This window comes from Anolis carolinensis, unplaced genomic scaffold, assembly GCF_035594765.1.
Source record: "Anolis carolinensis isolate JA03-04 unplaced genomic scaffold, rAnoCar3.1.pri scaffold_11, whole genome shotgun sequence".
Lineage (NCBI taxonomy): Eukaryota > Metazoa > Chordata > Lepidosauria > Squamata > Dactyloidae > Anolis > Anolis carolinensis.
Genome location: NW_026943822.1, coordinates 5,479,047 through 5,551,135, shown reverse-complemented (window position 1 = coordinate 5,551,135; position 72,089 = coordinate 5,479,047).

Here is a 72,089-nt window from a genome sequence, read left to right as displayed (position 1 = left end):
TGGACCATAATAAAATGTTGGTGAAACATCGGTCTGACATTCCTCCTTAATATCCATGAGCAGGATTGGATGAAGGAGGGCCTTTCAGCTTTTGACAGGGGTTCAAGTGGATGAGATTTCCAGCCCCCTCCTAATAGCAAGGAAGTCTATGACAAGGACTTGTTGTCATATAAGCTTACCGTCAGTCCTTGGAAGGTGTAGGACACAAAGGTAGGCTCTGTCGCACCTCAGCTAAGTTCACCTTGCTATAGATACCCAGTCAGACACAAGGAAAGTCTTTTGAAGTTTTTATTAAGCAGGAATATTTCAAGCAAGCAATCAAAAAGGTAGTTCAAAGATATAAGGAAATAGTCAATAAGAATCCAATTGTTCACAATGCAAAGTAATGTCCATTAATCCATGATGCAAGGTCCAAAAGTTCGAAGAGCATAGCAAGAGCATTAATCCACAAGGCAAGGCAATAGTCCATAGAGTCCAAGAACAAGATCCAGAATCCAGGGGTCCGTGAGCAATAATTCACAAGGCAAGGCAATAGTCCATGGAGTCCAAGAACAAGATCCAAAATCCAGAGCTCCAGTAGAGTCCAAGAACAAGGTCCAAGATACAAAGATCCAAGAGTCCAAGAACAAGGCCCAAAATCCGAAGATCCAAGAACACAGACGAAGAGAGCATCCACCTAGATAAAGCGAAGAAATTGCTCTGACAAAGAGCAGTCTGCAAAGCATCCTTTTAATAACAACTTAGAAAGGCGTTTCTTTTCCCACAGCTAGTTTCTCTTTTGCGCGCCAAACGCTCACTTCTTCGAACCTGGGAACCCATCCAAGACAAACGGTCCTCTCTGGATAGTTCATTGCTTGTGCTACCGTTATCTTGTCCCTGGCATGGAGCTGAATCTACTCCCCCATTATTTCTGAAGGGAATGTCAGCTTGCCCGTTATCTATAGTTCCTGGGTTCAGCAGGTCATCCTGCTCAAACTGAAACTGCAAATCTCCGGCCTCTGAGCCAGACTCCATTTCTGAACCAGCTTCTGCCTCTGGCAGCTCTTGAATCTCAAATCCAGAATCCTCTTCATCTTCATCATGAATCTGACCAGCCCGTGGCTGGGTCACAACAGGCTCACACAGCTGGTACCATGGAAACTTTATTGAATCCGCCTTGCCAAGATGATCGCAAAGCTTATACTGCCTCTCTTCCGCTAGTTCCCCAGTATATCAAGTTGCTTTTGTTTCTTCTTCCCCATTCACACCTCCCTGCCAACTGTCCTCTCCCACGTTTGAAAACCAGAGCAGGTCATAAATCAGTCTTCCCAACCAAATGGTCTTCCTCATCCGGTTCCCCCCCCCCCCCCTTTGCTCTGGTTGGATGTTAAAAGGTCAGTTTGGAGAATGCTGATCTTTTTGCATCCTGACACTTGTGACATAAGTTTGCTTCTAGTTGTCTTAGCCATTCTCCATGCGGAGTGCGGGTTGGGTGCCGCAATTTCCATCTCATCCTCCTTCATCTGATCCACTGGTGGGCTAAGAAGGTGGGCTGGAGTGGCACTTACAATATTTTACAGCATGACTACATGGTTTACTGAATACAGAGCAGTAAAATCTGTAACTCTAGGTTACCAATCCATGCTGCATTCCCGCTGATCTTCTCCGTGGCTGTGCTGCCAAGGAGAGCTAAAAAATGCAGGCAGCTCTTTCTCTCTGTATGTGCTATATCCACATGTGGCAATGCACATACTTGTAGGTATGCACACAGTACATTTTGTTATTGTTCCATGGTCTGATTTCCTAAAGTGAATGGGTCTTGCTTGCTCCCTCCAGATGAAGCCCTCAATATGTTTGCATTGCAAAAGGGATTGTTCTGAACAATACATTCCTAGCAGACCATTTTGCCTTTTTGTAGGCAAATCCACTTAGGTGCAGACTGAAAGGTCTGTGCGTGCCAGATGTCAGCTGCTTTCTACCTTTAAAACAAATTGGTTTATACAAATATCTAGACGAATGTTTCATGTCACAGAGCAAGCAGTCACTATCTGCTGATTTTGGCCTGATTTTAAAGACACATCTGCAGTCACCATTGGAAAACTGGAGCGTCTCGGAAAGCTTCAGAATATTTGTTTCATTTTCTCCCAAAATCATTTCTTCGTCAGAAATCTGCCTAAGAACCATACCTTCAAGTTGTAACAATACAACATATCTGCTTGATGGAGAATTTGGGGCTTTAGCTTTGGGACACCAAAGCCAGGCACACTATCGCTCCAATTTGCACATGCAGTAAGTGTTAGTGTGTGGTAACTGCCTGCAAAAACAGCTTCATGTTTTATTCTTTTCATTGAACCAAGATTCTGCTGGAACAAGGTGGTTTCCATGGCATTCAGAGGAGGAACTACTGGCTGAGGAATAATTCAGGTCTCACATCTCACATGGCTGGGAGGCGAGAATTGCTCCAGCAATATCAGAACCACTTGGCTCCCTCCCTCCCTCTGTTTTAATATAAAATGTAGGAAGCTGGTTTGGTGCTCAGCATTTCAGACTTTGCTCAGTAGCAGGTTCCACAGACAAGCAATTAGAAGCTGCTGAGCTAACTCTAAACCTATTATGGGTGGTTTCAAGTCCAACATACACGGAGGTGAGCCATGAGGTCAATGACGTAGGAAGCAACCCTATCAAATGATCTTCTCTGGGCTTGCTATTTATATAAAATTCACAGATGGGGACGAGAATTTGTCCCATTGTATACACTGGTGTACTAAAATCATGTCTCTTATATAACACGGGAAATCAAGCTTTGCTTTTTTATGCATGTTTCTCCTAAGACACCTGTTTTGTTGGGTGCCAGAAATAATATCATATCAAAGCTGACTGGCACAACCTGGGGACCACAACCAGACACAGTGAAGACATCTGCCTTTGCGCTTTGCTACTCTGCTGCTGAGTACGCATGCCCAGTGTGGAATACATTTCACCACATTAAAACAGTGGATGTGGCTCTTAATGAGTCATGAATCATTATCACAGGATGGCTACACCCCACTGGAGAAATTATACTGTTTAGCTGGCATTGCACCCCCTGATATCCTCCAGGAAGTAGCAGTCAATAATGAAAGAACCAAGACAGTGACATCTCCAGCCCATCCTCTGTGCCTTAAATCAAGAAATATCTTCCTAAGATCTATAGAGATACTTGCAGGAACACCAAGCAAGCAAGAGTCCAATAGTGGCAGGCTAAAAATCGGAATCTCAATCAGTGGTTGACACTGGATGAGAGATTCCATCCTGGGCACACAGAAGATGGGACGACTTGGAAGAAGCTGAACAGACTGCGCTCTGGCACCACAAGATTCAGAACCAGTCTTGAGAAATGGGACTACAAAGTGTGATGACTCATGGGCCTTGTAGTCCTGTTCCTAGTACTATTGTGACAGACGAAGAGGAAAACATGGGATTTTCGCCGGTTCAGCAAGAGCCGGAGCCTCTTCACCTGCAGGATGTTGACGTTTGCCCTCAAGAATTCAGCCAAACAGGCCTTTGGCAGAACTCCCCCCCCCCCCCCCCCCCGTTTTCCCGGAGGGAAAATTACTCCAAAGATAGAGGAGCCAGAGAGGCTAATCGCAGAAGCCTGAGAATCGCTGCCAAACAAATGGCTGATTAGGTCTGCTTCCCTTGGGAAATTCTAAGGAGTCATGCATCTGGACAGAGTTGGGTTTCGCTTCTCGTTCTCTAGGGAAAGAGTTCTGTTGGCGGGAAAACGAGACCCAATATAGGTGTTTGTCGCAAGGGGTACTTTGCGGAGTCAATTGATCAGCTTGAGGAGAGAGATCGTGTGTGGACTTCGTAATCCCAGTTCCTTGCTTCCCGGATCAAGCTTCAAGTCTAGCCTTGTCTCACGTTTTACCACGGACTCTGTTTCATGCTTCATGTTCATCTTGCCTTCAGTCAAGGATCTAGTCGAGAATCAAGTTATTTTCCAGCCTTGTTGTCAAGCTTCATTGGACTTTAAAGACTCTGTTATTTCCCCACACTATTGCTTGGCAAAGTGTGTGTTTCGGTCAAGTGGATTAAAACTTTGAACTCTAATATCTTATATTGGACAATACATTTCTAGACTATATTTGACCTTATCTGAAAGGTCTGCTTCTGAACTATATTCTTCACCTGTTTTTATTGATTTTATATATTTCTTTAATAAAGATATTAGATAGAGACTGGCCTCTAACTCTGTAAGGTTATTGGTGCTCTGCAGCCTGGGTCCTGACACAAAGTGGAGTCCATGACATGCGAGTGTGGAGAAGAGCAAACCACAGGCCACTTACTTCAATGCGGCCTGAGCCCTGCCACATGCACAATGGAGGACCTACTCACAGCCACACCAGAACTCAACTGAACTGAACTGAACTGATGCAATCGTTATGCACAAACACTTGTGTCTGGATACTCCCTAGTTCCAGCCACACGTCAAGGTCATCATAGTTTCTTGGTAATTAATTCTTTCCACACTATGGTACATTCTGGATGATGCAATCAGTTGCAATACAAGCATGGCACAAATTGCAATTAAACACTATCAATACACAAATCCCACATTAACAGAGCAAACCACAGACCACTTACTTCAATGCGGCCTGAACCCTGCCATATGCACAATGGAAGACCTTCTCACAGCGACACCAAAGGCACTCCAAGTGGCCAGCTTCTTATCAAAGGATATTTAGCATCATGCCAAGTTCTTAACTCTGTTTGTGGATTTTTTATAAATACATTAAAACTTCATTCTCAATTCACTTCTGACGCGATAAAGAAATAAACCTGTTTTATTCATTTTTGCCTCAATACAGTTGTCATCTACAAGCCATGTCCCCAGATGTAGTTTTGTATGCTATTTTGATTTATGTATGCACTTTGCTTGAACAGATGCATATTTGGATTGGTGGACTGCAACACCCAACTGGGAGAAGTGCAAACATAGCAGCCACTATGTTTCAGCCTGAGTGCTGGTTTGCAAAGTGCAGATTCCATTTGCACTAAAATGGAAATGGAATATTTCTGCCTGCTTCCAGATCTTGCCTTCCTTTGCCTCCGACCAGACTCCACGCTGCGCCTTCCGCTACCACTGCCTTGCCAAGCAGCTGAGCCGGCTGCCCTTCCATTGCGGAGTTGGCAGAACTCTTTCTTGCCTTCCGCAGGTTTCCTGTAAGCACCTTCCAACAAAAAGGGGATTATCTGGAGCTTGTTAGAGCCCTTGCAGGGCGGGGGAATTAGTCACTTTGCTCCAAAAATGTTCGCTTCGGCGGGATTACAAGATAATGCATACGGAGCGACGTGGGCTCAGCCAGATTTATGGATTATTTCGAAATCAAATTTCTTGTAATCTCATCCTCCATCTGGCACCAGCAAGGCAGCCAGCAGCCAGCCTACCTCCTGCCACTACAAAGAAGCCGGCAACCTCACAACTGGTAAGGGGATGCATGGAGGAGGTTGGCTTGCCAGTAGAGTCATGCTTTGATGCCATGGCCCACGGCTAGGCTAATCTGACTCATTCAGGAGAGGCATTAGAAACACTGGGCATCGCAGCCAAGCCGTGCATTTCGTGCCTCTCTCCCGTGAATTAGGCGATTTATTCCCAACATCCAGGGTGGTGCCAAAGCACATCATCATAGGATCATCGTGTGGGAAAAGACCACAAAGGGCCACCCAGTCCAACCCTTGCCAAGCAGGAGAGGAGCACACCATCAACGCTGCGTGACTTCCAAGGGCATAACTATTTCATCGCTATGATTTGTAGATTTGTTCCCAGCAGCCCAAGCAGATTGTTTTTGTTGCTTGAATAGTCAGCTTTTCGAACCTGCCCAATCTGCGAGGCATTGGACAAGTGACAGTACATGCAAAGAGCAGAAAAACAATTAAAATTGGATCAAAAACTAGAAAAGTGTTTAAAATTCTGCACCTATTCCCTTCCTTATTATTTTCAGTTAATTCTCTCTCATCCTCCTGTTCCTGCCTGTTGTTACTATATTATTGATACTAGTTTCCTTTGAAGAAGAGAGCACCGAAGACTGATGGGATTTTAGGGACATTTGTTTTATTTACAAATAGACTAGGTGAGAAATAGGTGCGGGGCATGCAGGGAGAAATATTTTTATTTGGCTTAACCCAAACCTTTCAGGCTAATATGTGTGTTGGAATACTAGCTTGCTTTGGTTTGTACACGACTCTGAAATCCAAGTTCTCCAAATACTTGGCTTTCAAAAAACATAGATTAGGGAAATTTACATACAGGAATAAATGGACCGGGGAAGTGTGCACAGCAAGTGTGCTATTTGGGGAGAAATGCACATTTTTCTATTATTTTAAAAAATAATGCCTGGGATCCTTTTGGCTATTTATGGTAGCATATCTAGGTGTTACACTAGCATAAATGCTTCTCCGAATGTTGAAAAAGGAAAGATCTAGTACCTCCTTGTGCAATGGGTTTCTCCACAAAGGCAAGGATGCAGTTCCAGTCCATTCTGGCTGTGGGGAGGGGTATGGGCTGGGAAAGGTCACTGCCTGCAGGGATGATAGAATCATAGAATCATAGAATAGTAGAGTTGGAAGAGACCTCATGGGCCATCCAGTCCAACCAAGAAGCAGGAAATCGCATTCAAAGCACCCCCGACGGATGGCCATCCAGCCTCTGCTTAAAAGCCTCCAAAGAAGGAGCCTCCACCACAGTCCGGGGGAGAGAGTTCCACTGCCGAACAGCCCTTCTCACAGTGAGGAAGTTCTTCCTGATGTTCAGGTGGAATCTCCTTTCCTGTAGTTTGAAGCCATTGTTCCGTGTCCTAGTCTCCACTGCAGCAGAAAACAAGCTTGCTCCCTCCTCCCTGTGACTTCCCCTCACGTATTTGTACATGGCTATCATGTCTCCTCTCAGCCTTCTCTTCTGCAGGATAAACATGCCCAGCTCTTTAAGCCGCTCCTCATAGGACTTGTTCTCCAGACCCTTGATCATTTTAGTTGCTCTCCTCTGGACGCTTTCCAGCTTGTCAACATCTCCTTTCAACTGTGTTGCCCAGAATTGGACGCAGTGTGATTCCAGGTGTGGTCTGACCAAGGCAGAATAGAGGGGAGCAGGACTTCCCTGGATCTAGACGCTATTCCCCTATTGATGCAGGACAGAATCCCGTTGGCTTTTTTAGCTGCCGCATCACATTGTTGGCTCATGTTTAACTTGTTGTCCACAAGGACGCCAAGGTCTTTTTCGCACACACTGCTGTCAAGCCAGGCATCGTCCCCCATTCTGTATCTTTGCATTTCATTTTTTCTGCCAAAGTGAAGTATCTTGCATTTGTCCCTGTTGAACTTCATTTTGTTAGTTTCGGCCCATCTCTCTAGTCTGTCAAGATCGTTTTGAATTTTGCTCCTGTCTTCTGGAGTGTTAGCTATCGTTAATAAAGATGTTGAACAGAACCGGGCCCAGGACGGAGCCCTGCTTGTGGCACTCCACTCGTGACTTCTTTCCAAGATGAAGATGACGCATTGGTGAGAATCACCCTTTGGGTTCGTTCGCTTAGCCAATTACAGACCCACCTAACTGTAGTTTTGTCTAGCCCACATTTTACTAGTTTGTTTGCCAGAAGGTCGTGGGGGACTTTGTCGAAGGCCTTACTGAAATCCAGGTAGGCTACATCCACGGCGTTCCCTGTATTGACCCAACTCGTAACTCTATCGAAAAAAGAAATCAGATTAGTCTGGCATGACTTGTTTTTGGTAAATCCGTGTTGACTATTAGCAATGACCGCATTTGTGTCTAAGTGTTTGCAGACCACTTCCTTAATGATCTTTTCCAGAATCTTGCCTGGTATCGATGTGAGGCTGACCGGACAGTAATTGTTTGGGTCGTTCTTTATTCCCTTCTTGAAGACAGGGACCACATTTGCCCTCCTCCAATCTTCTGGGATTTCTCCTGTTCTCCAAGAACTCTTGAAGATAATTGTCAGTGGTTCTGAAATAACCTCAGCTAGTTCCTTCAATAGCTGATCTTCAGAATCAGTCCCTGTTCTTCTGCTTCCCTTGTTACCATTTTCATAAGGCCTTTCCTTAGGACCTGTGCACAGACATCTGTAGAATCTGATTATTGGGTCAGTTCACAGACAAAAGTGGAAACTGGAACACACGGTCCAAGTCTTTGTCCAAAGTGATGGATGAAAATGTTCTCCTGGTCTCTTGATCAAGGACCCGGGATTTGCCGAGGTCAAAACCTGAATGTGATCTGAGTCTTGAAGGGAAGAGATCTGTCCTCTTCCTAATTACACCTCCCAACCTGTGCTTTATCGAATTTGAGCAAAATATCTTTCCTCGTGCAGCATTCACAGGGCATTTGTAAATGAAAGCTATGCAGACCGACCCATTTAAACTCTTTGTGTGCAATGCTTGTTGCTGTTGTGCTAATGAGATTGGAAATGATCTCCCAGCTGGGGTCACACGAGGCCAATAGGTCCAGGCCTTCCTCAACATGCTGATCCTAGCATTCTGCAAGTAGCCTTGCATCTTCCTTATGAATATTCATCTGGAGCTGTCAAAGCGGGTTGAAGTTCAGCAGGGACACTGGAAATTTCCTTCAGAGTTAGGATCAGGGAGATGGGTGTATGTGACAAATGGAACTGTTGCGTGTGCATAACAAACAGACAGGAGACCTCTTGCCAGAACAGGGAGCAATGAGAACATTCTTTGGCCCCTATGGACTGTATTACCTGTATTAAGAGAGCAACTAGAGATGCCTGATGGCTCAGAATCCGTTATCAGACGATAATGATGCTGCATTGTTTATTTGTTTTGCTTTGTTTGTATTAATTTGCATAGCCAAGATGAGTTTGCCAGGATCCAGAAGGAGTTTCCAGCTGCAGAAATTCTACACAAGCTGGCACACAACACCAGAAGACTGGGCCTAGGTGGATGAGGTGGATGTGCGGGAATTGTGGGCAGGGGAGAAGGTCCAGCAGAATGTTTCAATCCCACCTTGACAAAATAATGTTTGGTTCATTTGGGCCAGGCTGTGGCACAGCTGGCTAGTAAGCAGCTGCAATAAATCACTACTGACCGAGAGGTCATGAGTTCGAAGCCCGGGTCGGGTTAAGCCCCCGACCATTAAATAGCCCGGCTTGCTGTTGACCTATGCAGCCCCGAAAGACAGTTGCATCTGTCAATTAGGGAAATTTAGGTATGCTTTATGCGGGAGGCTAATTTAACTAATTTACAACATCATAAAACTGCCAGCAAAACACAAGGAATGGAATGAGGAAGTACAGCCACTAGTGGACAGTGAAGCAACAGCGCCCCCTGTGGCTGGAATCGTGAAGCTGGAAAAAAAAGTTAAATGCCTGTGTGTCTGTCTATATATGTTGTTTGTCTGTTGGCATTGAATGTTTGCCATATATGTGTTCATTGTAATCCGCCCTGAGTCCCCTTCGGGGTGAGAAGGGCAGAATATAAATACTGTAAATAAATAAAATAAAATAAATTCATTAGCATTTCAATGAAGTAAACATTTCAGCATGATTTTAAGAAATAGGTAAGATGTTACTAGAACCTCCCACATAGGTGGAAAATGAATTTGGATCCAGCATAAAAATGATGTTTTTGAGACACATTGTGTCCATGTACAGCTGCCTTAAGCTGCCTCCATGGTGGGACACCGGCCAGAGAGCCCAGCTATGCTAAAGCAGGTTTAGCAGGACTGAGCATGGGGTGAGTCTCCATATCCACCCAAAACTAAAGGAAACTGTCCCTTACTGTTGCTGCAGGGTCTGTACTTCCCAGTTCTGCATCATGCAGGAAGCGATGGAGCCGGAAACAGGAAACCCTCTCCTCTTTCCAAAGCTCAGTTGCTTCCAGAATTATGGAAAATTGGGAATTTCTGGCTCTGCAGGAATGCTAAGAGATAAGAGGGTGGTGCAGGAGGTTGCACCCTTAGGCTGCAGAGACACCTCAAAACCACACTGGAGCCCCAGACTATAAGCAATGCAAACTGTTTATTGAGGAATATATGTAAATCATAACAAATCAAAGTCCAAAGTCAATGAAACGAGGTTTTAGTCCACAAGGTACAAGATACTTGAGAATCTTGAAGCAAGGGTCCATGAAAATCAAACACAAGAATAAACTTCAAGCAAGATATCCAAATTAGTCCAAGGAACAGAATCAAAACTGGAACAAAGACCAGGATCTTTAACTGGAACAAGAGATTCAAACTGCAAAGCTTTCAGGAACAATGACTTGATAATCCAAAATCCCCAGGAGCAAGAACAAGAACTGGAGCAAAACTCAAGATACAAGGCTAGAGAAATTTGGCATGAAGGTCCACAGGAAACATGAAACAAGAGTCCATGAAACAGGAACAACCTCTCATAGAATCATAGAATAGTAGAGTTGGAAGAGACCTCCTGGGCCATCCAGTCCAACTCCCTGCTAAGAAGCAGGAAATCGCATTCAAAGCACCCCCGACAGATGGCCATCCAGCCTCTGCTTAAAAGCCTCCAAAGAAGGAGCCTCCACCACACTCCAGGGCAGAGAGTTCCACTGTTGAACAGCCCTTCTCACTGTGAGGAAGTTCTTCCTGATGTTCAGGTGGCATCTCCTTTCCTGTAGTTTGAAGCCATTGTTCCCTTGTGTCCTAGTCTGCAGGGCAGCAGAAAACAAGCTCCCTCCCTCCTCCCTATGACTTCCCTTCACGTATTTGTACATGGCTATCATGTCTCCTCTCAGCCTTCTCTTCTGCAGGCTAAACATGCCCAGCTCTTTAAGCCGCTCCTCATAGGGCTTGTTCTCCAGACCCTTAATCATTTTAGTCGCCCTCCTCTGGACGCTTTCCAGCTTGTCAACATCTCCCTTCAACTGCGGTGCCCAGAATTGGATGCAGTGTGATTCCAGGTGTGGTCTGACCAAGGCAGAATAGAATAAGGGGGAGCAGGACTTCCCTGGATCTAGACGCTATTCCCCTATTGATGCAGGCCAGAATCCCATTGGCTTTTTTCGCTGCCGCATCACATTGTTGGCTCATTTTTAACTTGTTGTCCACGAGGACTCCAAGGTCTTTTTCACACACACTGCTGTCAAGCCAGGCATCGTCCCCCATTCTGTATCTTTGATTTCCATTTTTTCTGCCGAAGTGAAGTATCTTGCATTTGTCCCTGTTGAACTTCATTTTGTTAGTTTCGGCCCATCTCTCTAGTCTGTCAAGATCATTTTGAATTCTGCTCCTGTCTTCTGGAGTGTTAGCTATCCCTCCCAGTTTGGTGTCATCTGCAAACTTGATGATCGTGCCTTCTGACCCTTCGTCTAAGTCTTTAATAAAGATGTTGAACAGAACCGGGCCCAGGACGGAGCCCTGCTTGTGGCACTCCACTTGTCACTTCTTTCCATGATGAAGACGACGCATTGGTGAGCACCCTTTGGGTTCGTTCGCTTAGCCAATTACAGATCCACCTAACCGTAGTTTTGTCTAGTCCACATTTTACTAGTTTGTTTACCAGAAGGTCGTGGGGGACTTTGTCAAAGGCCTTACTGAAATCCAGGTAGGCTACATCCACGGCATTCCCTGTATCGACCCAACTCGTAACTCTATCAAAAAAAGAGATCAGATTAGTCTGGCATGACTTGTTTTTGGTAAATCCGTGTTGACTATTAGCAATGACCGCATTTGTTTCTAAGTGTTTGCAGACCACTTCCTTAATGATCTTTTCCAGAATTTTGCCTGGTATCGACGTGAGGCTGACCGGACGGTAATTGTTTGGGTCGTTCTTTTTTCCCTTCTTGAAGATAGGGATCAAGAAGGGAAAAAAGAACGACCCAAACAATTACCGTTTGCTTATACTCTGGGCTCTTGTGTGGTGCAGTGGTCATAGGGGTTTCCAGGCCTGGGGTGCAACAATAGGTGCAAACCTTGCAATTGCATGTTTACGCTGGGAATCATAGAATCGTAGACTTGGAAGACACCACATGGGCCATCCAGTCCAACCCCCTGCTAAGAAGCAGGAAATCGCATTCAAAGCACCCCCAACAGATGGCCATCCAGCCTCTGTTTAAAAGCCTCCAAAGAAGGAGCCTCCACCACAGTCCGGGGCAGAGAGTTCCACTGCTGAACAGCTCTTCTCACAGTGAGGAAGTTCTTCCTGATGTTCAGGTGGAATCTCCTTTCCTGTAGTTTGAAGCCATTGTTCCATTGCGTCCTAGTCTCCAGGGCAGCAGAAAACAAGCTTGCTCCCTCCTGCCTATGACTTCCCCTCACATATTTGTACATGGCTCTCATGTCTCCTCTCAGCCTTCTCTTCTGCAGGCTAAACATGCCCAGCTCTTTAAGCCGCTCCTCATAGGGCTTGTTCTCCAGACCCTTAGAAGTATGAAAAGAACTGCATCTTAAAGCTTCAAAAACAATAGCTCCATCATGTCTCGGTCCCGGAAGCTGATGCCACCAATCACTACCGTGGCCTCTGAGGCAGAGGAGAGCAGCCCGGATTTTGAGATTGTAAACCTCAGGATGAGAAGTGGCAAATTAAAAATGTGTAGGCTGCTGTGGGAGCCTTTTGTGCTGATGGGCAGGATATAAAGGCTCCTAATCATCATCATCATCATCATAATCATCATCATCGACCTAACCGAGTAGGACAATGTTCTGTAGCCATAATCCTAACACTGCTCAGCACTGCCTGTGTAATCATTCCTTTTTAAAAGGAACCTCCAGTCTATGTTCTGCATCATAAAGTCTTTGGCATATGCAAATATGTGTCCTCTTTTGCTCTCCTTCTTTTTGGTTGATGTATTTCCCTTTCTGAGCAATGCGTAAGTAAGAATGCCAAGAAGTGCACACTCACAAGCATTCTGCCTGACAAAGTGTGGAAGGCGAGTCACAATTTTGTCTGTAGCCAAAGACCAAGGATGAGAAAACATGAAAGCCTTGCAGCACGAGAGCTGCTGGACGGAGGCAGCCTGGCTTCATTCTGGTCCATGTTTGCATTTTCTGTGCAGGTTTTTTAAAATTTTCTCATTATTTTTTTTAGTGAATATTTTATTTTATTTTATAGTGAGACATAATACAGTAGAGTCTCACTTATCCAACATAAACGGGCCAGCAGAACGTTGGATAAGTGAATATGTTGGATAATAAGGAGGGATTAAGGAAAAGCCTATTACAAATCAAATTAGACTATGATTTTACAAATTAAGCACCAAAACATCATGTTATACAACAAATTTGATAGAAAAAATAGTTCAATATGCAGTAATGTTATGTAGTAATTACTGTATTTACAAATTTAGCACCAAAATATCACGATATATTGAAAACATTGACTACAAAAATTCGTTGGATAATCCAGAATGTTGGATAAGCGAATGTTGGATAGGTGAGACTCTACTGTACATTGAAAGTGGTGGAACAATATATCAATAGAAAAGTGGGAAAGTATCAAGAGGAAAAAAATAAACATAGGAATAGAAGTTAAAAAAAAACCAAAAAAAGGAAAAAAAAAAAGAAGAAGAAAAGAGAGAAAGCAACAACAACAACAACAACAACAACAACAACAACAAAAACGGGGTGTACTTCCCATCTTGGCTTCGGAGTTGTCTCTTTCATTAATTGTTTCTTTATGTATTCCGTTTGATCTACTTTATATATTAGACAGGTCTATCATAAAATCCATTCTTCTTTTTGTTAGGAATTTTATAAAGTTTGTCCAGTCTGTTTTGTTTTTCCCTTCTCTTATTTTTTTGTGTTAACTTACCCATTTGGACTATGTCTAGTATTCTTATTATCCATTCTTCGGGCGTTGGGAGTCTTTTTCCTTTCCAGATCTTTGCCATTGTTAATAAAAATATTTTATCTTCGTTTTTCTTAAATTTTGCGTTTGTGAAACTTAATAAATACATTTCCGGTTCTGATTTAAATTTAATTCCTACAATTTCTTGTGTCATTTCGTGACATTTTCTCATTATTGATGCATTGCCAGAACAGAGGGATAGCATCGCCAAAAGAAGAGGATAAAAGAGGATCTGTATTGGCATCAAAGCATGTGTGTGCTCATCTATAGGTTTTAGGTATGAGGGTTGAATGAAAAGTAATGCTTCCACCTTCGTAACTCCTCAACAGATGGCAGTCCTGGTATGCGACAGGTCCTGGCTTGTTCAGTAGACTCTCCTCTACAGTTCCATTTGGTGGGAAGCCTTAGCATTGAACAGTTGTGTTGTTAAAGTGCAAAGTATGGAACCCTGTGCAGACAGTCAATGTGACTTAAGCAACGTGCAGTCATTGAATTCTTGACGGCAGAAGGTGTCACCCCAAAGGAGAGTCATCAGAGAATGAAAGAATGAAAGAAGATCTGCGGGGACATCATTATGCTTCTGATGAAGATGTTGAAAGAACTGTGAGACGCTGGTTGCGGAAACAGAGTGTCGACTTCTTCTGTGACGGTTTCAGAAAACTTGTTCATCGTTGGCAGAAATGTATCTCAATTGTCTGGTGATTATATGGAAAAGTGAATGGTGGCAGTTAAAGAGCACATTCTAAGGATTATTTCTGCATTTATTTATTTATTTATTTACAGTATTTATATTCCGCCCTTCTCACCCCGAAGGGGACTCAGGGTGGATCACATTATATACATACAGTAGACTCTCACTTATCAAACATAAACGGGCCAGCAGAATGTTGGATAAGCGAATATGTTGAATAATAAGGAGGCATTAAGGAAAAGCCTATTAAACATCAAATTAGGTTATGATTTTACAAATGAAGCACCAAAACATCATGTTAGACAACAAATTTGGCAGAAAAAGTAGTTCAATATGCAGTAATGCTATGTAGTAATTACTGTATTTATGAATTTAGCACCAAAATATCACAATGTATTGAAAACATGGACTACAAAAATGCGTTGGATAATCCAGAACGTTGGATAAGCGAGTGTTGGATAAGTGAGACTCTACTGTATAGGGCAAACATTCAATGCCCATATACACATAGAACCAAGACAGAGACAGACACAGAGGCAATTTAACCTTCTCCTGAGGGGATGTTCGATTCTGGCCACAGGGGGGAGCAGCTGCTTCATCATCCACTGTAATGGCACTTCCTCATTCCAACGTCATAAATTAGTTAAATTTGCCTCCCCACTTTATAAGTGGTACCTTATTTCCTACTTGATAGATGCAACTATCTTTCGGGTTGCCAGGTCAGCAACGAGCAGGGGCTATTTTTTATTTTAATTGACAGATGCTCACCCCGCCATGGGCTGGCCTCGAACTCATGACCTCATGGTCAGAGTGATTTATTGCAGCAACTGCTCTCCAGCCTGCGCCACAGCTCGGCATTTGATTTATTAAAATATTCCCATCCAAACCCAAGTAACGAAGGTGGAGGCATTACTTTTCATTCAGCCCTCGTACAAGGATTGGAATGATCACAACAGGCGAAATTGAGATGCCATAATGAAGATAGTGAGCAAATGACTTTGCATGCTGGTCCCGGCTCTTTCTTTCTATTTTTTTTTAAATAGGGATGGACTGGACAACTGTTAAGCGGAGGGGCATCTTCAAGTGTCTTCCCATACGGAAGATACCATGGCTTTCTGTTACTTCTCCGACAACTCAGTCCCATTCAAATTCTGCTCAGCATGTGGCCGGGGCCATTGCTCAACCAGCTTCATTAAGAGGAAAAAAGCGGTAGAAGAAAGATAATTTGCTGGATGAACTGACACACTCTTCTCATCTGCTCAGCTGAGAAAAAGCTCTTTTCGCTTCACTGGGCACCCCCCTTGCATTTCTCCTCCTCTCTGCTATAGAAACCCCGGAGATAGTCTGCCTAACAACGACTGGGATAATGCAAAGAAGGGAGCCCGTCGCTCTCCCATGAAGGCCTCCTTTGATGCAACCACGTTGGTGCCTTCCTTCCGGATTCTGCAGAGTGGAGAAAGAATTCTTACACCGATTGTTTTCGGTTTAAAAAAATCTTAAGTAAAGGGCGAAAAAGAGTCAGGCTCCCCGACATTGGCTCTTTAATTTTAATGGAAGATGGCCATTAATGTAAGATGCCCCTAGAACAAGGGAGATGGGACCTTCTCCGTAGCTATTCCCTGGATTAATACAGGCAATCACAGACTTTCAAGTAATCTCAAATGTAGTGGGTTGCTGTGAGATTTCTGGGCTGTCTGCCCATGTTCCAGGAGCATTCCCTAATGATGTTTTTCCCACATTTATGGCAGGCATCCTCAGAGGTTGTGAGGTTTGTTAGAAACTAGGCAAGGGAGGTGTGTGTGTATGTATGTATGTGTGTGTGTGTATATATACTGTGTTTCCCCGAAAATAAGACAGTGTCTTATATTAATTTTTGCTCCCAAAGAGGCACTAGGTCTTATTTTCAGGGGATGTCTTATTTTTCCATGAAGAAGAATTCACATTTATTGTTGAACAAAAAATGAACATTATATAGTGTACAGTAGTTGTCGTCACAAATCAGCATAACCAGACAAACCGTGAATCCTATCAAGAATTTCTTGTTATTACTATTATTTCCATGTACAACAATCAATGGTACATATATTTACCAATCCTGCATGCTCTGGTGTTCTGTTCGGCAGGCATGCTTCCAAACAAAAACTTTGCTAGGTCTTACTTTCAGGGGAGGCCTTATATTTAGCAATTCAGCAAAACCTCTACTAGGTCTTATTTTCTGGGGATGTCAGGACCCAGGCTGCAGAGCACCAATAACCTTGCACAGAGACCAGAGTCTATCTAATATCTTTATTAAAGGAATATATAAAGTCAATAAAAACAAGTGAAGAATATAGTTCAGAAGTAGACCTTTCAGGAAAGGTCAAATATAGTCCAGGAAATCAATGTCCAATATGAGATATTAGAGTCCAAAGTTATAATCCAATAACCGAAACACACACTTTGCCAAGCAAAGTGTGGGGAAATGACAAGGTCCTTTAGTCCATAGAACTTGGCAACAAGGCTGGAAGCAAACTAGATTCTTGGCAAAACAAGGCTGGATTCAAGGCAACAAAAAGCAAGGAACAAGAACAGGGTCCGTGGCGAAATCCGTGGCGAGGTCCGGGGAACAAGGCAGGGCTGGAACGAGAACAAGGTCCTGAAAACAAGGAACTGGAGTAGCGTAGTCTACACACGATCTCACTCCTGAAGCTGACGAATTGACTCCGCAAGGATCTCCTTGCGGGTAAACACCTATATAGGATCTTGTTTTCCCGCCAAGGAACACTTTCCCTGGGGAACAAGAAGTGAAACCCATACTATGTCCAGATGCATGACTCCTTAAGATTTCCCAAGGGAAACAGGCTTAATCAGTTAATTGTCTGGCAGCGATCCTGGCGCTTCGGCGATTCGCCTCCCTAGCGCCTCTATCTCGATTATAATTATCCCGGCGAGAGAACGGGGGAGATTTCTGCCCAAGGCTTGTTTGGCTGACTTCTGGAGGGCAAACATCCTGCAGGTGCAAGGGCTCCAATTCTGGCTGAATCGGTGGGAAACCCAAGTTTTCCTCTTCGTCTGCCACAATAGTACTAGGAACAGGACTACATGGCCCATGAGACATCACACTATCCCCGCCCTCAAGGCCCCCCTCAAACATGGCCCCTCTCCTCGAGTCGCGGGGCCGCGGCTTGGCAGGGTAGGCCTGATGGAAGCGGCGGACTAAGTCGGGGGCATGGACTGTGGAAGCGTCTTCCCAAGAGCGTTCTTCGGGGCCAAAACCCACCCAGTCAATGAGATACTGAAGGCGGCGGCGGTGGAAGCGGGAATCCAAAATGTCCTGAACCTCGAATTCCTCCTCCCCGTCCACCAAAACAGGAGTGGGGGCCGGCCGGTCTGCATCAGGGCGCACACCATCCGCCGGAAGGAGCAGAGAGCGATGAAACACTGGACGAATGCGCATAGAGCGCGGAAGTTGGAGTTTGAAAGTCACGGGGTTAAGTTGCGCCACCACTTGATAGGGACCAATGAAACGGGCATCTAGCTTCCGGCAGGGACGGTGGGAGGATAAAAAGCGAGTGGACAGCAAAACCTGATCTCCTACCTTGATTTCGGGGCCCGGCTGGCGATGACTGTCAGCGTGGCGTTTATAGTCCTCCTTGGCTTGGTCCAGTTGCTGGAGCAATAGTTGTTGCACCGCTGTGAGTTCTTGCAGCCAGTCCTCCGCTGCGGGGACTTCTGAGGTTTCAGTGATAGGAGGAAAGAAACGTGGATGAAATCCGTAGTTTGCAAAGAACGGGGTTTCCTTGGTTACTAGGAACGGGACTACATGGCCCATGAGACATCACAGGGGATGTCTTATTTTAGGGGAAACAGGGTATATATATCTATATATATAAAAGGGTAATGAAATTTCGGCCTAGGACAAAACAACAAAACCACACATCCCAGAAACACTAAACTTGGCAGCACAACCCCTCATCCATGCCTCTACGTTCATACAACAAAAAGAAAAGAAAAATAAAGTCCTAATTAGAGGGAGAGGAATAATTTTTATCCAATTGCTGCCAGTTAGAAGGCTAAGCTCTGCCCACTTGGTCTCCTAGCAACCCACTGAGCCCAGGGGACAGGCAGAGTTAGGCCTCACTTAGGCCTCTTCCACACTGCCTATAAAATACAGATTATCTGATTTGAACTGGATTATATGGCAGTGAAGGCCCTTCCACACAGCTATATAACCCATTTATAATCTTATATCTATGGACAACGCCAGCTCTTCGGCTTAGAAATGGAGATGAGCACCAACCCCCAGAGTCAGACATGACTGCACTTAATGTCAGGGAAAAATCTTTACCCTTTACCTTAACTACCACCAGTTCCTCAATACTTTATTTCCCAGACCACCAGACTTCGCCACAGCAACGCGTGGCCGGGCACAGCTAGTATATATATAATTATATATATATATATATATATATATATATATATATATATATATAGTAACGGCACTCCATGCAGTCATGCCAGCCACATGACCTTGGGGGTGTCTACGGACACATCGGCTATTCAGCTTAGAAATGGAGATGAGCACCAACCCCCAAAGTCAGACATTGTCAGAGTAATTTACGCAGCGCAGCAGCAGTTGGATGGAGTCAGTGGAATGCTAAACGAAGAGACATCAGAGACGATGGTAAAACTATATACAAGTTTTACTGAAAGCAGTAATAAAGACAAACAGACTTGAAGACAATGGACACAGGACTTGACTCTCAGCAGACAGCACTCGACTCAACTCAGAACAGAACAGAACAGATCTGATGCAATCAGCAATGCATACACACTTGTGTCTGGACACTCCCCAGTTCCAGCCGCACATCAAGGACATCACAACTTCTCAGTAATTAACTCTTTACAGACTATAGTACACTCTGGATGATGCAATACAGGCAAGACACAAATTTCATTTAAACACTACCAATACACAAATCCCACATTAACAGACATGACTGGACTTAACGTCAGGGGAAACCTTTACCATATATATATATACACACACACATACACACACACACACACGAATACATACATACACACACATACATACATACACATACATACACACACACACTACTTCTGTACAGTAGATTCTCACTTATCCAAGACTCGCTTATCCAAGGTTCTGGATTATCCAACCCATTTTTGTAGTCAATGTTTTCAATATATCATGATATTTTGTGCTAAATTCGTAAATACAGTAATTACTACATAGCATTACTGTGTATAGAACTACTTTTTCTGCCAAATTTGTTGTCTAACATGATGTTTTGGTGCTTAATTTGTAAAATCATAACCTAATTTGATGTTTAATAGGCTTTTCCTTAATCCTTGGCTCTTGACGACGGCATCGCTACTCCCAGTTGGCGTCCTTGTTGGTTTCTGAATTTGGCTTGGCTCCTGATGACGGCATCGCTACTCCCGGTTGGCGTCCTTGTTGGTTTCTGAATTTGGCTTGGCTCCTGATGATGGCATCGCTACTCCCAGTTGGCGTCCTTGTTGGTTTCTGAATTTGGCTTGGCTCCTGATGATGGCATCGCTACTCCCGGTTGGCTTTTCTTTGGGTTTCTGGATTCGTCTTGGCTTTTGGACTACGGCATCGTTTGCGCTCATAACTGGTGGGCGTTTGGCTCTTGCTTGGCTCTTTGTGCCATAGCGGGGCGTGACATTAGTTCCAGTGAACGTTTGGTTGAAGTTAAGACGGATTATCAGGCTAGATTATTTTCTGTTCCTGCTTTTTTGCCATTTCTTGAAACAAGGATATTTACTTTCATTGGGAACACTGAAGTTAAGTGTTTCTAAGTTCAAAATATTATTTAATAAACATGTGTTAACTCTACTCATTGTGTTTGGCCCTTTAAGAGGAGGTTGAGTCCTGACACCTCCTGTTTAAAAAGTTTGGGGGACCCTGGTCTACATTCTAGTAACTGGATTTAGGGTTGCAACCTTAATCTCCTACCCGCTACTCCAGAGACTTGTCAAAGGGGTTAACTGCGTTATGAAATAGGTCTTGGGATGGGGTCAGAGATCAGTGGAGAACAGCATTTGTCTCTTTGGGCCTCTCATTACCACTCAGTAATGCAATTAGGCAGTCTCTCGAGACAATGGCCAGCTAGTGGCATGTTTGGCTAACGCTGTTGGATTGGCTGTGATTCCTGGTCATCTTTTTTCCTGGGGAAAAGGGCCATATGTTTTCCCCAGCCATTACTAGCATGAGCTAAAATGCAATATCCAAGGGGCAAACCTGAAAACTCGCACAAATAGAGAAAACTCCCAAGAATACCCCTAGGACAGTATTATGGTACGCCCGAGACTTTGGGAAAAACTATAGCGTCTGGCTTTAATAATAATAATAATAATAATAATAATAATAATAATAATAATAATAATAATACAGTAGAGTCTCACTTATCCAAGCTAAACGGGCCGGCAGAAGCTTGGATAAGCGAATAACTTGGATAATAAGGAGGGATTAAGGAAAAGCCAATTAAACGTCAAATTAGGTTATGATTTTACAAATTAAGCACCAAAACATCCTGTTATACAACAAATTGGACAGAAAAGGTAGTTCAATATGCAGTAATGTTATGATGTAATTACTGTATTTACGAATTTAGCACCAAAATATCATGATATATTGAAAACATTGACTACAAAAATGGCTTGGATTATCCAGAGGCTTGGATAAGCGAGGCTTGGATTAGTGAGACTCTACTGTAATGACGAAATTACATTCCGAAAATACATCACACAGTCCTAGACACTTGGGAAATGTTCGACTTGTGATTTTGTGATACGAAATCCAGCATATCTATCTTGTTTGTTGTGCCATACAATATAATAACAACTTTATTTTTGTACCCCGCCTCCATCACCCCGAAGGGACTCGGGGTGGCTAACATTGGGCCAAGCCCAAACAATTACAGTAAAACAAAATAAAATAGATTCAAGACACACAACAGCACATGGTAAACAATAATGATACAATAACATCGTAAAACAAGACTTGATAACAGTGACATCCCTCCTTATTATCCAACATTTTTGCTTATCCAACGTTCTGCCGGCCTGTTTATGTTGGATAAGTGAGACTCTACTGTATTATTATTATTGTTATTATTATTATTATTATTATTATTATTATTATTATTATTATTATTATTATTATTATGACACAGCAAACAAGATAGACATGCTGGATTTCGTATCACAAAATCACAAGTCGAACACTTCCCAAGTGTCTAGGACTGTGTGATGTATTTTTGGATGATGCGCGCAGATCCCAGCAGGGTGGCCTTTTGCAGTTGGCAGATGGTGATTTTGTTAATGTCTATTGTTTCCAAATGCCGGCTGAGATCTTTTGGCACGGCACCCAGTGTGCCCATCACCACCGGGACCACCTGCACTGGTTTCTGCCAGAGTCTTTGAAGTTCAATCTTGAGGTCCTGATAGCGGCTGAGTTTTTTCTGTTGTTTTTCATAAATGCGATTGTCACCTGGGATGGCGACATCAATGATCCAAACCTTTTTCATTTCTACAACTGTGATGTCTGGTGTGTTGTGTTCCAGAACTTTGTCAGTCTGGATTCGGAAGTCCCACAGTATCTTTGCGTGCTCATTTTCCAATACTTTTGCAGGTTTGTGATCCCACCAGTTCTTTGCTGCTGGGAGGTGGTACTTGAGGCATAAGTTCCAAGGAGTCATTTGGGCCACATAGTTGTGCCTCTGTTTGTAGTCTGTCTGTGCGATTTTCTTACAGCAGCTGAGGTTATGATCCATGGTTTCATCGGTTTCCTTGCACAGTCTGCGATTTTCTTATAGCAGCTGAGGAGATGATTCATGGTTTTGTCATTGTTGTCGCCATCCCAGGTGACAATCGCATTTATGAAAAACAACAGAAAAAACTCATCACAGTGTGCATTATTATTATTATTATTATTATTATTATTATTATTATTATTATTATTATATTATTATTATTATTATTGTAATATTTATTTATACCCTATTTATTCTCTCCCAAAGGAGACTCAAAGCAGCTTAACATGAAAACATCAGCATACAATTTAAAATATACAAATATGGAAACAGTTGCTATTGTTATGGGTTCTTACTACTTCCTTCTGTAATTACAATTTCAAATGCTACAGGGTGCATCTACACTCCAGGATTAATGCAGTTTGGACAACTTTAGCTTGCCAATGCTCAATACTATTGAATCATGGGATCTGTATTTTGATGAGGCACCAGTACTATTTGGCAGAGAAAGCTAAATGCCTTGAAAACTACAACTCCGCATGATTGCATTGTGTTGATCCGTGGCAGTTAAGGTACCGCCAAACTGCATTAATTTATAGCATAGATCAGGGGTCTCCAAACTAAGGCCCGGGGGCCGGATGCGGCCCTCCGAGGTCATTTACCTGGCTCCTGCCCTCAGTTTTATAATATAATTATATTGTATATACATATAATATTATAATGTAATACAATATAACACTAATAATAATACCATATAATAATATTAATTATATATTCTATATTACATATAATATTACTAATAATATTATAGTATAGTGGTATAGTTCAATATAGTAATATATAATGCTAATATTGTGCTATGCTAATAATATAATCTATTGTATGTACATATAATGTGTAAGCCACTCTGAGTCCCCTTTGGGGTGAGAAGGGTGTGATACAAATGTAGTAAATAAATGCAGTAAATAAATAAATAAATTTTAAACTTAGGCTCGCCCAAAGTCTGAAATGCCTTGAAGGCACACAACAACAACAACAATCCTAATTAACTTGACTATCTCATTGGCCAGAAGCAGGACCACACTTCCCATTGAAATCCTAATAAACGTATGTTGGTTAAAATTGTTTTTATTTTTAAATATTGTATTGTTCTTTTGTTGTTGTTGTTGTTTTTGCACTACAAATAACACATGTGCAGTGTGCATCAGAATTTGTTTTTGTTTTTTTTTCAAATGATAATCCGGCCCCTCAACGGTCTGAAGGATTGTGGACTGGCCCTCGGCTTAAAAAGTTTGAGGACCCCTGGCATAGATGCACCCTGAGCTATGCCTTTGTCATTGTGAAATCATTATTAACACATGGTTTGTTATTTGTAGTTGCCGCTTAGATGTATATCTCAATGTTTTCACCCTATTTTTCAGCCCATTTTTCAGCTCGAAGGCAACAAGGAGCTGCTAGGCCAGTTGGTGGCACTATGGATGCTTTTCCTCGATAAACAATTGTAATGAATAATTAAATAACTGAAATCCATTTATCACATGGGAAACTGCTGGATATAGCAGAAAGGAGGTTGTCAATGGCACCATAACTAGTTTCGTATTCCAACATCTTAAGCTTCACTTGCCTTTGCTTGTGTGAGATCATGTGTTGCTTTGTTCATTTTTCCTGTTTGCATAACAATGACAAGGACAAATTCCAGCAGACATTTGTTTTGTGAGAAATTAAAAAAAAATACTTTGATGTGACACTGAAACCATTTTAGGACATTCTCATCTCCGCAAGCTGCTTCTCACAAATTCACCTTTTATACAATGCTGCCACATGCTGTATTTTAATGTGCAGCATAAGTTGTACTTGTACTTGATGTTGGTGCTTGATACATGTTTCTGCACATATGCTTGCGAATGAATTCTTCATTTTGAGGAATGTGTATGCCTTCATGAATGATGTCCTGCATGCTGTCCAGCTGGCCCAAGGCATTTCATGACTTGCTTCTACTTACATTTCTGTTGATGTGCAACTACGAGGGTTGAATGAAAAGTAATGCCTCCACCATTGTTACTTGTGTTTGGATGGGAATATTTTAATAAATCAAACGCAGAAATAATCCTTAGAATGTGCTCTTTAACTACAGTAGAGTCTCACTTATCCAACATAAACGGGCCGGCAGAATGTTGGATAAGCGAATATGTTGGATAATAAGGAGGCATTAAGGAAAAGCCTATTAAACATCAAATTAGGTTATGATTTTACAAATGAAGCACCAAAACATCATGTTAGACAACAAATTTGGCAGAAAAAGTAGTTCAATACGCAGTAATGCTATGTAGTAATGACTGTATTTATGAATTTAGCACCCAAATATCACGATATATTGAAAACATTGACTACAAAAATGCATTGGATAATCCAGAACGTTGGATAAGCGAGTGTTGGATAAGTGAGACTCTACTGTACCACTATTCACTTTTCCACATAATCACCAGACAATTGGATAAATTTCTGTCAACGATGAACAAGTTTTCTGAAGCCGTCACGGAAGAAGTCAACACTCTGTTTCCGCAACCAGCGTCTCACAATACCCAACATGCACAGATCTTCCGATAGCCAAGCAAAGCAATAATGTGACCCACACATTCTTGCGAAATGCCGATTATGCTTGATATTTCTCTCTGAGTGATACGACGATTGTCCTGAATCAATCTGTCAGCCTTTTGCTTGTGAAATTTGGTGGTTGCTGTCACAGGACATCCAACTCTTTGTTTGTCACGCAAATCAGATATTCCCACCTCAATATCTTTAAACTTACTCACCCAACGACGCACAGTACTCACATCAACACATTCACCACAAACACTTACATTCTTTGATGAATCTCCTTTGGGGTGACACCTTCTGCTGTCAAGAATTCAGTGATTGCATTTTGCTTAAGTTGCATTGACCGACCGTCTGTGCAGGGTTCCATACTTCGCACTTTAACAACACAACCGTTCAATGCTAAGTCTTCCCGCCAAATGGAACTGTAGAGGAGAGTCTAGTGAACAAGCCAGGACCTGCCGCATACCAGTACTGCCAACTGTTGAGGAGTTACGAAGGTGGAGGCATTTCTTTTCATTCAACCCTCGTACAATTAATTCCTATTAACTCCTCTCCTGAAAGCTCTTCCATCAGCTAGCACTTTTTCTCTTACAAGAGGCTCAGCTGGAAGACACTTTGGGTCAGAATATAAGAAACTACCACTATTCACTATTATAATTGTATATTTATATTACATGCAATATTACTAATAATATTGCAATATAGTTGTATAATATAATATATTGTATGTATATATACTTGTAAACCGCCCTGAGTCCCCTTCAGGGTGAGAAGGGCAGGATATAAATGTCGCTAATAAATAAATAAATATTTATCTAGTACGGTGGTCCTCAACCTGTGGGTACCCAGATGTTTTGGCTTTCAACTCCCAGAAGTCCTAACAGCTGGTAAATTGGCTGGGATTTCTGGGAGTTGTAGGCCAAAACATCTGGTGACACACAGGTTGAAAACCACTGACCTAGCTGAATATGTAGCTCAATTCAAAGAGTTGGTTATGACCGATATAGTCTTTAAACCTTAGGTCTGGTCTATCTTATAGAGCAGGGGTCCTCAAACTTTTTAAGTGCAGGGCTGGTTCACAGTCCTTCAGACTGTTAGGGGGCCAGACTATGATGAAATAGTCCAAAATTAAGGTTGTTGTTGTTGTGTGCCTTCAAGTCATTTCAGACTTAGGTCAACCTGAAGTCTAAAGTTTAAGACAGAGGCCAGGACAATGACCTTGGGGACCCCTGATCTAGATGATCTCATAAGACCACAGGTAAGCAAAGAGACCTTCAAAGACCATCTAGATAGTCTCATAAGACCATAGGTAAGGAAAGGGACCCTCAAAGACCATCTAGATGGTTTCATAAACCATAGGTAAGGAAAGGGGCCCTCAAAGGCCATCTAGACAATCTCATAAAACCATAGGTAAGGAAAGGGACCCTCAAAGGCCATCTAGACAGTCTCATAGGACCATAGGCAAGGAAAGTGACCTCCAAAAGCCATCTAGATGGTCTCATAAGGCCATAGGTAAGGAAAGGGGCCTTCAAAGGCCATCTAAATGATCTCATAAGACCATAGGTAAGCAAAAAGGCCTCCAAAGACCAGGTAGACTTAGGTCAGCCCTAAGTCTAAAGTTTAGGACAGGGGCCAGGCCAATGACCTTGGAGGGCCGCATCCAGCCCCCGGGCCTTAGTTTGGGGACCCCTGTTATAGACCATATCTCTGCACCTAATCTGTCTTGCTGCACTGAAACTTGGCTGGGAGGTGATAGAGCTTGAACCTAAACTCAGGCCTTCCCAGCCGGGTGCTGTGTCTGTGAGCAGGTGAGGGAAAGTGGACAGAAGGATGGGGGTAGCTATGGTCTATAAAGACCACCTTAACCTGACCAGTTGTATGGAAGGAGCCTAGAACAGCCCCTTCTTGCTGTCTTTCCATCAGCAGGTGAAGTCTTTTATTTAGACCGGCTTTTAGAATGGAAGACTTTTAAATGATGTATTGTTTTGTATTATATTAGCTGAGCCCAGCCATGCGTTGCTGTGGCGTATGTAGAGGGTGGATGGCCACCTCTCAAGACTGCTTGGATTGTGTTCTGCATGGTAGAAGGGTTGGACTAGATGGCCCTTTGGGGTCTCTCCAAACTATTTGATTTTATGGTTGTATTATTACGCATGCACAGATTTTTTTTTGTGTTTTTGGCTTTTTTGGGCCATGGATGTGAGTTGGAGTTTTGGTTGTGTTGTTGGAACCTAGCGGGGAGGACCGTGGGTTATGTTGCCAAGTTTCGTGGTTCTGGGTTGTTTAGTTTCATTGTTTACCTTTAGGTAAAAATTCCAAAAGCTTTTTATATTTTGTATTATATTGCTTGATTGGTGGTTCATAGATTATTTCAGTTTTAATGTTGACTTTCCATATGTTTTAACTGTAATATTTTAAATGTGTAAGCCTCCTTGAGTCCCATCTCGGGGAAAGGGGTGGGATATAAATAAAGATGCTGATGATGGTGATGCTGATGATGGTGATGATGCGGTCATTCTAACGGGCAGCAATTCATCAGGGATTCAGTCAACCCTGAAAGACTAAATCTATGACCTTCTCCAAGAAAAGCATGTTTACTACCATCCAATTCAGCCACTATGAAGAAAGGTTCTGGGTGGCACATTCGCTTTTAAAGTCAGATCTTATTTCCTTTTCTTACATGGCTGGACAGATCTATGCTAAAACTGGTGATAAACAAAGATGGGTATCCCCACAATCTTAGTGTTAACAAGCAAATTAACTCATTAAGTTAATGATACATTAACCCATTCTAGCATTTTCTTCTAGCTCCATAAACTCCCCAATTAACACTGAAGTTAAGTACATGCTTTCATGAATTCGGTCATTAGAATTTGTTAGGATTCATTTTGCTGGGGCACTCCCACTCTGTCACCTTCACTTGAAAAAAGCCTTCACGACTGCCCAGCTCCCCACTGTCTTATCAAAGGGGACGAGGCAATCCCATCACCCAAGGGCCAATCCAGCCCAATAGCCCATCTGTGACTATTGTCACTGTTCCATCTCCCAGGAGTTTGACTTGCATTGTCCCATAGTTGTAGGAAATAGCACCCTTTTTGCGTTTCTTCCAGGGTTGCTACAGACTCGGCAACACCCTGATAGTTAATCATCAACAGAGGTTTGAAGCCAGCCTGCAAAGCCTTTGCTGTTGTCGGCTTGCACAAGTATCTTTTTGATCTTGAGGGCCACCCCTTTTTCCTGGGGATAAACTCTCCATTTTGAAAAGCCTTTTTGCCTTCTGCAAAATAGAGAAAAGAACTCATATGTGCTTGTGTGGTCAAGCCAGCCCAGCTCAGACAAGCCATCGTAAGTACTAACCTCTTGCCTTTAAAACTAGTTCTGAGTTTAGATAGGGAAAGACTTGCTCTTTCTAAAATAGCAACTCAGCACTAGGGCAGAGAATATCCCAGGATTTCTCTGCCATTGGAAGAAGCTCTGACTACTTCGTCTCCAAGCTAGCTTTGAGTTTAGACAGGGAAAGACCTGCTCTTTCTGATATAGCAACTCAGGGTTAGGGTAAAGAGCATCCCAGGATCTATCTATCTTAGGAAGAAGTTAACCCAGCAGCCAAAGGGAAAGGTAAAAAGAAACATCTGCATGATTTTATAAGTTGACTGTTTGTATTTGTAATCTCAACAAATTGTGCCAAGCCTGTCAAGAACTTTGAGAAAATAAAAATCTTGTTTGATGTTCAATTTGGAGTGGCCTCAGTTGCTGGGACTCCTGAGCTTCAAAGTAAGGCCCCCGCAGTCCACCCGGCAAAGAAAGGCACACATCTTAATTTCAGCCAAAGGGTGCCTGGGTGTGATGGCACAGTCACCATTGTCCTCAACTAACACCTATTTCCCCACTGTCAGACCCTGGAAAATCTTGGAATAAAAGCACACTCACAAAGGCAAATCCTTGGATACAGCTTTATTTCCTTCTTACCACAGGCTATAGAAAGAGAGCTCTAACCAGTTCCCACCAACTGTGGTGTATATCACCTAGGTAACCCATCCCACTAGCTATTTTCAAACGGCTACATTCCATTCTCACAGAACACTTCTACAGTTCCCAGTTTTCCTCCTCAGTCCAGATGACCCTTATCAGAGAGCCTAGCCATCCTCCCTCTCCCAACATGGAATGGGGTGGACGAAACAGCTCAGTGTAAGCCCAAAACGCCCATGCCTGCAGAAGAGGGACAAGCACCAGCACAGCAATGAATCCAGGTTTTCTCCAATGAAGCTTTATTAAAGTCCACACCATACATAATCCACCAATCACAAGCTGTAAAACATGACAACCAAACCAATGAGACTCCACATCACAATTTGTACCAATCGGAACAATGTATATTATAGGGTTGTTGTATGTCTTTCGGGCTGTGTGGCCATGTTCCAGAAGTATTCTCTCCTGACGTTTCGCCCACATCTATGGCAGGCATCCTCAGAGGTTGTGAGGTATGGATAAACTAAGTAAGGAAAGGAAAGAATATATATCTGTGTAGAGTCCAGGGTGTGGCCAGAGTCCTTTGTCACTGGGAAGCCAGCAATAATGTTTCAGTTAATCACCCTAATTAGCATTGGAAAGGTTTTGTCTCTTGCCTGGGGGCATCCTTTGTTCAGTCATTAGCTGTCCTCTGCCCTCAGAGTGTTGGTTCCCATCTACTGTTTTGATTTGAGAGTTTTTTTAATACTGGTAGCCAGATTTTGTTCATTTTCATGGTTTCTTCCTTTCTGTTGAAGTTGTCCGCATGCTTGTGGATTTCAATGGCTTCTCTGTGTAGTGTGACATGATAGTTGTTGGAGTGGTCCAGCATTTCTGTGTTCTCAAATAATATCCTGTGTCCAGGTTGGTTCATCACGTGCTCTGCTACGGCTGATTTCTCTGGTTGAGTTAGTCTGCAGTGCCTTTCATGTTCTTTGACTCTTGTTTGGGCAATGCTGCGTTTGGTGGTCCCTATGTAGACTTGTCCACAGCTGCATGGTATCCGGTAGACTCCTGCAAAGCCCGAAAGACATACAACAACCCTGTGATCCCGGCCATGAAAGCCTTCGACAACACAATGTATATTATTTTGAATGTCTATAAAATACTAGTGTCTGGAAATAGAAGACATGTGAGATCTGTGCTTCTCCCCTGGCACCCTTCTTTGATCAATGAAACTTGTTTTGCCCCCATGCTATCTTAACTACTTGGAAGGTGAACTGGCTGCACAGGGAACAGATTGGAGACTATATAGTGAAAAACACTGAGGCTCAGCCCCATGCAATTGACAGTTTAGCCTGCTGTGCTAAAATTTTAGACTTTTTCTCCTCCTGAGTCTCACTACAAAGTCTTTATGAGGAGAGGTAAAATCTTTCAGAGATAAACACAGTTCTGGCCGAATTGAGGCTCTTGAATCTTTACTTCTTCTTATTGTCTCTTTCTTGTATGGTATTCAACTGTCTCTAAAATGGTCCCAAATTTTAACTCCAAGTGGACTTGAATACAGTTCAACTGGATGTACTATTTTGTAGACTTTCCGGCTTTCCTTTCTCTTTACCTTCCAGTCATGAAAAAACTGACTCTTCCATGAACCAGAAGTGCCTTGCCTGAGGCTCTGGCCTGGAGGATATTGAAGGAACTAGCAGAAGTTATTTCAGAACCACTAGCAATTATCTTCGAGAGTTCTTGGAGAACGGGAGAAGTCCCAGCAGATTGGAGGCGGGCAAATGTGGCCCCTATCTTTAAGAAGGGAAAAAAGAACGACCCAAACAATTACTGTCCAGTCAGCCTCACGTTGATACCAGGCAAGATTCTGGAAAAGATCATTAAGGAAGTGGTCTGCGAACACTTAGAAACAAATGCGGTCATTGCTAATAGTCAACACGGATTTACCAAAAACAAGTCATGCCAGACTAATCTGATCTCTTTTTTTGATAGAGTTACGAGTTGGGTCGATACAGGGAATGCCGTGGATGTAGCGTACCTGGATTTCAGTAAGGCCTTTTGCAATCTACTTCTTCTTCTGCCCCGACAAAGCATCTGACAGTTTTCTGATGAGAACTTTAAATGTATGGGACTGTTGCTGTCAGACCTAGTTTGCTCCTTTTTTTCCCGAGTTACCATAGTAAATCAACACTAATCCCATGGAAATGATTGTGTCAGTACTGGCTCAAACCAGAAGGCCATTGAGTAATGAGTTTTGGTGTTTAGCCAATCATACCAGAGCAAAGGTCCAACAATCAAGAGTTTCAGTGCGCCTCAGCTAGAAAATCCAATGCGCCAGGGATGCCTCAAGGTAAACTTAACTATGGGATGGAGCAGGAGATTGGCAGAACATAGTTATGATTGACCTACCTGTGGAGATTTGGCAAGTGGAAATCTCATTCATCTACCAGCATGGGGGAGCTTGGCATATCCTCTACTTGCCATGGCACACCAATTAACCTTCTATAAAATAAAAAAAGCTTGGATCTCCCGTAATTTGTTTCTTCGTTAATTTAAACCATTGCCCTCCCCTCCTTCCAAGTATATGTAACAAATACACCCATGTGTTTCTAACTAGGCAGCCGAAGAAAATCAGTGTAGGTTCGTGTTTGGAAACGACTGCTTCTCCAAATAAGATAAATGCCAAACCACATGCGGCAGTCCAAAAGTGTGCTGTTTCTCTCGTGTGAGCTTTTTGAAGGCCACCCGCTCCTTGTGGCTGGGGAACACATAGAGGCACTCAAGATGTTCTCTGTGTTTTCTCAGGCTCGGCACAAGTAGACACCAGACCAAGGAAGGGATGGAGAAGATTGACGCCCCTCCTTGCAGCTGTGCTAATAAGCCAATGGGTAAAGGGGCCGGGCTGTGGCGCAAGCTGGTTAGCAGCCAGCTGCAATAAATCATTCTGACCAAGAGGTCATGAGTTCGAGGCCAGCCCGTGTTGGGGTGAGCACCCAACAATTAAAATAAAAAATAGCCCCTACTCGTTGTTGACCTAAGCAACCCGATAGTCCATAACACTTCCCACAAGCTCATATCCATTCCTTAATGCAAGTTCCTTTGAAGAATCCAAGGCCACATCTACGCTAACCATTTAATGCAGTTTCAAACCAGTACTGGAGAAATAATAATAATAACATTATTTTTATACCCCGCCCCATCTCCCCGAAGGGACTCGGAGCGGCTTACATGGGGCCTGGCCCGATAAAACAAACAAATAACAGTAACAAAGCAATAAAACAATTATCCCAGTAAAAAACATCAACATCAATAAAAACAATCATTAAAATCAACAAGCAAGATACAGTGTTAAAAACAGGAGACTAATTCGTAGATCCCAGGTAAAGTGCAGAGTGTTACGAAATGGGAAAAAGAAAGTGATTTCACTGCGCAGATGATTATACCAGAAATCATCAGGGGCCGGGCTGTGGCACAGGCTGGTTAGCAGCCAGCTGCAATAAATCATTCTGACCAAGTGGTCATGAGTTCGAGGCCAGCCTGTGTTGGGGTGAGCACCCAACAATTAAAATAAAAAATAGCTCCTGCTCGTTGCTGACCTAAGCAACCCGAAAGATAGTTGCATCTATCAAGTAGGAAATTTAGGTACCACTTATATGTGGGGAGGCTAATTAACGACACCATAAAAATCATCCAGCCGCCATTGGAATGAGGAGGTTGCCATCGCAGTGGATGATGAAGCAGCTGCTCCCCCTGTGGCCGGAATCAAGCATATCCTCAGGAAGCTGGAAGCTGGAAGCTGGAGAAGGTTTAAATTGCCTCTGCGTCTGTCTGCGTCTGCCTCTGTCTACCTGCTGTCTAGCTGGGAGCTATCCTCCCTTTGCACCTGGCTAGCTTCAGTATCATCTCCACCATTCCTTGCTGTGGGAATGTCTCCCTGCTCCTCATCTCTCACAACAGGGACATTCTGAACCTGAATCCCATAATTCCCACCCGAGTCATCATCTTGAATGGGAATCCCATCATCTTGAACATGGGGCCGGGCTGTGGTGCAGGCTGTTGAGCAGCTGCAATAAATCACTCTGACCATGAGGTCATGAGTTCAAGACCAGCCCGTGGCGGGGTGAGCACCCGTCAATTAAAAATAAAAAATAGCCCCTGCTCGTTGCTGCCCTGGCAACCCGAAAGATAGTCAAGTAGGAAACAAATCTATCAAGTAGGAAACAAGGTACCACTTATAAAAAAAGTGGGGAGGCAAGTTTAACTAATTTATGACCTGGAATGAGGAAGTGCCATCAGAGTGGATGATGAGGCAGCTGCTCCCCCCTGTGGCCAGAATCGAACATCCCCTCAGGAGAAGGTTAAATTGCCTCTGCGTCTGTCTGTCTCGGTCTCTGTTTGATGTGTTTATGGGCATTGAATGTTTGCCCTATAACGTGATCCGCCCTGAGTCCCCTTCAGGGTGAGAAAGAAGGGCGGAATATAAATACTGTAAATAAATAAATAAACATCTGGATCCTGAATCCCACAATCCCTGTCAGAGTCACTCTGAGACTCCAGCTGAGTCACAACACTTTCTAAGCCAAAGAGCTGGTTTTGTCCGTAGACACCTCTATGGTCATGTGGCCGGCAAGACTGCATGGAGCACCGTTACCTTCCCGCCAGAGCAATACCTATTGATCTACTCACATTGGCATGTTTTCGAACTGCTAGATTGGCAGAAGCTGGAGCTAACAGTGGGTGCTCATTCCGTTGCCCAAATTCGAACCTGTGACCTTTTGGTCTGCAAGTTCAGCTGCTCAGCGCTTTAACACACTGTGCCACTGGGGGCTCCTTTATCCAGGCATCTTTATCTGGACAACTTTATCCGGACCCTATTTCTCCCTCACATCTTGAGAGGCCCACCTGCTTTGGTGAGCTCTGCTTGGAAATCTGGTGTCAGCAAAGTGCTGGGCACTCCCAATAAATCTCAGCTCATTTGTGCTTTGCTGCACTTAAGGAATTCAAAGTACTCCCTCCCCGCAGCCAAAAAGTCGCTCATCTCACCCAGGCCACACCCCACCCCTTTCTCTTTCTGGCAGCCATTCTTACTGCAACGGCTAGACTGATTGCCAGTCTGCTCCATTTTTGCTCCTTATCCCCTCCAAACTTAGTATTTATTCATCAGTTAGGCACATGCACAAAACCAAAAGAGACAGAGAGCTCAGGGAGAGAAGAAGGTCTCCCAGGCCTGTAGTCTTACCTACAAAACTGGGTTTAAGACTAGTCCAGGAACACCTGGCCGCTCTAAACGAATTCAAGTCCCCAGGGCCAGATCAGCTACATCCAAGAGTATTGAAGGAACTAGCGGAAGTTATTTCGGAACCACTAGCAATTATCTTCGAGAGTTCTTGGAGAACGGGAGAAGTCCCAGCAGATTGGAGGAGGGCGAATGTGGTCCCTATCTTCAAGAAGGGAAAAAAGAACGACCCAAACAATTACCGTCCGGTCAGCCTCACATCGATACCAGGCAAGATTCTGGAAAAGATCATTAAGGAAGTGGTCTGCAAACACTTAGAAACAAATGCAGTCATTGCTAATAGTCAACACGGATTTACCAAAAACAAGTCATGCCAGACTAATCTGATCTCTTTTTTCGATAGAGTTACGAGTTGGGTCGATACAGGGAATGCCGTGGATGTAGCCTACCTGGATTTCAGTAAGGCCTTCGACAAAGTCCCCCACGACCTTCTGGCAAACAAACTAGTCAAATGTGGGCTAGACAAAACTACGGTGAGGTGGATCTGTAATTGGCTAAGCGAACGAACCCAAAGGGTGATTCTCACCAATGCGTCGTCTTCATCTTGGAAAGAAGTCACGAGTGGAGTGCCACAAGCAAGGCTCCGTCCTGGGCCCGGTTCTGTTCAACATCTTTATTAACGACTTAGACGAAGGGTCAGAAGGCACGATCATCAAGTTTGCAGATGACACCAAACTGGGAGGGAGAGCCAACACTCCAGAAGAAAGGAGCAGAATTCAAAATGATCTTGACAGACTAGAGAGATGGGCCGAAACTAACAAAATGAAGTTCAACAGGGACAAATGCAAGATACTTCACTTCGGCAGAAAAAATGGAAATCAAAGATACAGAATGGGGGACGATGCCTGGCTTGACAGCAGTGTGTGCGAAAAAGACCTTGGAGTCCTCGTGGACAACAAGTTAAACATGAGCCAACAATGTGATGTGGCAGCTAAAAAAGCCAATGGGATTCTGTCCTGCATCAATAGGGGAATAGCATCTAGATCCAGGGAAGTCCTGCTCCCCTCTATTCTGCCTTGGTCAGACCACACCTGGAATCACACTGTGTCCAATTTTGGGCACCACAGTTGAAGGGAGATGTTGACAAGCTGGAAAGCGTCCGGAGGAGGGCAACTAAAATGATCAAAGGTCTGGAGAACAAGCCCTATGAGGAGCGGCTTAAAGAGCTGGGCATGTTTAGCCTGCAGAAGAGAAGGCTGAGAGGAGACATGATAGCCATGTACAAATATGTTTTCTGCTGCCCTGGAGACTAGGACACGGAACAATGGCTTCAAACTACAGGAAAGGAGATTCCACCTGAACATCAGGAAGAACTTCCTCACAGTGAGAAGGGCTGTTCGGCAGTGGAACTCTCTCCCCCGGACTGTGGTGGAGGCTCCTTCTTTGGAGGCTTTTAAGCAGAGGCTGGATGGCCATCTGTCGGGGGTGCTTTGAATGCGATTTCCTGCTTCTTGGCAGGGGGTTGGACTGGATGGCCCATGAGGTCTCTTCCAACTCTACTATTCTATGATTCTATGATTCTATGAGTATCACGTTTGGAATTCAGTCATATTTTACCCTGTGACTTATGAATTACTTGTTATTCTACCAGAATAATGTGCAAAAGTTCATTTTTGAATTACAACAGTTTGTTTTCCTTTGCCAGCATGGCCGCTGTAATTCCAAACGTGATACTCTGTGGACCCATTCTGTATCTTTGCATTTCATTTTTTCTGCCTAAGTGGAGTCTCTTGCATTTGTCCCTGTTGAACTTCATTGTGTTAGTTTCAGCCATTCATCTCTCTAATCTGTTTCGTAATTTAGTAATTCTTACATTTGCCCTAGCAGCAAAATATTTACTTTAGTATAGTTCCACCTTCTTTTCTGTTTGTTAGTGATTGCAGTTTGTTATTCCTGGGAAGAAAATAAAAGAAGTTTTGCTCTAGCCCCTGGAATTGTTCTTAATGGCAGTGTTGCACCCCAAGGCAGCGTGAGCACTGGAAACCACGCAGAGACCCATCTATATATATAAAAGGGTAATGAAATTTCGGCCTAGGACAAAACAACAAAACTACACATCCCAGAAACACTAAACTTGGCAGCACAACCTCTCATCCATGCCTCTACGTTCATACAACAAAAAGAAAAGACAAATAAAGCCCTAATTAGAGGGAGAGGAATAATTGTTTTTATCCAATTGCTGCCAGTTAGAAGGCTAAGCTCCGCCCACTTGGTCTCCTAGCAACCTACTCAGCCCAGGGGACAGGCAGAGTTAGGCCTCACTTAGGCCTCTTCTACACTGCCTATAAAATACAGATTATCTGATTTTAACTGGATTATATGACAGTGTAGACTCAAGGCCCTTCCACACAGCTATATAACCCATTTATAATGGACGTAATGTCAGAAAAAACCTTTACCCTTTACCTTAACTACCACCAATTCCTCAATACTTTATTTCCCATACCACCATACTTCACCACAGCAATGCGTGGCTGGGCACAGCTAGTTATATATAAATCTCTCTATATAAAAGGATAATGGAATCATGGCACTGGACAAAACAACTGAACTAAATGCCCCACAACCTTGAAAATTGACAGCACAACCTCTCATCCATGCCTCTACGTTCATACAACAAAAAGAAAAGTAAAATTAAGTCCTAGCCACAGCAACGCGTGGCCAGACACATCTAGTAATCATATAATATCTTCATTAAAACAATAATAAATTCAGGAACGAACAAGTGGAAAGAATGAGAGAGGAATAGTCCTTTATAATAAGGTATGAATTAGTCCAAAGGATTGAAGAGAAATGTCCAATAGAAATGCCCCTCGCTTGTGGAACTCGCTGCCCATTGAAATCAGGCAAGCCCCCACCCTTTTAGCCTTCAGGAAAGATTTAAAAACATGGCTCTTCCGGTGTGCTTTCGGAGAGTAAATGTTCTATGCTACTCCCCCCCGATATTTATCCTCTAGACTGGTTCACTATCTGATGTCCCGTCCCTCGAGGTTTTATTCTGATCCCTTTCTCACCCAGAGTTTTAATTTTTAATCTAGTTTTTAAATGTAGTGTTCATGCGGCCCGCTCGTGTTATATTGCTGTTTTGATCTTATGTTGTACTGTTTATTTTATGTAATGTATTATTTAATTGTATTATGTTATGGTTTATTGTATTGTCTTGGGCATGGCACCATGTAAGCCGCCCCGAGTCCCCGTTGGGGAGATGGTGGCGGGGTATAAATAAAGTTTTATTATTATTATTATTATTGTCCAAAGTCCAGAAACCGAAACACGCTCAAAACTGTTTGAAAGTTCTTGAGCGGGGAAAACAACAAGGAAGCAAGAGTAAATGACAAGGTCCAAAAAGCAAGGTCCAAAGAACAAGGTCCAAAGTCACTATGTAATCTTGGACATCAAGGCAGGAATGATACGGAGTTAAAACCAATCTTGATTCAGGAACAAGGCAAGAAAATGAATTTTCTTTTCAATCGGGAGTCGTGGCTCGGCTTGGCCGCCAGAAACAGGAGGCTTGGCTTGGTGAAATCAAAGAACTGGAGTCGGTGAAGTGTTCTCAGGAAAACGCTACGTTGACACCACAAGATGTTTGCAGTGCAAGACACTTTTATGGAACGAAGATCAGATCCCAACGAAGGGAGACCAAACTCCCCAAAGGTTCCCAAGAAAATCTTCTTATCCACAATCCCCTCGAGATGCCAAGCGATTACTCCTTCTAAGTTCCTGTTTCGCTGATCTCTGGCGAAACAAAAACTCCTTTCGGTTAAAGGGCACGTTCTCTGGAGAACTCTGGACATCTGGTTCGGCCACGGGAGTAACATCTCCAGTATCTCTCCCAATTAAGGAAGCATCTGAATTATCAACAGCAGGCAGCTGTAACCGAAAGGAGCTGGGAGAACTGGGCGAAGGGTCAAAATAAGCTTCATCCTGGTCAAAGTTCATTTCTGAATCAGGTTCAGAACCCAAAGGTGGCTGGGGTATAACAGGCAGGGAGCAACTCAAAACTGGCAGGATAGTTGCTATCAGTTTTGCATCCTTGCAAAAGAGAGCAAAATACTGTATATACTAGAAGATAAGCTGAGTGTTTCAGCCCTTATTTATGAGCTGAAAAAACTTCTCCTGGCTTATAATCGGGTCAAACGAGCAGCGGAGCCTGGAGGCCTTTGCTTGCAATATATGATATATTTCTCTCATCTTACCCTCCCTTATCAGTGTTTTCTTTTCCAAAGCCTCCCTCGCTCTTAACCAAGGAAATATTTTGAAAAGAGAAAGAAGCCCTCGCAAGTCAGGAAAAAGAATATAGATATCTATATATATAAAAGAGTGATGGCATCACGGCGACCCACAAAACAACAAAACTACAGGCCCCCCAACCTCGAAATTTGACAACACAACCCATCATCCACGGCTCTAGGTTGATACAACAAAAAGAAAAGAAAAATAAAGTCCTAATTAGAGAGAGAGGAATAATTGCTTTTATCCAATTGCTGCCAGTTAGAAGGCTAAGCTCCTCCAACTTGGTCTCCTAGCAACCCAATAAAAAAATAATAAAAAACACTAAAAATAATTAAAAACACTAAAAAATTAATACAATAAAATACTATAATAACAGAAAATAACTAAAAATAATACAAGAAAATAATAAAATATAATAAATAAAAAGATAACTTACAATAAATTTAATAAAAATACAAATAACGTCAAATAAAAATTACACAACAATTTTTAACCAATACCACCACCACTTTGCCACAGCAACGCGTGGCCGGGCACAGCTAGTATCTTATAAAAGCATTTTCCCCTGAAATATTTGTTAATCTCTGCTACAGATATAAAGGCATTTCCCCCTGGAAGCCTTTGCAATTCCTATGTACCTTTATATTTCTATCTATCTATCTATCTATCTATCTATCTATCTATCTATCTATCTTTCTATCTATCTATCTTTCTATCTTTCTATCTATCTATCTATCTATCTATCTATCTTATCTATATACATTAATTTTATATATGAATTTCCCCCTCATATTTTTGCAAGTCTTTGCAAATCCTATAAACATATAGATATCTAGAGATTTCAATGTACCTGTATATATGTATCTATGTGTATACATTATTTTATATATGAATTTTCACCTCACAGGTTTGAAAGTCTTTGCAAATCCTATACAGATATAATTATCTATATATAGAGAGATGTCTATATAGATAGATATGAATATAGATATGTAGGGCTTGCAAATATTGCAGGGGAAATGCACACACACAAACACTTATAGAGATTTCTAGATAGATGTAAACATAAATATATAGGGCTTGCAAATATTGCTGGAGGGAAATGCATATATATAGAGAGAGGATTTGCAAATTTTTCAGGGGGAAATGCATATGTGAAATTAGTATATATAATTATAGATCTATATCTAGCTCTGCATTGTTTATGTAGGCATTTCATGTTTGCCTGTTACTATGTTGGAAGCTGGCTTGAGTCCCCATGGGGAGATAGGGCAGGGTACAAATGAAGTTTTTTTAAAAATTTTATTAATATTATTATTTTTATCATCATCATCATCATCATCATCATCATCATCATCATCATCATCATCATCATGTTATTGTTAATACCATATTGTTTTTGTTGACCTTACTTTTCCACTTACAGAGCTAGCTTACTGTTTTTCTTTGAAATACGGTAAATATTGAAAAACCTTTACCCTACTGATGCCTCAATATAATTTCCTTGGGATCTATTTTCATTTTGAAATTCACCAGTAGCTGCTGCATTTTCCACTCTCGGCTTATACTCGAGTCAATAAGTTTCCCCAGGTTTTTTTTGTGATAAAATTAGTGGCCTCGGCTTATATTAGGATATGCTTATATTCGAGTATATACGGTACTTTCACCATCATTATCACTGGAACATCCTTAAATATGAAGATTCTGGCAAGCACAGTGTGTACGTACTTCGATAGACCTTCCACGTGTTCAAAACAGACACAATGGTATAGTGGTTTGTAGGTTCGATTAGACTCTAGGAAGTCAGGGTTCCAATGCACCTTCTAGAGAAATCTAGAAAGATACACCTTCTAGAAAAATATTTATTTATTTATTTATTTATTTATTTACAGTATTTATATTCTGCCCTTCTCACCCCGAAGGGAACTCAGGGCGGATCACATTGTACATATATAAGGCAAACATTCAATGCCCATATACACATAGAACCAAGACAGAGACAGACACAGAGGCAATTTAACTTTCTCCTGAGGGGATGTCTGATTCTGGCCACAGGGGGGAGCAGCTGCTTCATCATCCACTCTGACGGCACTTCCTCATTCCAACATTGTAAATTAGTTAAACTTGCCTCCCCACTTTTATAAGTGGTACCTTATTTCCTACTTGATAGATGCAACTATCTTTTGGGTTGCTAGGTCAGCAACGAGCAGGGGCTATATATTTTATTTTTTACTGACGGGTGCTCACCCTGCCATGGGCTGGCCTCGAACTCATGACCTCATGGTCAGAGTGATTTATTGCAGCAGCTGTTTACCAGCCTGCGCCACAGCCCGGCCCCAAAATAAATAAAAAAATAAAAATAAATAAAAAGATATGGGCAGTATTTCCCAAAAGCAGCTCAGAAGAAGAAGTTTGGAGGGAAGTGTGTCAGCTGTTAACCAGTTGCCACCTGAACCACACATTGTGGCATACACAACCTTTTTGTCATCTCAGTTGTTCTTCATCAGTGCCATACCCTGAGGAGTCATTGGGAAATCCTGCATCAATGGAACATGAATGTTTTATGAATTCAGCCCCAGCGAAGTAAATTAAAGGGTCATTAATGGACTCATTTAAACTGCTTGGCACTTTGTGCTGAATTATGAAAACTAGTGTGCAGTGTTAAAAACTAAATAGAGTCTTAGGTGGAGAGTTGTGGTGTTTTCTAAAAGAACGAGTCTAACTAGATTTCTGACTCCTTGCTTTTGGCTCTGTCCAGCATAACTCTGACTCTGCTTGTTTTGACCAGAGTTCAATGGTTTAGGATAGATACTAACAGCATGACTGTTTTTATTGTATCTGTCTATCATATTTATATTTTACATTTATATTTGTTTCTTTTGGGGGCTTTTCAATAGGCATTGAATGTTTGCCTGTTACTATGTTGGAAGCCGGCCTGAGTCCCAATGGGGAGATAGGGTGGGATCCAAATGTATTATTATTATTATTATTATTATTATTATTATTATTATTATTATTATTATTATTATTATTATTAGGTTATTGTTGATACCATATTGTTTTTGTTGCCCCTACTTTTCTACTTATAGAGCTAGTTTATTGTTTTTCTTTGAAATACGGTAAATATTCAAAAACATTTAACCTACTGATGCCTCGATTAATGAAATTTTAATGGTACAGTAGAGTCTCACTTATCCAACACTCGCTTATCCAACGTTCTGGATTATCCAACACATTTTTGGAGTCAATGTTTTCAATATATTGTGATATTTTGGTGCTAAATTCGTAAATACAGTAATTACAACATAACATTACTGCGTATTGAACTATTTTTTTCTGCCAAATTTGTTGCATAACATGATGTTTTGGTGCTTAATTTGTAAAATCATAACCTAATTTGATGTTTAATAGGCTTTTCCTTAATCCCTCCTTATTATCCAAGATATTCGCTTATCCAAGCTTCTGCTGGCCTGTTTAGCTTGGATAAGTGAGACTCTACTGTATCTAATATTACCACAAAAAAAACCCTTGGAAATCATTGACTCAAGTATAAACCGAGGGTGGTAAATTTCAGAAATAAAAATAGATACCAAAGAATTACATTAATTGAGGTATCAGTAGGTTAAATGTTTTTGAATATTTACATCAAGCTCTAATTTAAGATAAGACTGTCCAACTCTGATCAAATCATTATTCTCATCTTCTTCAATGTAAATGTGCTTATGTATCCTTTTAATAATAATAGAGTAAAATAATACATGTAATAATAGAGTAGAATAATAAATGTAATAATAATAAGATCAGAGTGAAATAATAAATGTATTATTAATAATAAAAATAGAGTAAAATAAATGTAATAGTAGCAACAATAATAGAGTATAATAATAAATGTAATAATAATAGAGTACAATAATAAATGTAATAATAATAGAGTAAAATAATAAATGTGATAATACCAATACTAATAGAGAAAAATAATAAATGTACCATATATTCTCGAGTATGAGCTGACCCAAATATAAGCCAACCAGGATCCTCACCTGAGTATAAGCCGAAGGGGGCTTTTTTAGTCCTAAAAAAGGGCTGAAAAACTAGGCTTATACATGAGTATATACGGTAATTGGGATTGTCCCTCCAGATCCGAAGAGGAGGTGTCTGCATTAGGCAGGAATGTGAGACATAACATACACCCACATTTAGACTAGGCGATATTCTTTCACCTACATTTAGCAAGCCCACTCCTTGTGACTACAGAACAACAAATAAATTGATAGTTACTTTGCCAAAGATGTGAAATGATCCCTTATTTCTTTGCCATCAGATATTGTCATGATTACAAAGGAGTTACTTATAAGTTATCATTATTTGTAACAAGCTGCCTCAGAGCTCTGACATTAGAAAGCACGTGTTTTAATGAAATCTGTATTCGCTTTTGTCCTCTTTTATATACTTTTCTCTCTCTCACTCTAACAAAAGAAACCCTGGCAATTCCTGCTAGTCACATTTTAAACAGAAATCCCCTAAAAGACAGAATCAGGGGCTGGTAGAGACAACTTGACTTGTTGGGGTTGTTGTATGTCTTTCAGGCTGTATAGCCATGTTCCAGAAGCATTCTCTCCTGACGTTTCGCCCACATCTATGGCAGGCATCCTCAGCGGTTGTGAGGCATGGATAAACTAGGCAAGGAAGGTTTATATATTTCTGGAAGTTCCTGGGTGGGGGAAAAAACTCTTGTCTGTTGGAGGCCAGTGTGAATGTTGTAATTAATCACCTTGTTAGCATTAAATGGCCTTCCCAGCCTCACATGCTGGCCAGGAGAAATCCTTTGTTCAGAGTCATTAGCTGCCCCTGATTGATTCATGCCCAGAATTCTTCTGTTTTCAGAGTGGTGCTCCTTATTTACTGTTCTGATTTTGGAGTTTTTAAATAGTTTTTTTTTTGAGTGTCTCCATACCTCACAACCTCTGAGGATGCCTGCCATAGATGTGGGTAAAACGTCAGGAGAGAATACTTCTGGAACATGGCCATACAACCTGGAAGATACATAACAACCCTGTGATCCCAGCCATGAAAGCCTTCGACAATGACTTGACTTGTTCTGAGCATGGTGACAGTTGGCATGCATGCTATATCCAACCAAAGATGCTTGCTTCCATGTAAACCATTACCCTGTTGCCAACTTTTTGCAGTCATCCCCAAACGAAGAATGATATTGTATGATGAGAGTGTTAATGTGGGATTTGTGTATTGATAGTGTTTAAATGCAATTTGTGCCATGCTTGTACTGCAACTGATTGCATCATCCAGAATGTACCATAGTGTGGAAAGAGTTAATTGCCAAGAAGCTATGATGACCTTGATGCGTGGCTGGAACTAGGGAGTATCCAGACACAAGTGTTTGTGCATAACAATTGCATCAGTTCAGTGCAGTTGAATTCTGTCTGTCTAGAGTTCGAGTCAAGTTCTGTTGGAGAACAGAGCAGTCCTGTGTTCGTCTGTTTGTGTTGATTATTGCTGCATACTAGGCATGTCCGATAGATGAAAAAAAATTTCAATTCTCGTTTCTAAAGTAAAGCTGGCGCTTTGATATAGAAAGTATTTCCGATTTTTTCACCCAAAAATTTTGGATATTTCCGAAAATTCGTAATGATTCTAAATGTTTCTAAAATGGCGGATGTGCTTGCTTGCTCTCCGTTCGTATCAACGGAGACCAGACCACCACCCTCTCCAGGCAAAACCCAGCCCAGAATGGCTCGCCTGGGCTACACACCAGGCTTGTATGGCAATCTTCTATGTGGACGCAGAGGATGTTAGCCCCCACCTTTGTGTCCATCGTGGAAGCTTCTGATTGGCCGGGGAGCGGCAGCCATGTTAGGCTGCGCTAAGCTCCCATTCAAGGTAGGTTGCAGAAACAAAAAAAAATTAAAAAAATATTTTAAAAAATATATTAAAATTTTTTTGGGGGGGGGGAATTAACGAAACATTAAGAGACATGGGCCAACAATGATTCGAATTACATTGCTGGTTGCGCTGTGAGACAATGTCTCGGAATGCATATCAAAAAGCGAGAACAATCCGAAATAATTCCGATAAACGATTCAAAACGATTTTTTGGACATGCCTACTGCATACAGTAAAACTTTGTAAATAGTTTTACCAACATCTCTGAGTGTCTCTTCGTTCTGCGCTCCACTGCTTCCATCCAACTACTGCTGCGCTGCAAATACTCTGACAGAGAGATGATAAGACCTTTGGCTACAGGTTTATGGTGATCTTTATGGGTCCTCTTCCCTAATCTTTAATCTGATATTATCTCCTGCCTCTCCCTTTTACATACTTCTGGCTTGAAAAAGAAACTGCAAACAATTCTCAATCTTTCTAAACAGTCCCAGAAATCAGCAGCATTTTTCTTCTTCTCTCACTTGGCGCTGCCAGCTTTCGCCCTGTACCCTCCACTTCTTCCAACACAATGAAGGCCTCATTCTTCTCCTTCCGTTCAATTACCTCTTGATGAGGAACCCCCCGTGGCTGCCCACTGCAGAGCGGAGGTAACAAGATATAAATACACATTTAACATCCTTATAATTGTTGCTAGGAATAGGTCCCAATTAATAGATTCTTTCCCAGAGACAAAACAACAATGTTGACATGATGTATAGTTAAGGCCATGATGGATAGCTTGGGTCATGATTGCCCACCTCCACCATCCTCTCTGAACCTCTCCCCTGTGATCCTATGTCTTTATGTAAAAATCAGAAGCACTTTATCACCTTATTTTTTCTAGATCAAAGTGGCTAGAGAACATGTTTCAGCTGTATTTATCTTTCCCCCTCTCCCTCGCTCCAAATCAGTGGTTTCCAACTTGTGGTCCATGGACCACCAGTGGTCTCCAAGAACTAAAAGATGGACCATTGCAATGAGAGCAACTGGTCTCGTGACACCCTCTTCTAGTGTAGCGTATATACTCAAATATAAGCCGACCCGAATATAAGCCAAGGCATCTAATTTTACACAAAAAAACTGGGAAATCATTGACTCCAGTATAAGCCAAGGGTGGGAAATTTCAGAAATAAAAATCGATACAGTAGAGTCTCACTTATCCAACATAAACGGGCCGGCAGAACGTTGGATAAGCAAATATGTTGGATAATAAGGAGAGATTAAGGAGAAGCCTATTAAGCATCAAATTAAGTTATGATTTTACAAATTAAGCACCAAAACATCATGTTATACAACAAATCTGGCAGAAAACGTAGTTCAATACGCAGTAATGCTACGTAGTAATTACTGTATTTACGAATTTTGCACCAAAATATCATGAAATATTGAAAACATTGACTACAAAAATGCGTTGGATAATCCAGAACGTTGGATAAGTGAGACTCTACTGTAAATACAAAAAAACCCCATAAAAATACAATACAATTAAAAAACATAAATAAAAATAATATAATAAAATAATAAAATATAATACATACAAATAATAATACAAACAAATAATAATAAAACAATAAAAATGAAATGCATACAAATAATACAATAAAATAATAAAAAACACTAAAAAATTCATACAATAAAATACTATAATAACACAAAATAACTAAAAATAATACAAGAAAATAATAAAATATAATAAATAAAAAGATAAGTTACAATAAAATTAATTTAAAAATACAGATAACATCAAATAAAAATTCCACAACAATTTTTAACCAATACCACCACCACTTTGCCACAGCAACACGTGGCCGGGCACACCTAGTAACTACTTAAATGATGTATAAATATTAAAATAAATATAGTGTCCCTACTTTGCGGATTTTCACTTATTGCGGGTGGTTTTGGAACCTAACCCCAGCAATAAGTGAGGGAATACTGTACTTGCATTTATAAAGCCCTCATTACAAACTAATTTGGAAGTGGTATTTAACACCAAGAAGGTTAAATATTATGAATAAGAATAATAATGAAAAATGCTGGCGAGGGTGCCAGGAAATTGGAACCTACATGCATATGTGGTGGGATTGTAAACATGTAAAAGGTTTTTGGGAATTGGTCATAAGGGAAATAGAAAATATTATAAATATAAAAATTAGAAGAAATCCAGTGGAAATATTACTTTTAATTAAAAAAGAGGATGAGAAAGATAAGAGGGAAAAAAATTTAATAGACATGCTATTAACAGCAGCTAGATTACTAATTGCAAAATATTGGAAAGGAGAAATGAAAATTAATGAATGGTATAAAGAAGTTTGGCGAATGTTACTGAATGACAAGCTAACATCAAATTTAAAAGTAAAGAAGGGATTATGGAAAAAAATGATTTTGAAAGTATATGGAGAAAATTTCTAGAAAAATTATTGGAAAAAGAAGATGGGAATTTACCTCCAAATGAAGAATTGAACTTTTGGTGGGGCTACAGAAGAAGAGATGGCTCTGGGGAAGGGGAGCACAGGGGGGAATGTAAATAAAAGAGGGGGAAATGTATAGAATATGTTTATATAATTGTAACTTTTTCTCAATAATAACAATAACAAATATTTTTTTTAAAAAATAAAGCCCTCAGCTGGTCCTTTCCAGAGCTTTGAGATGGATACTTTTGGAGCTTAAAATTCCCCAAACCCCTCACCTGAAGATTCTGAAAATTGTAGCCCCCAGAATAGTTTTTCCGAAAGCACTTGGTGTTCTTTGTGGAGATTTCTGTCCTCTCAAGTCCTTTCCATTCTCAGAATGGAGATTCGCATGAAGGTGGATGAGGAGAGTCCTGCCAAGTACCACTTATAGGGAATGGGTCAGAGAGATTTGTTTCTCAAGAACTCTCATCTTAGAAATTGCATCCACTTTGTTGCTGAAGACTTTTTCTCCCCCGCCTTTGCCCAAGGAGAGCTTAGTGGTTGTTGCTGTTGTTGTTGTTGTTTAGCCAGGGCCAGAGAATAAGGGCTTCATTGTTTGGGATCACCAGGGGACTAACCACGTGCCTGAGGCGAAAGTGGGAAGAAGAGAAAGAGATTGAAAGAGAGATGAGAGTGTCACATTGGAAATGTGGCAGGGATGGTTGAGCATGTGAAGAAGGAGGAAAAAAACACCAAGTAATCTGCTCCCACCCCCTCATATTGCAATCAGAGCAAATTGCAGGAATGTATGCAAATTGGTGCCCATTAGTATGAGATGGCTTAATTTGCAAGATTTCTTCAGCTAGGGGAAAAAGGATTTCTGCTTGCAAATAACTCGAAATCTTTCAGAAAGTGTTCAGTCTTTGGTGATGGGAGCCGAGATGGGACACGGATTCTCAGAGCAGATCAGAGGACTGTCTGAAGTGCTGGGCTCCAACTAAAACACTACTACATACTCTCCAGATTTCAAAATAATTGACAAAACCCTCCCTCATCCTCTTGAACTTGGTCTTCTCATCTATTTTTTAAAAGTACATTTTAGTTACCTAGTTATGTGGATTCTGACCCATGTCAAGTGTTAGGTTCCATCTACAATGGGTAAAAGGCAATGTCTTTAGGTGATTAATATGTTTTTTTAATTTTCAATTTACATATTCATAAAAACAGTGAAACAAATGTATATACAGTAGAGTCTCACTTATCCAACACTCGCTTATCCAACGTTCTGGATTATCCAACACATTTTTGTAGTCAATGTTTTCAATATATCGTGATATTTTGGTGCTAAATTCGTAAATGCAGTAATTACTACATAGCATTACTGTGTATTGAGCTACTTTTTCTGTCAAATTTGTTGTAAAACGTGATGTTTTGGTGCTTAATTTGTAAAATCATAACCTATTTTGATGTTTAATAGGCTTTTTCTTAATCTCTCCTCATTATCCAACATATTCGCTTATCCAACGTTCTGCCGGCCCGTTTATGTTGGATAAGTGAGACTCTACTGTACATGTATATATGCATAAAGGAGCCCCAGTGGCGAAGTGCATTAAAGCGCTAAGCTACTGAACTTGCAGACTGAAAGGTCCCAGGTTCAAACCCTGGGAGCGGAATGAGCGCCCGCTGTTAGCTCCAGCTCCTGCCAACCTAGCAGTTTGAAAACATGCAAATGTGAGTAGATAAATAGGTATGGCTCCAGCAGGAAGGTAAGGGCGCTCCATGGAGTCATGCCAGTGGCCACATGACCTTGGAGGTGTCTACGGACAACGCCGGCTCTTCAGCTTAGAAATGGAGATGAGCACCAACCCCCAGAGTCAGACATGACTGGACTTAACGTCAGGGAAAACCTTTACCTTTACCTATATATGCATAAAGCAAGTCAATACTTCCTAACATCTATACAATTTTCATATTTGGTTGTACTCTCCCCTTCTCCCATGCACTATATTTGATCCCATTGCCGTTTAAAAACTGTTGCATCCCATTGTTCAATTTGTTGTCCACAAAGACTCCAAGATCTTTTTCACATGGACTGGTTGTGGGATTCTAGGAGCTGTAGTCTGATCAAAGCAACTTCTCCAAGCTTCTCCATGATAGTAGAAAGGCAACAGTGGCTTGCCTATTCTTCAGACAATGCCTGGCCATCAAGAGGCAAAGCAGAAGCCTACCATTCCTCTATCTTAGCCATTCCTCCGTCATTAGCTTGGCAATACTTTGTAAGAAGTCACACTGATAAATAGTTTGGTGTCTATGTGAAGGCTTTTCTTTGAAAGAGCAATCCTCCAGGTAGGAATCAAATCTGCTCACCTGGCAGGGCAGCTGCCTCTCTTCTCTCCAACTTCCCTCTCCTGGCCAAGTTTCTAGCTTTTCACTCTGGCTGCTACAATAATCTAAGACACCGAGCCAATCCAAACATTTGGGCTCAGGGCCATGTAGACTGCCTGTGTTTACTCCAAAGAGCGAGGATAATTTATAGTCCCCATCTGGCTTTGTGAAGCCTGCAGGGTTGATGAAGGATTTTAGAAGAGGTTGGTAGGCCCTCCCAATTTGGCTCTGCTGATACAATGTGTGGTGGTGAGGGAATGGGCATAATTCCCACAGCAATCATATATTATTGCAAGTGACCCATGTCACAATGTCACTTTTCCGACAGAAAAAGTTCAAGATATCATGGAAGCATCCCCGGTCAAAGCATTGGCACCTCTTGGACTATGTAACATGTGCCAGAGACCACCGCGATGTGCTTCTCACAAGAGCCATGGCAGGTGCTGATGACTGCTAGACAGACCACAGGTCAATCCAATCCATGATGGCCATCAAGATCACCCCCACACACAGACTCCAAGGAAGAAAGACAAGGTGAAAAATGGACACCCAAGCCCTTCAAGACTCCTCCAAACAAGCCCTCCTCCAGACAACACTAAAGGATCATCTACCCATAGAACACCCTGAAAATATTGAGGAACTTTGGAAGAAACTGAAGACCTCCATCATCACAGCCTGCAAAGAAAGCATTGGATACCAAACTAAGAAACATCCCGATCAATTTTAAAAACAAAAAATGGGATGGTATTAATGAATTAAGGATTCCTTTCCGATTTAATTAACTACACTATACTATCAATTGTAATTTAGATGAAGGATAATTTTAAAATTAAATAAAAAGAGGGGCTAATAAGAAGAACATAAAAGCCATAAGCAAGACTAATAGAGTGGATAGGCTGGGAAGTGAGGTACAAGGTGTAGACGGAGGATGGAGGGACAGTGAGGACAATGAGGACAGAGGGACAGCGGACAGCGGATATTGGACGACGGCGGAGGAGGAAAGGATAAAGAAGAGGAAGGAACATCGGATGGTGCGTAGACTGGATTCAAGTGAAGGAAAGCTACGAGGGTGCAACTCTAACTGGTGGGATAGTGTGGAAGTACTGTGTGGAACATTAGAGTTGTGAAGGATAATATATTAATTATTAAATATAAGGAAAGATAATGACATCTACTAAGCCAAAGGATATTAAGAGTCTACCAAGTTTGCCAAACCCCAATTTGGGAAGAAGAAGTTCCTTGACTGGAGATATAAACATGAATGACCTGATGAGGGAAATTCAGAAAATTTCCCAGAAACAGGATTGCCTGATGAACGAACTGCGAAAAGATATACAGGAGATGGCAGAGAAACAAGAAGCCTTCCAAACATGGTGGAGAAACACCAACTTCTCTGCTAAGAAAAAGATCTACGCTAGTGGATCCTGAGGTCAAAAACATAGCTCAAGAACATCTGGTGGACAAAAAAGACTGAAGAAATCAACACTTGGCAGATACCCATGATGCTCAGGATGCCAATGATAACGTTGTCTCTGCGCATTAGAAGGAGACCCACAAGCCACTCTAAACACCTTTGCAGAAGCATACGAGAAGCTCACCCTCTCATTTAACATTGAGAAAGCCAAAGTGCTCTTCCAACAAGCACCAGCCCAATCCCTCTGCAATGCCAGAAATACAGCTTAATAGTGTAACATTAGAAAATGTTGACCATTTCTGCTCCCTTGGCAGCCACCTCTCCACAAAAGTCAACACTGAAATGCAACACCACCTGCGCTCTGCAAGTGCAGCATTCTTCCGAATGACGCAGAGAGTGTTTGAGGATCGGGACATCCTTAGAGAGACCAAGGTGCTTGTTTATAAAGCCACTAGCTGTGCCCGGCCACACTTTGCTGTGGCAAAGTATGGTGGTATGGGAAATAAAGTATTGAGGAATTGGTGGTAGTTAAGGTAAAGGGTAAAGGTTTTCCCCTGACGTTAAGTCCATTATAAATGGGTTATATACATAGCTGTGTGGAAGGGCCTTGAGTCTACACTGCCATATAATCCAGTTCAAATCAGATAATCTGTATTTTATAGGCAGTGTGGAAGAGGCCTAAGTGAGGCCTAACTCTGCCTGTCCCCTGGGCTGAGTGGGTTGCTTTGAGACCAAGTGGGCTAAAACTATTTAGGTGCTTGTGATTTCCTTTTTTTTCATCATTTTAAAATGTATTTATTTATGCAATGCTTTTGACACTAAATAAAAAGTGGGCAGAGCTTAGCCTTCTAACTGGCAGCAATTGGAAACAATCAATTATTCCTTTCCCTCTAATTAGGACTTTCTTTTTCTTTTCTTTTTGTTGTATGAACGTAGAGGCATGGATGAGGGGTTGTGCTGCCAAGTTTAGTGTTTCTGGGATGTGTAGTTTTGTTGTTTTGTCCTAGGCCGAAATTTCATTACCCTTTTATATATATAGATTGTCCTCCCAACCTTGTTATATGCCTGCAAAACATGGACTGTCTACAGACGTCACACTCAATTCCTGGAATGATTCCACCAGTGTTGCCTCTGAAAAATCCTCCAAATCTCTTGGGAAGACAGGCGGACAAATGCCAGCGTGCTGGAAGAAGCAAAGACCACCAGCATTGAAGCGACGCTCCTACGCCATCAACTCCGCTGGACTGGCCACGTTGTCCGAATGCCCGATCACCATCTCCCAAAGCAGTTACTGTACTTCCAACTCAAGAATGGAAAATGGAATGTTGGTGGGCAGGAAAAGAGATTGAAAGATGGGCTTAAAGCTAACCTCCAAAACTGTGGCATAGGCACTGAGAACTGGGAAGCCCTGGTCCTTGAGCACTCTAACTGGAGGTCAGCTGTGACCAGCAGTGCTATGGAATTCGAAGAGGTACGAATGGAGGGTGAAAGGGAGAAACATACCAAGTCAACCCTGACCGAGATCGTCTTTCACCTGGAAACAGATGCCCTCACTGTAGAAGAACATGTGGGTCAAGAATAGGGCTCAATAATCACCTACGTACCCACCGCCAAAACACTACACTTGGAAGGCCATCATACTCAGACAACGAGAGGTCACCTGAATAACTAAGCAATGGAAAGTATGTGTTGTTGAAGGCTTTCATGGCTGGGATCACAGGGTTGTTGTATGTCTTTCGGGCTGCCTGCCATAGATGTAGGTGAAATATCAGAAGAGAATACTTCTGGAACATGGCCACACAGCCCGAAAGACATACAACAACCCAATGGAAAGTACTTTTTAGGTAGCCTGATCTTGAATGGACAATGAAGTTCCGCTCCCTTCATAGAAATACTTGCTTCTGGTGGAACTGAAACTTGCTAGACCTGATGTGTTCACAAAGGATCAATGCAACCATCTATACTTTTCTCAAGGCAGTGGCTTGATGAACCCTTGCATTTCTAAATTAATGTTCCTTAAATCAGGAGCCCCGGTGGCGAAGTGTGTTAAAGCACTGAGCTGCTGAACTTGCAGACCAAAAGGTCCCAGGTTCAAATCCAGGGAGCGGAGTGAGCGCCCGCTGTTAGCTCCAGCTTCTGCCAACCTAGCAGTTCGAAAACATGCCAATGTGAGTAGAACAATAGGTCTGAAAACTTGGCTTTTCACTCAGGCCTTAGGTTAAGATCATCTTTTTTCCATCACAATTATTATGCTCCTCGTCCTTTTGCACTGGTCGCTCTTCCCGATTCCTGATTGATTGATATTACTCAGGACTCCTCCCTACCGTACCAAATGTGCCCTTAAATGATTCTAATACACTTTATCTATTTATGAATTTGTTACCCATAATGTGCACCGTACACTTTGCTTATCCACTATTGCAACCTCATTGTTTTGAACCTGATGTTTTAATTCTGTGTTGTGTTTTTAACTTAGTGTGTATATTTTTTATTGGTTTTGTTTTTGTCCTGATGTTGTATATTTTATCATTGTTTGTATTTTGATTTTGCTGTAAGCCGCCCCGAGTCCCCTTCGGGGGAGATGGAGGCGGGATACAAATAAACTTATTATTATTATTATTATTATTATTATTATTATTATTATTATTATTACCGCTCCGGTGGGAAGGTAAGGGCACTCCATGCAGTCATACTGGCCACATGACCTTGGAGGTGTCTACGGACAACGCTGGCTCTTTGGCTTAGAAATGGAGATGAGCACCAACCCCCAGAGTCAGACATGACTGGACTTAACGTCAAGGGAAACCTTTACCTTTACCTTTTGAGGGTGCATCTACCCTGTAGAATTAACTGCCAGGGCTCAGGTTTGTGCCCAGTTCTGCTTTACTGTATTGCAGTCCAGGCACACAGAGATGGTTGTCTATCTTTTGAAAGGATGGGCAGGCTGAAGAAGTATCAGGGGGACAGCCACAAAATGAATCTGAAGTTGCGAGCTGAATGACCAGTTTAAATGGTTTTATAACCTATGAAACTGATGCGGGTGATTTAGTGCCGTGCCAACACGAACCCGACAGCCCTTACATCACTATAAACCATGTTTATGGTGATACAATTAGGGTTGCCATCAATACTGCTTAGACGTCCTGTCCTGCCGTTAGCGTTGGAGTGTTCTACAGCTGAACCAGCGTGGAGCAATTCTTCCCGGCGGAAGAGGGGCTCCGCTTCATGTTTAGCTGGGTGTCAGTCAACAACAGGGAAAGTCAGCATGGCCCTCATCCTTATTGTTGTGCTACTTCAGGTGGGAGCAACAATGTGGTAGGTATTACTGTATATACTCGAGTATAAGCCTAGTTTTTCATCCCTTTTTTTAAGACTGAAAAAGGCCCCCTCGGCTTATACTCAGGTGAGGGTCCTGGTTGGCTTATATTTGGGTCAGCTTATACTCCAGAATATATGGTACATTTATTATTTTTCTCTGTTATTATTGGTATTATTACATTTATTATTTTTCAATATTATGGTTAGTACTACAGTAGAGTCTCACTTATCCAAGCTAAACGGGCCGGTAGAAGCTTGGATAAGTGAATATCTTGGATAATAAGGAGGGATTAAGGAAAAGCCTATTAAACATCAAATTAGGTTATGATTTTACAAATTAAGCACCAAAACATCATGTTAGACAACAAATTTGGCAGAAAAAGTAGTTTTCTACGCAGTAATGTTATGTTGTAATTACTGTATTTACGAATATAGCACCAAAATATCACGATATATTGAAAACATTGACTACAAAAATGGCTTGGATTATCCAGAGGCTTGGATAAGCGAGGCTTGGATTAGTGAGACTCTACTGTATTACATTTATTTTACTCTATTTTTGTTATTATTAATAATACATTTATTATTTCACTCTGATCTTATTATTATTCCATTTATTATTTTACTCTATTTATTATTACTTGTATTATTTTCCTGTAATTATTATTATTATTACATGTATTATTTTACTCTATTATTATTAAAAGTATACATAAGCACATTTACATTGAAGAAGAAGAGAATAATGATTTGATCAGAGTTGGACAATCTTATCTTAATTTTTAGCTTTATGTAAATATTCAAAAACATTTAACCTACTGATGCCTCAATAATGTAATTTTATTGGTATTTATTTTTATTTCTGAAATTTACCACCCTCGGCTTATACTGGAGTCAATGTTTTCCCAGTTTTTTTTGTGGTAAAATTAGGTGCCTCGGCTTATATTCGGGTCGGCTTATACTCGAGTATATAAGGTACTTATCATCATTGCATTATCAGCTGCAAAATGGGACCAGCTAAGTAGGCCAACTGACCAAGCAAGAAGGTGCCGTTAAAGGTACATGAGATGAGAGAGATTAATATATGTTGATAGAAGGAGAAAGACAAAGGCTTCTCTTTGCTCACCACGTGTAAGTATCTGCTGTTTCTGAACGTCTGCTTTTGCTACTCTGCTATATTTTGGTGGAATCTCCCCCAGAGAGGGTTAAATTGAGTCTAACCACTCAGAGATTACCACAACAAAAACAAAGCGATAGCACGAAGGAAATGAAGGGAATTTTTTGTTCACATCTCTAGTAGATGCAGGCTGTACTGGTTTTGTGAGATTATCTAGATGGCCTTTGGGGGCCCCTTTCCTTACCTATGGTCTTATGAAACCATCTAGATGGTCTTTGAGGGTCCCTTTCCTTATCTATGGTCTTCCGATGGCCTTATGAGATCATCTAGATGGCCTTTGAGGGTCCCTTTCCTTACCTATGGTCTTATGAAACCATCTAGATGGTCTTTGAGGGTCCCTTTCCTTATCTATGGTCTTCTGATGGCCTGATGAGATCATCTAGATGGCCTTTGAGGGTCCCTTTCCTTACCTAGGGTCGTATGAAACCATCTAGATGGTCTTTGAGGGTCCCTTTCCTTATCTATGGTCTTCTGATGGCCTTATGAGATCATCTAGATGGCCTTTGAGGGTCCCTTTCCTTACCTATGGTCTTATGAAACCATCTAGATGGTCTTTGAGGGTCCCTTTCCTTATCTATGGTCTTCTGATGGCCTTATGAGATCATTTAGATGGCCTTTGAGGGTCCCTTTCCTTATCTATGGTCTTCTGATGGCCTGATGAGATCATCTAGATGGCCTTTGAGGGTCCCTTTCCTTACCTATGGTCTTATGAAACCATCTAGATGGTCTTTGAGGGTCCCTTTCCTTATCTATGGTCTTCTGATGGCCTTATGAGATCATCTAGATGGCCTTTGAGGGTCCCTTTCCTTACCTATGGTCTTATGAAACCATCTAGATGGTCTTTGAGGGTCCCTTTCCTTATCTATGGTCTTCTGATGGCCTTATGAGATCATCTAGATGGCCTTTGAGGGTCCCTTTCCTTACCTATGGTCTTATGAAACCATCTAGATGGTCTTTGAGGGTCCCTTTCCTTATCTATGGTCTTCTGATGGCCTTATGAGATCATCTAGATGGCCTTTGAGGGTCCCTTTCCTTACCTATGGTCTTATGAAACCATCTAGATGGTCTTTGAGGGTCCCTTTCCTTATCTATGGTCTTCTGATGGCCTTATGAGATCATCTAGATGGCCTTTGAGGGTCCCTTTCCTTACCTATGGTCTTATGAAACCACCTAGATGGTCTTTGAGGGTCCCTTTCCTTATCTATGGTCTTCTGATGGCCTTATGAGATCATCTAGATGGCCTTTGAGGGTCCCTTTCCTTATCTATGGTCTTCTGATGGCCTTATGAGATCATTTAGATGGCCTTTGAGGGTCCCTTTCCTTATCTATGGTCTTCTGATGGCCTGATGAGATCATCTAGATGGCCTTTGAGGGTCCCTTTCCTTACCTATGGTCTTATGAAACCATCTAGATGGTCTTTGAGGGTCCTTTTCCTTACCATCTAGATTGCCTTTGGAGGTCTCTTTGCTTACCTGTGGTCTTATGAGATCGTCTAGATCAGAGGTCCCCAATAAGGTCCTCCAAGGTCCTTTACCTGGCCTCTGTCCTAATCTTTAGACTTAGGATAACTACTGGATGGCATATGTTCTTTATCAGAGACTAGAGCAGATGTGGTCTATCCAATGCCATTTTCTGAATCAGCACCCCAAATAACCAAACTGAATCTAACGTTGACCAAAAACTGATGTGTAACCCTTTTGGTACTAATATTGGAGAGTGCTCCCTGGTCAAAGTGCTCCCTGGTCAAAAAAGTTTTAGACTTTGGGCATTGTCATTTATTTATTTATTTATTTACAGCATTTATATTCCGCCCTTCTTTCTCACCCCGAAGGGGACTCAGGGCGGATCACATTACATGTTATGATTGAGCCTCGTGGCTCTGTTTCTGACAGGCGTGGGCGTAAGACTCCTCGAGAGTCGGATACTCTCGAGGAGCGAGAGAGAAAAAGACTGCGAGACATATTTGCAGCACCATCTGACGAAGAATCTTTCGAGGGGTTCACAGAGAGAATGGAGGAAGGGCTGGTTAGCTCAGAGGAGGATGAGATGGATTGGACTCGGGTAAGGGAGGAATTGGGGGCCACTGGCCATGATGGGGCAGAAGATGAATGGGGACCTTCAGGATTAGACCCATGGCTTAGCTGGAGGGATGGGACGGGATCCACAGCTGGAGATGCTGTTGGGCGTAGTCAGAGGTGTTCCAGCTCTGACGAGGAAAGTGATGAGGAAACGCCCGGGTTAAGGAGGACAGCTGACAGTGATGAAGATTTGTAACTGGCATAAAATGGGGCTTGGGAGCAATTGCAAATTGCGTCGGGCAAGGTAATCTGGGCAAACGCTTGGGATTCGTGTGTGTGTGTGGGACGCTTCCCTGAAGACTTGTGTGCTTTCCTGTGCTGAGACGTAAGTTGATTGGAATCCAGGGTCAGACGGCGGGAGGGATTGTGTGGGCATTTGTTTGTGCAAACCTGTGCTTACTCTTATTAGCTTGACCTTCCGTCGTCTTCTTGACGGACGCCATCTCCTGCTTTGAGAACTCGGACTGAACTGACCACGGCTTGTCTTCCCCCCTTCTTGGACTTGGAAAAACTACAAACGTCTGCTTCTGGCTTTGATCTACGGAACGGAACTGGTCTACTCTACTGCTAAAATCCCTGACTGATTTGTTCGTGTTGGAATCCTGTCTGCTGTGTGTGTGTGTGGGAGCGACGCAAGTTACTCTAAACACAGTGTTGGCAGCAGAGAGGAATCTGCTGCCAATTAGTTGCATTCTTTGTATCTTTTGTTCCTTGGCTTTCGTTTTGTTTATACCCAGGCTGAAGAAAGCAGTTTGTTTTTACCCGGATTAAACTCCGGTTTAATCCGGTTTATCTTTTGAACATTTACTTTTGCCCCTTTTTGCTCCTAAAGGCAAAAATTGCCTGGCCCTTGTGTTTTACGGGCATTTTTGAGTTCTGTAATCTAATAAACTCTGTTACTTTGAATCTTGTGGCGTTCTGTCCTTGACAGATTGCCCGACGCCCATAAAAGGTTTATTGCAGCAATAAACCCGTCAGGAAGACGATGGATGAGTTAAGGGTCAAATTAGACCAATTGCAAACGGCTTTTACCGTTAGCCAAACCGCTCATGCCGTGAAAGGACATGTTTTAACTCCTGAACGCTTTGACGGAACCAGGTGCAAGTTGCCAACCTTTTTGGCACAAGTGGAGCTTTATTTTTCTCAGCTCAGTGCTCATGCTTATCCTACAGACACTAGCAAAGTGGCCTTTATTTTGAGTTTGTTGACCGGTCCCGCAGGACAATGGGCCACTAATTTAATTTTGGGTAATGACCCAGTCAAGGACAATTTGAATAATTTCAAAAAGTTGTTAACTGATACTTTTGGGGATCCTCTCCGCACGGAGAACGCTGGGTGGGCTCTGTATCGGTTGAAACAGGGAAAGGGGACTGTTTTGGATTACTTAAATAAGTTTAACCTGTATCGCCACCAGCTGGATTGGGGGGAAAATGCATTCATGCTTTTATTTACTGCCGGGTTAAGTGATATGCTCCAGGATGAATTAGCACGCTTGGAGCCGGCTGAAAGCTGGGACGCCTTAGTAGCTAAGGTGCTGCGTTTAGACGCAAGGTTCGAGGCTCGTAAACATTCAAAAGCAATGTGTGCGCCACCCATGCATGTAACCAGGGCACCTGTGGTGATGGGGGAAGAGCCCATGGAGCTTGGGGTCTTTAAAAAGCTGTCTACAGAGGAAAAGAGCCGTAGGAGGCAGCTGGGCTTGTGTTTGTACTGTGGGAATGCTGGGCATTTTGCCAAAAGTTGTAATGTGAAACCTTCCCAGCTTTCGGGAAAAGGCCAGCCCTAGTGCGACGTGAGTCCAACGCACTAGGGCTCCTCAAGCAGTCAACTGAGGGGAGGAAGCATGTTTTCGTACCCATTACATTATCTGTTGGGGGAAGGGAACTTGTTTCTACTCTGGCACTGCTGGACTCAGGGGCCACGGTCTCTTATGTAGATATTGAGTTTGCTAAGAAGCATGGCATTCCTAAGGTGCGCAAGGCATGCGACGTGTGGGTGGAAGGAGCAGATGGGAGACTGCTGGAGACTGGGGTGGTTAACCAGGAAACCTCAGCAGTAACGTGGGAGGTGCAGGGAGTAACGGGAACGTTTGTGTGGGACATTACGAGCTTGCCTAGATATGATGTGATCCTGGGGATGGATTGGCTAGCTGTAGTAAACCCACAAGTAGATTGGGCAACACGTAAAGTGATTTTAAAGAGGCAGGACTGTTGCACTCTAAATGTTACTCATTCTGATATGGAGGGAGTGCCTGCTGAGTATGGGGAGTTCTCTGATGTATTTTGTAAAAAAGAAGCGGACAAATTACCACCGCACAGGCCATATGATTGCGCCATCAAGCTGGCAGAAGGTGCAAAACTGCCAGCAGGGAGGCTGTATGCCTTGACTGTACCGGAAAGGCAAGCTTTGCGGGAGTTTCTAGATGAAAATTTAGCCAAGGGGTTTATTCGCCCATCTAGTTCTCCAACTGCGGCACCAGTATTCTTTGTAGCCAAAAAGACTGGGGAACTTAGGCTGGTCTGCGACTATCGGATCCTAAACAAATACACCATTCGGGATAGGTACCCGCTCCCTTTAATCTCGGAACTGTTATCAAGGGTGCAAGGGGCTAAGGTCTTTACCAAGCTTGACCTGCGGGGGGCCTATAACTTAATCCGTATACGGGAAGGGGATGAATGGAAGACGGCATTTAACACGTGTTTCGGATGCCACGAGTTCCGAGTCATGCCTTTTGGGCTTTGTAATGCTCCTGCGGTCTTCCAGAGGTTCATGAACGATGTGTTCAGGGACCTAATTGACCAATTTTTAGTGATTTATTTGGATGATATCTTGATTTTTTCTAAGGACGAGAAAGAACATCGTCAACATGTCAAGCAGGTTCTGCACCGACTGCGGGCTAATGGGCTTTTCGCCAAGGCTTCCAAGTGCGTCTTTCATGTGCCTGAAGTGGAGTTCCTAGGTCATGTAGTGTCAGGTAGGGAACTTAAAATGGACCCACATAAGGTTGACGCCGTCAACTCATGGCAGGAGCTGAGGACTAAGAAGGATGTACAAAGGTTCTTAGGTTTCGCTAATTATTACCGGGAGTTTATTCCGAATTTTGCAAAGCTCACGGTACCTTTGACGCAGCTTCTGCGCAAGAAACAGCCATTTGTGTGGGGGCGGGAAGCTCACGAGGCGTTTCTACAACTTAAGTCTAGTTTTCAATCGGACAACATACTAACCCATCCTGATGTTGACAAACCGTTCGTGGTAGAAGCGGACGCTTCTAGCTACGCGTTGGGGGCTGTATTGTCTCAGAAGGATTCCTCAGGGACCTTGCGTCCCTGTGGATTTTACTCGCGGCAACTAACACCCTTCGAGCAGAACTATACCATCTGGGAGAAGGAGTTGTTGGCGATTAAGGTGGCGTTTGAGGTGTGGCGGCACTGGCTTGAAGGGGCACGGCACCAGATCGTGGTCAGGTCTGATCATAAGAACTTAGAGCACTTGCAAACAGCAAAGAAGTTAAACCAGCGTCAAATCCGCTGGGCTTTGTTTTTCTCCAGGTTTAACTTCAAGGTGCAGTTCGTGGAGGGGAAGGCAAACTTGCGGGCCGATGCTTTATCCCGCAAGCCAGAATTTAAGACCAATGAGCAGGTAGTATGTCAGACCATCTTGCCTACTGCCTCGCTGTGTGTTGTAGATAATGAGCTCGGGTTACATGATCAGATCCTTGAGGCTCAGAAAGATGATGTGTGGACACAGGAGCAACTGATGCTGCTCTCAGCAGGTAACCGTACCATACTGCCGCATCTCCAAGATCAAGACGGGGTATTGGTGCGTAGGGGGCAGGTTTACGTACCAGTGGGGGCCCTCAGGTTGGAGGTGATTAGAGCCCACCATGACGAACCCATGGCTGGACACTTTGGCAGGTTCAAGACCGTACAGCTTATCACCAGGAGCTACTGGTGGCCAAAGATGCGGCAAGACATTCTGCGCTTTTGTGACAGCTGCGCCGTTTGCCAGCAGAGTAAGACGCCTGTTGGGCGCCCTAGAGGGTTGTTGTCGTCTTTACCTGTTCCGGAGAGGCCATGGCAAATCATTTCCATGGATTTCATTTCAGATTTGCCTAAGTCTGGGGGTTATACTTGTATTTGGGTGGTGGTGGATTTATTTAGTAAACTGGCTCATTTTATTCCTTGTTCAACCATTCCGGCGGCCCCTACGTTGGCCTTACTATTTACAAAGCACATCTATCGCTTGCACGGAGCACCCGAGGTGATTATTTCCGATAGGGCTCCGCAATTTGTGTCACGCTTTTGGAAACACTTCCATGAGTGCTTGGGGACTAAGTTAAACGTGTCGTCCGCCTTCCATCCGCAAACGGATGGACAGTCGGAACGGGTTAATGGGCTCTTAGAGCAGTATTTGCGTTGTTTTTGTTTAGATCAACCCACGGCTTGGGTGAAGTGGTTACCGGTGGCGGAATTTGCTTACAACAATGCGGTGCACACGTCTAGTCAGCATACGCCGTTTGAGCTTACTTATGGCTTTCACCCACGGGGAGGTGTGGCGCCGTCGACCAATGTGGTCTCTTCGGACCCTGTGTACCGCTCTACGGAAATGGCTGCATTGCATGATGTTGCCCGTCGCTTACTGTTGGAAGCTAAGGCAACGCAGAAGACTCAGGCTGACCGCCACAGGCAGGCAGGGGAGGAGTTGGAAGAAGGGGATTTGGTGTGGTTATCTTCCAAACATATTAAACAGGCTGGGGGAAAGTTTGCGCCTCGGTATTTGGGTCCCTTTCCTATCGTTAACAAGATTTCTTCTGTTGCGTTTCGTTTGCGTTTACCGTCTAGTTTAAAAGTCCATCCAGTCTTTCATCGTTCGCTGTTGAAACTTGATACCTCTAGTCGTCGTGGTGCTATAGCGGAGGGTATCACTGCCACTTCTCCGCCATCGGGGGAGGAGGCCTTTGTGAGAGGGGATAGTGTTATGATTGAGCCTCGTGGCTCTGTTTCTGACAGGCGTGGGCGTAAGACTCCTCGAGAGTCGGATACTCTCGAGGAGCGAGAGAGAAAAAGACTGCGAGACATATTTGCAGCACCATCTGACGAAGAATCTTTCGAGGGGTTCACAGAGAGAATGGAGGAAGGGCTGGTTAGCTCAGAGGAGGATGAGATGGATTGGACTCGGGTAAGGGAGGAATTGGGGGCCACTGGCCATGATGGGGCAGAAGATGAATGGGGACCTTCAGGATTAGACCCATGGCTTAGCTGGAGGGATGGGACGGGATCCACAGCTGGAGATGCTGTTGGGCGTAGTCAGAGGTGTTCCAGCTCTGACGAGGAAAGTGATGAGGAAACGCCCGGGTTAAGGAGGACAGCTGACAGTGATGAAGATTTGTAACTGGCATAAAATGGGGCTTGGGAGCAATTGCAAATTGCGTCGGGCAAGGTAATCTGGGCAAACGCTTGGGATTCGTGTGTGTGTGTGGGACGCTTCCCTGAAGACTTGTGTGCTTTCCTGTGCTGAGACGTAAGTTGATTGGAATCCAGGGTCAGACGGCGGGAGGGATTGTGTGGGCATTTGTTTGTGCAAACCTGTGCTTACTCTTATTAGCTTGACCTTCCGTCGTCTTCTTGACGGACGCCATCTCCTGCTTTGAGAACTCGGACTGAACTGACCACGGCTTGTCTTCCCCCCTTCTTGGACTTGGAAAAACTACAAACGTCTGCTTCTGGCTTTGATCTACGGAACGGAACTGGTCTACTCTACTGCTAAAATCCCTGACTGATTTGTTCGTGTTGGAATCCTGTCTGCTGTGTGTGTGTGTGGGAGCGACGCAAGTTACTCTAAACACAGTGTTGGCAGCAGAGAGGAATCTGCTGCCAATTAGTTGCATTCTTTGTATCTTTTGTTCCTTGGCTTTCGTTTTGTTTATACCCAGGCTGAAGAAAGCAGTTTGTTTTTACCCGGATTAAACTCCGGTTTAATCCGGTTTATCTTTTGAACATTTACTTTTGCCCCTTTTTGCTCCTAAAGGCAAAAATTGCCTGGCCCTTGTGTTTTACGGGCATTTTTGAGTTCTGTAATCTAATAAACTCTGTTACTTTGAATCTTGTGGCGTTCTGTCCTTGACATTACACGTATAGGCAAACATTCAATGCCTTTTAACATAGAACAAAGACAAACAAACATAGGCTCCGAGCGGGCCTCGAACTCATGACCTCCTGGTCAGAGTGATTCATTGCAGTTAATTGCAGCTGGCTTGCTCTCCCGCTTGTGCCACAGCCCGGGTCCATCTGCCAATCCGTTATCAATGACTTAAACATGAATAATGAAAGTTCTACCTTTACCATCTCTCTGATAATGCTTGTTTACATTGAGCATTTTATTTTATTTCATATCAAGGAGGGTTCCATCACGTCAGTTCCTGATGCATCCTGAAGTGGTACAGTGCAGACACTGAATTGCAACTCCCAGCAACCCCGGCCAGCATGGGCAATGTGCAAGATTGATGGGAGCTGAGTCCAATACGAATGGAAGGCCCTGCTATCTCCTCTCCTTTTTCCGAAGAAGGGAGTCTCCGAAGGCCTTCTCCTTCTCACTATTTTAAGAGCCTGGCCTCCTCCTTATGCGATTAACTGAGGCAGCTGTACATTCCTGCCGAGAGAATGGTAGATAATTGAAGAGCCTTTATCAATATTGCATGGCTCCTCGCATCTCGCTGGTAAAGTGGGCAGCGTCTGCCACAACAGATGCTTCTGAAGGGCTTGCACTCTTCATGCGCTGATAGGGCACGGTCTACTCCTGGCTACTGAATGATTTGGAACAAGAAAGATTGCACAGAATAAGCTGGAAAACAAGAGCTGAAAGCTCCATAATTTCTTCTGTGTGTTTTAGGGTTGCCAGACTGAAAATAGGGTTGCCAGAGGGCTCATGTATCTTTAATTGTTGTGTAGAAGAGGAAATTTCAGCAGGTGTTGCTTGTTGTCACGCAAACCAGGTAGCAAATAACATCTCCTGAAATTCCCTAACCTGCCCAGCCATTCAAAGTACAGGAGGTCGGTTTTCAATCTTGGAACCCTAGAGTAGGATATTATTCAAGGTTCTTTCAGGTAACTAGCTGCATGCAGATATCAACCTAAAATACTAGGCTTGTCCAATCGATGGAAAAAATGTTTCAATTCTCCTTTATAAAGTAGGGGGTGCCGGCGCTTCGATATAGAAAGTATTTCTGAATTTTTCATCCAAAAATTTCGGATATTTCCAAAAATTCGTAATTATTCTAAATGTTTCTAAAATGGTGGACGCGCATGCGCAATCGCCAAAAAAAAAAAAAAAAAAAAGGAAACCGGGGGGGACTTTTACAGGGCTCTCCTGCCCTCATTTCTTGAGCTATCCTCAAGAACTTCACCCTCTCTCCCTCAATATAGGCGGCTTGTTTGCTTTCCGCTTGCTATGCGCAGCGCACCACCCTCTCCACTCGGAAACCCAGCCCAGAATGGCTCACCAGGGCTACGCAGGGGGCTTTTATGGCGATTTTCCACGTGGACGCAGAGGACGCTAGCCCCTACCTTTGTGTCCATCGTGGAAACGTCTGATTGGCCTGGGAGCGGCAGCCATTTTAGGCTGTGCTAGGCTCCCATTCAAAGTAGGTTGCAGAAACAAAAAAAAATTAAAAAAATATTTTCAATATATATTTTTTAAAAAATTTTGGGGAAAAAAATTAACGAAACATTAAGACACATTTAGAGAATGGGCCAAGGATGGTTCAAATTACATTGCTGGTTGCGCCCAGGGACAACGTCTCGGAACTCGATTCAAAAAGCGAGAACAATCCGAAATAATTCCGATATAAGAATCATAACGATTTTTTGGACAACCCTATAAAATACGTACAACAGAAGTTGACTGTGGCCTTGTCCTTGGTTCGAGGAAGTATGACGTTGTTTTTGCCAGACGCTGCAGCGTTAAAAACTATAACTCCCCACCTTTAATCTCAAGTGGTACATTAAAGTAGCATCAGGCAGTGGCTTCTTGAATGTTTTAAGTCACAACTCCCATCGGTTTTGTCCTTTGGCAATGCTAATCGAGAATGATTGGAAACGGAGTCCTATCTGATACCCTGTTTCCCTGAAAATAAGACATCCCCAGAAAATAAGACCCAGTAGAGGTTTTGCTGAATTGCTAAATATAAGTCCTCCCCCGAAAGTAAGACCTAGCAAAGTTTGTGATTGGAAACATGCAGGATCGGTAAATGTACATACCATAGATTGTTGTACATGGAAATAATGGTAGCAACAAGAAATAATAATAATAATAATAATAATAATAATAAGAAGAAGAAGAAGAAGAAGAAGAAGAATGCAAATGCAATTAAGGCCAAGATTGAAAAATCAGCTGATGACCCAAAATGCAGACTGTGCAAGGAAACTGACGAAACCATGGATCATATCCTCAGCTGCTGTAAGAAAATTGCACAGACAGACTACAAACAGAGGCACAACTATGTGACCCAAATGATTAATTGGAACTTATGCCTCAAGTACCACCTCCCAGCAGTAAAGAACTGGTGGGATCACAAACCTGCAAAAAGTATTGGAAAATGAACACGCAAAGATACTGTGGGACTTCCAAATCCAGACTGACAAAGTTCTGGAACACAACACACCAGACATCACAGTTGTGGAAAAGAAAAAGGTTTGGATCATTGATGTCGCCATCCCAGGTGACAGTCGCATTGATGGAAAAACAACAGGAAAAACTCAGCCGCTATCAGGACCTCAAGATTGAACTTCAAAGACTCTGGCAGAAACCAGTGCAGGTGGTCCCGGTGGTGATGGGCACACTGGGTGCCGTGCCAAAAGATCTCAGCTGGCATTTGGAAACAATAGACATTGACAAAATTACAATCTGCCAACTGCAAAAGGCCTCCCTACTGGGATCTGCGCGCATCATCCGAAAATATATCACACAGTCCTAGACACTTGGGAAGTGTTCGACTTGTGATTTTGTGACATGAAATCCAGCATATATATCTTGTTTGCTGTGTCATAATAAAATAATAATAATAATAATAATAATAATAATAATAATAATAATAATAATAATAATAATATAACTTTATGCTTCTATCCCACCTCCATCTCCCAGAAGGGACTCAGGGCAGCTTACACAGGGACAAGCCCAACAACAACATAAATTTACATACGAACAGAAATTTAAAACAGTAATTTAAAAACAGTATAGCAATAAAATCTAATATAGAAATTCTTGAAAGGATTCACAGTTTGGTTATGCTGGTTTGTGATGACAACTACTGTACAGTAGATAATAAATTTGCATTTTTTAAAAATTCAACCATGAATGTGAATTCTTCTTTGTGGAAAAATAAGACATCCCCTGAAAATAAGACCTAGTGCCTCTTTGGGAGCAAAAATTAATATAAGACACTGTCTTATTTTCGGGAAAACAGGGTATCCGTCAGGGTTCCAGTCATTCCGCTTTATCTGCCTTCTTCTCTTTTCTCTCTTGCCTTCCAAGTGAGTATCTGAATAAGATGATATATATGTATATGTATGTGTGTGTATATATATATATATTTATATATATATATCCAACTCAGCTACTAAAGCAGCAGCTTGCTTAACTGATTTGTTGTTGATGGCAAGGCGTCTTGGAAATCTGTCATTCACACTGTCACAGAAAGATGAAACTGGCTTGATGGCAACTAACAACAACAACATTGATTTGTTGATGCTAACAGAAAAAACTTTCCAGGGCATCTTATACTTTTTAAAATTATTTTGAAAGAGGTAGGTGATATCCAAATATACATACATACACACAATTTAAAAACTTGGGGAAGGACAAAACACATAGGAATGATCAGGAAAGGGCTGGGGGTACATTGAAAACTTCCTTTCTATCCCCTACTCAGAAACAATTTCTATAATATATATTCCCGTCCATGTCCCGGTTCATTTTTCTGTTATAGTCCTTTTCTTAATATATAAATCTAATTTTTCCCACTTTGTATTCTTAATCAATTCTCCTCTTTCAGATAAAACGTTAATTTGTCCATTTCCTTTATTTCTTCCAATTTCTCCAACCAGTGTTCCAACTGCGGGATCTGTTCTGTTTTCCATCTTTTTGCAATAGTTATTCTTGCAGCTGTAGAAATATATGTAAATAGTTTAGCATCGTTAGAGTCTAATTCAAGTGATGTGTCCAAAATTCCCAATAAGTAGTATTCCGGCTTCATAGGGTATTTTTTATTCAATATTTTTTGTGACTCTTCGTGGATCATTCTCCGAAATCTTTGTAACTTTCCACATGTCCACCATGAATGATAAAATGACCCTTCCTGCGATTTAGATTTCCAACAATCCTTCTGGTAATTTTTGTACATTGAATTTAATTTTTGGGGGGTCATGTATGGCATCTTATACTTATTTAGCTTCCTCCTTCCCTCCCAGTCATCGTGTTTCTTGGATTTGTCCTCCACGCTGCTCTGCATCCACCTTCTGGCTAGAAATAAATAGGTTGGATTCAGGTTTTGGCCCAGGTACCTCCAGCTATATGCACAGATGTCTATTATATACAGCAAAAAGGGGGGGGGGGAGGAAAAGTATGGTATATAATAAGTAAGTTATAGTTCTATATTTCCTCAAACAGAGGGAACTCTAGGATTACCCGAAGAAGGTCTACCTGAAGAAGGTCACCGAAACTGTATGCATATCTGGGAGACCAGTCGTTGCTATTGACATGGAACTTTGATTTACTTTGAATGATCGATTTTGAAGAAGAGTATTACAAACCTTGAGAACATTATCAAGATTATATTTGTTAAAATTGGACATTGAAATGTGTACTTATCTGTACAGTTGGAATATATAAACTGATATTACAATCATAATATATGTGATTATATCACTTGAGGAAATACAGAACTATAACTTACTTTAAAGTATATTATATACCATACTTTTCCTTTTTTTCCTTTTTGCCAGGTACCTCCGGGCCTGGATCAATCCTGATCTATCAATCCTATTGGACGGAGCTTCTTCATTTTCTTTTGTTTTCCCACCTCTTCCTTGGACACCCCCACCCCAGCATCAGTTTCTGTACTTCTGAAAATTCTGGTTTGCACTGACGATGATACCTCCCTTCTTGTATCTGGGTGGCACAATTCTGGCTCCATAATCCCCATTGCACTAACAGCCTAAACATCAAACATAGACGGTCCTGTAATGGTGCCAGGGCTCTTGGGGGCGAAGCAGGAAGACATTTCGATTAGTAGAGCCATTGACGTCATGTGCCACCCTCTCTCAAATCTCCCCGTTCCCTTTAAGCTTAGATGAAATCCTCACAATACCTGTTGAGGAAAGATGTATATATTCCCAGAAACCATATATTGTCATGAACTCTCTGTGTGTGCATACATATCCTCACACTACACAACCCCTGCTCCAATGCCATATATCTGGCAACTGTAAACATGCACATTTCCATTAAGCCACTTCAAACACTTCTGATCTCTTCTGATTTTAGAAGCTAAATAGCATCAACCCTGGCTAGTGTTACAGGATTTTCATGCCACGATTTGTTGAGAGAGAGTTTGGCACTCACTGGGTTTCCATGGCCAAACCACCTCACCGGTTTTTGATATAGCACTACAACTGTGAGTAATTTTAGGAGCCCAGGTGGTGAAGTGTGTTAAAGCACTGAGCTGCTGAACTTGCAGACCAAAAGGTCCCAGGTTCAAATCCTGGGAGCGGAGTGAGCGCCAGCTGTTAGTTCCAGCTTCTGCCAACCTAACACTTCGAAAACATGCCAATGTGAGTAGATCAATAGGTACCGCTCCGGCAGGAAGGTAAGGGCGCTCCATGCAGTCATGCCGGCCACATGACCTTGGAGGTGTCTATGGACAACGCCGGCTCTTCGGCTTAGAACTGGAGATGAGCACCAACCCCCAGAGTCAGACATGACTGGACTTAACATCAAGGGAAAACCTTTACCTTTTATAGGTAGGTCTAGGAAAGAATCTTGAAGGACTGCTGGGAGCTGGAGCAGACAGCACCGATTGAATGGTGTGATTAAGTACAAAGCCGGAACTTGTAACATCCCATCAAGAGGATGTTCCATAGCCTTCCTTTCCAGTTTGATTGCCCCTTATGTGTGGAGGAAAGAGTTTCTGACCCCTGTGATGGAGAACGCTGAACAATCAGGGCTCTGAATCACATTGAATCCTGAATAAGCAGAGAAGATTCTCCTCTTCCAAAGCCTTCCTCCACATGGAGAGGATGATGGGACTGATGCTGGACCACAACAGCACTCGTATGGGATAACCAAGACAGGAGCAGAATTTAAAACAGTCTTAACAGACTAGAGAGATGAGCCGAAACTACCAAAATGAAGTTCAACAGGGACAAATGCAAGATACTTCACTTTGGCAGAAAAAATGGAAATCAAAGATACAGAATGAGGGACGATGCCTGGCTCGACAGCAGTACGTGTGAAAAAGATTTTGGAGTCCTTGTGGACAACAAGTTAAACATGAGCCAACAATGTGATGCGGCGGCAAAAAAAGCCAATGGGATTCTGGCCTGTATCAATAGGAATATAGTGTCTAGATCCAGGGAAGTCCTGCTCCCCCTTATTCTATTCTGCCTTGGTCAGACCACTTTACCTGGAATCACACTGTGTCCAATTCTGGGCACCGCAGTTGAAGGGAGATGTTGACAAGCTGGAAAGCGTCCAGAGGAGGGCAACTAAAATGATTAAGGGTCTGGAGAACAAGCCCTATGAGGAGCGGCTTAAAGAGCTGGGTATGTTTAGCCTTCAGAAGAGAAGGCTGAGAGGAGACATGATAGCCATGTACAAATACGTGAAGGGAAGTCATAGGGAGGAGGGAGGGAGCTTGTTTTCTGCTGCCCTGGAGACTGGGATGCAGAACAATGGCTTCAAACGCATGAAAGGAGATTCCACCTGAACATCAGGAAGAACTTCCTCACTGTGAGAAAGGCTGTGGAACTCTCTGCTGCGGAGTGTGGTGGAGGCTCCTTCTATTGAGGCTTTTAAACAGAGGCTGGATGTCGGGGGTGCTTTGAATGCGATTTCCTGCTTCTTGGCAGGGGGTTGGACTGGATGGCCCATGTGGTCTCTTCCAACTCTACTATTCTATGATTCTATGATTCTAGGATGTGGAACAATGGCTTCAAACTACAGGAAAGGAGATTCCACCTGAACATTAGGAAGAACTTCCTGACTGTGAGAGAGAGCTGTTCAGCAGAGGAACTCTCCGCTGCGGAGTGTGGTGGAGGCTCCTTCTTTGGAGGCTTTTAAACCAAGGCTGGATGGCCATCTGTCGAGGGTGCTTTGAATGTGATTTCCTGCTTCTTGCAGGGGACTGGACTGGATGGCCCATGAGGTCTCTTCCAATTCTATGATTCTATGGCTTCTCCCCTTCCTATGCATTCTATGCACAATGCCTGAAAGCTCACTGTTTCAATAGGACTATATAGGTAAGGTAAAGGTTTTCCCCTGGCGTTAAGTCCAGTCGTGTTCGACTCTGGGGGTTGGTGCTCATCTCAATTTCTAAGCCGAAGAGCCGGCGTTGTCCGTAGACACCTCCAAGGTCATGTGGCCACTGGCATGACTACATGGAGTGCCGTTACCTTCCCACCGGAGCGGTACCTATTGATCTACTCACATTTGCATGCTTTCAAACTGCTAGGTTGGCAGAAGCTGGAGCTAACAGCGGGCGCTCATTCAGCTCCCCAAATTCGAACCTGCGACTTTTCGGTCTGCACGTTCAGCAGCTCAGTGCTTTAACACACTTTGCCACTGGGGCAAAGATGTAAGGCTAAATGATTCCCTTAATTTTTGGAAATCCCTTAGGGAAAGGGCTACGGGAACCATTAGGATTTGTGCTTCCACTTCAAACTGTGTCTTTATGCCTCTGAAAGAGGAGAGAATGGTAACAATTTTCCTTAGAGGAAGATGATCGGTATTGCAGCCCAGGGTGATGAAACTCACTAGGAACCTGTGGACCATAGCGCAATTACGGTGATGAATAAGTCATAAAGTTGTTCTTTGCAAAGAACTCCTTGTGCTTAATGTATGCAAACAGATTTCAGTTTCATGCCACTGGGCACAGCCAATCCCAGGGAAGCAAGGCTTATTGCGGAAGCCTCCAACACAGCCGCGCAAGGGAACCACGGTGCACGGATTCTAATCTCCCCCAAGAGCCCCTCCAGCCACGGTCTACGAGGAGTTATACAAGCAAATTGAATGGCAGGTGGATGCCCAATAGAGGTGACATGCTAAATTGGATTTAACCCGGCAAGAGACGAAAATGGGCTTTTATGTAACAACCCATGCATTTTCAAAGAGTGAGCAACATGGCCCCTTTCCCAATGCAGACCATCATTCATCCTTTATTCATACGGTGTGTGCAATGGCACTGCCAGGGACCTTGTGTCCTGGAAATGGAAAGTGTAACACCTCCAAGGGACTTGGCAAGCTGACAAGGCCTCCGGAGCAAGCACAAGCTGTAAATGTAGCCACAAAACATGGCACATTGGTGTCCTGCCAACACTCAAGCGGTATGCATTGACCCCTTTGGCTTACACATTTTGCCCCCAAAAGGTGATGCCAGTCTGTGCGTGCCAATGCTAAAGCTTCTTCTTACATAAAGCTCAGCTGCTTGTAGATGGACCTCAAACATGTTTCCAGGCCTCACTCAGTTATAACCAGTTACTTATAATTAATAATTGATTATCTCAATAATGAAGATAATAGCTATAGTACATTTTGGCAACTCTGTTAAAGATAATACAATTCCTTTGGTGGCACGACCAATACTTTTGTCATTTTTATAATCATACTAGCTTGGGGACCCGGCGGTGCCCGGGTTATTAGAACAGTGGTTCTCAACCTGTGGTGTTTTGGCCGACAACTCCCAGAAATCCCAGCCAGTTTAGCAGCTGTTAGGATTTCTGGGAGTTGAAGTTAAAAACATTTGAGGATGTAAAGCCACTGTATTAGAA